Source organism: Piliocolobus tephrosceles, chromosome 14, assembly GCF_002776525.5.
Source record: "Piliocolobus tephrosceles isolate RC106 chromosome 14, ASM277652v3, whole genome shotgun sequence".
Classification (NCBI taxonomy): domain Eukaryota; kingdom Metazoa; phylum Chordata; class Mammalia; order Primates; family Cercopithecidae; genus Piliocolobus; species Piliocolobus tephrosceles.
Genome location: NC_045447.1, coordinates 11,674,994 through 11,746,557, shown reverse-complemented (window position 1 = coordinate 11,746,557; position 71,564 = coordinate 11,674,994). Strand labels below are relative to the sequence as shown.

Below are 71,564 nucleotides of genomic sequence, written 5' to 3'. Positions count from 1 at the left end.
CGGGGGAGGGGGCGCCTTCCCTTAGCTTTCAGCGACATCTGCTGGCCGTGCGCTAGAGACCAATTTTGAGTTCTGAGCAGGGAGAGAGAGGAGGGGTTCCAGGACAATCAGGCCTGGAGCTTCCAGAAACACTCCAAAAACACAGTTTAGGCTTTTTAATTGTTCACTCAGTCATTCTCCCGGGGCCTAGGGAGAAATCGGACTCTGACTCGGATCTTTGGGGACCTACCGCAGCATGATAACCCGGGTGTACCTGGGGCTCATGGGGGCCTGGGGATCAGGGAGGCCCCTCACCTGCATTCACTGTGTGCCAAGCACTGGCCTATATCACTGACATTTGCTATCTCATTGCGGGTGCTGTGATCTTGCTGCTGTGCTCATCTGACAGATGAAAACGCTCAGGCTGTGAGAGAACCCCAAAGCCAGAGGATTCCCTTAATCACTCTCCTTCCTTCATGCCCATAGTCAATCCTTCTGCAAAGCCTATCCGTCCCACCTCCAAAGCACACCGTGGATGCCCATCCTTGGCCCATCATCGCTACCCTCTCAGTGCCAGCCTGCCTGAGCCCCTCAGTTCAAGTCCCACTCCCTGGCCTTTTGCAGAAGCATCCCACCAGAATCTCCAAGCCACCCCTTGCCCTCCACAATCTGTTCTTCCCACAAAGGCCAATCTGATCTTAAGATGAAAATCAGATCACATTGATTCCTTGCTTGAAGCCTTTGATGACTCCCATTGTCTTTCAAATAAATTCTAATCTCCTTGCCATATTGAAAAAAGGCTGTCTACAACCTAGACAAGGCTGGGCTCTTACCAGCCTTCTCTAGTGCTCCTCTCCCCTTCTCTCCATCCCCCACAGTCCAGCCACATGGACCTTTCAGTTCCTCAAATACACCAAGTTATTTCTTTCTTTTTTTTTTTTTTTTTTGAGATGGAGTCTCACTCTGTCACCCAAACTAGAGTACAGTGGCACAATCTCGGCTCACTGCAACCTCTGCCTCCTAGGTCCAAGCAATTCTCCTGCCTCAGCCTCCCGAGTAGCTGGGATTACAGGCAAGCACCACCACACCTGGCTAATTTTTGTATTTTTAGTAGAGATGGGTTTTCACCATGTTGGCCAGGCTGGTCTTGAACTCCTGATCTCAAGTGATCCACCCCCCCTCGGCCTCCCAAAGTGCTGGGATTACAGGCATGAGCCACCATGCTCGGCCAACCAAGTTATTTCTGACTTTAGCTCCTTGAGAGGCTGTTCCTCTGCCTGGAGTGCTGCTCCCTTTATTTCTCCTCTAATTAATTGTTCTCCATGTTGGCCAGGCGCAGTGGCGCACGCCTGTAATCCCAGCACTTTAGGAGGCCGAGGCAGATGGATCATGAGGTCAGGAGATCAAGACCATGCTGGCTAACACGGTGAAACCCCCATCTCTACTAAAAATCCAAAAACTAAAAATAAAAAAAAAATAGCCGGGCATGGTGGCGGGAGCCTGTAGTCCCAGCTACTTAGGAGGCTGAGGCAAGAGAATGACGTGAACTCAGGAGGCAGAGCTTGCAGTGAGGCAAGATTGCGCCACTATAAAGAAAAAAGTTCTCCATGTCATGGGAATGCCTCACACAGAGGCATTTCCTGACCACCTTCTCTAGTACACCTGCCCTGCTATTTTCTAGCCCAGTCCATTGTTTCGTTTTCTTCATTGAATGTATTGTCACTTGCAACAACTCTTTTTATTTGCACCCTTTAAAAAAAATTGCCTTCGCAACTAGAATGTAAATTACAAGCAGGCAGACAGCACATCATTTTGTTCACCATCGCACCGGGCCTGGCACACGGTAGGTGCAAAATAAATATTTGTGGAATGAATAAAAAAAGACCGGTGCTGCCGCAATGGCAGTGTCCTGGAAGCAAAGAGGAAGGGCCCCAAACTGAGATATGGGGGTCAGGGAAGCATTCCAGAGGCAGTGGCATGCGGAGCAAGACTTGAAAAGCTGAAGAGGAGTATCTCCTCAAAAATATGAAACGATGACAAGGATCCCAGACAAAAGGAATAGCAGGTGAAAGGGCTGTAAGGTAGGAGGATGCTTGACATCTTCCAGAAACTAAACATGGAAAGAAGGCCAGTATGAGGGGGCCAGGCACAGTGGCTCATGCCTGTAATCCCAGTACTTTAGGAGGCCAAGGCAGGCGGATCACTTGAGGTCAGGAGTTCGGGACCAGCCTGGCCAACGTGGTGAAATCCCGTCTCTACTAAAAATAAAAAAATTAGCCATGTGTGGTGGCAGGTGCCTGTAATCCCAGATACTTGGAAGGCTGAGGCAGGAAAATTGCTTGAACCTGGGAGGTGGAGGTTGCAGTATGCCGAGATCACACCGCTGCACTCCAGCCTGGGCAACAGAGTGAGACTCCATGTCAAAAAAGAAAGAAAAAAGTAAAGAAAAGGGAAAGCCTGTGTGAGGAGAAAGGAGTGAGAATGGGGAGGGCCCAAGACAAGACTGCAGCAGAAGTTCCAGGGCTACTGGATTTGAACCTGCGGCTTTACAGCGTGCGGCACCCTGGAGAGATAAGAGGTAGGGAGGAACATGAGCAGATTTGTGTTTTTAAAATAACCCCTGGGACTGTACAGTGAAGCATCGCAGTGTAGTGAGCAGGGTGGGGGAAGGCTGGAGTCAGGGAGCCCATTTTGGAAGCCACTGTAGTCAAGTGAGAGAGGATGGAGTTGGGGGAGGGGCCCTGAACAAGGGCAGAGGAGACAGGAGTGGAGATAGTGGATGGATGTGGAGATTGAAGCTGGAAATGGAGCCCAAGAAGTATTCATGGCTCACATTTCTGCAAAACTGGACACCTGGAGGTGATAGTCACTAAAATGAGGCCCACACTTCTTCCACCACATCTCACTGGCCAACAGCAGTCAAGGGTGGGAGCATTCTCTACCTTTGGTGGGAAAGACCACGAAGTTACGTGGCAAAGGGCGCACATGCAGGGGGTCTGAAGAATCAGGGCCAGCGAAGCACAGTTTTTTGTTTGTTTGTTTTTTGTTTCGAGACAGAGTCTTGCTCTGTCGCCCAGACTGGAGTGCAATGGCACGATCTCGGCTCACTGCAACCTCCGCCTCCCAGGTTCAAGCACTTCTCCTGCCTCAGCCACCTGAGTAGCTGGGACTACAGGTGTGCACCACCACAGCTAATTTGTATTTTTAATAGAGACGGGGTTTCACCATGTTGACCAGGCTGGTCTCGAACTCCTGACCTCAAGTGATCTGCCCTCCTCGGCCTCCCAAAGTGCTGGGATTACACGTGTGAGCCACCGCACCCAGCCAGAGCACAGTTTTATTTCTTCTTAGTAATGGACGGTGTCCAGAGAGAAAATGATCGATGTTTGAGAAGCCCCCTTCCCCTTCCACACCCTTGCCCTGGTAAAGGAGAAGGAGTCTTGCTTGCTGGTTCAGCTCCTGGCCACCCTTCTCTTGTGGGGATTCTGAGTGAATGGTGAATCTCACATAAACAAGCTAGAGGGTCTAGGTTAATCTATATAAAAAAGACTTGAGAGTAAGGGCAGGTTAGGGAGAGAAAAGCTGCTTGGGCAAGGAGAAAGAATACTGCCTGGCTTCCAGCAGCAACATGGGCCTTATTCCAGTCCTTCCTAAGGCCTTGTCAAATTCCCAGCATTAGTTCCTTTTAATCAGCCATCAGAGGAGACTAGCCTGGGAGTGATGAGACTTGGCATACATTTTTTAAAAAATTATCTGGCTAAGAATAGCTGAGAGGTTCTCAAGGGCAACAGGTAGCAGGGGTCAGACCATCCTTATCACAATGCTCTAGTAATTAAAACAGTGTGGTTTCAGCACAAGGACAGACACAAAGACCAACAGAGGGGAAGGTAGAATACAGAAGCAGACCCTCAAACACACAGGCACATGATCCATGACAGAGGTGGCCCACAGAGCAGTGGGGAACAGAGAGAGTCTTCAATAAGTAATTTTGGGACAAAATTGAGTACCCATGTGGAAAACATGAAATGGACCTCCACCTCCGCCATATGCAGCAACACTCACTCCCTGCAGGCCTCCCAGAGGGTCTGGAACCAAGAACTGGAGAGCTATCGGAACTGTGGCAGCTCCTCTGTCCCCAGCCCACTTTTCCTCCCCCACTCCTGATGTTTACAGAGCTCATTTTAGACACTGGGCACTGTGCTAAGGGCTTTTTTGCATTCTCATTGAGTCTCCACAGCATTCCGCTGAGGCCAGTATGATGACCCCATTTTACAGCTAAGGAAACTGAGGCTCAGAGATTCAGTCATTTTCCCAAGGGTATATAAATTACAGGATGTGGGGTTGGGATTTGATCCCAAACAGGCCAGTTCCAGAGCCCACTGTGTTACAGCACCTGATATGGTTTGGCTGTGTCCCCACCCAAATCTCAACTTGAATTGTACCTCCCAGAATTCCCACACGTTTTGGGAGGGACCGAGCGGGAGGTAATTGACTCATGCAGGCTGGTCTTTCCCGTGCTAGTCTCGTGATTGTGAATAAGTCTCATGAGATCTGATGTGTTTTATCAGGGCTTTCCGCTTTTGCTTCTTCCTTGTTTTCTCTTGCCGCCGCTGTGTAAGAAGTGCCTTTCGCCTCCCACAGTGATTCTGAGGTCTGCCCAGCCATGTGGAACTGTAAGTCCAATTAAACTTCTTTTTCTTCCCAGTCTTGGGTATGTCTTCATCAGCAGTGTGAAAATGGACTAATACAGCACCTCTTCTGGAAACAGAAGTTCAATGTGATAGGGGTCTGTGGTATTGGGGTGGGGGGCTTGTGGTGTGGAGGCTGGAAGGTGAAGGAGAGGGGTGGGAGGAGTTCCCGGAGAGGGGGGTAGAAGCAGACCATCGAGGGCATAGAATGCCAATCAGGAAGCTGCCCCTCCTTCTTCAGGTAGGAGAGAGTGGGAGGGTTGGAAAGTGAGAGAGTCACACTGGCTCCTCCACTGCAATTCCCCTCATCACCACTTAGACTATCCCAGCACCCCAAGCCAGCAAGCAGTTCTGCAAGAAGGCTGTTCAGACACAGGCCACTCCCTGCCAGCCTTCATCCTTGTCTCTTAGGCCTTAGAAGTGGCCCAGTTACATCTTCCCCTCTGGAATGCCAGAATCTGGCCTCACTGAATGCCACATCAGGGTGAAGTGGAGAATCGGGCTAGCCAAAGCAGTTAGAATGTTCTGGTTAGAAAAAAAAAAAAAAAAAAAAAAGCAGAAACGTACTTGGATTGGCTAATGCCCTAAAGTGAGAATCTGATGTTTCTAACACTGAAAATTAGAAATGCCACCAGGGCCTAGGAGGACCTGAAATCAGGAATTAAAGATCCCATGGTAAATGAGAGGCTCCTCTTCTTCATCCTAAGCCCCTCTTCTTTCTTTTTTCTGTTTTAATTTTAATTTTTTTTTTTTTTTTTGAGACAGGGTCTCACACTGTCACCCAGGCTGGAGTGCAGTGGCACGATCTGAGCTCACAGCAACCTCTGCCTCCCAGGTTCAAATGATTCTCCTGCCTCAGCCTCCCGAGTAGCTGGGATTACAGGTGCCTGCCACCATGCCCAGCTAATTTTTGTATTTTTAATAGAGACAGGGTTTCGCCCTGTTGGTCAGGCTGGTCTCGAACTCCTGACCTTGAGTGATCTGACTGCCTTGACCTCCCAAAGTGCCGGGATTACAGGAGTGAGCCACCACACCTAGCCCTTCTTTCTTTCTTAATCAGGGTTCATGTGGTCAGTCCTCTCTGATGCTCCTGCAGTCCTCTGCCTCTCCAGCCACTTATGTGCGGATGAGCCCCACATCTCTGGTTCTAGCCTGGTCTGCTCTGGAATCTCACACGAAAACACCTCCTGAACATGGCCACTGGGATATTCCACTAGCTCCTCAAACTTAGCATGTCCCAAACTCAACTCAGCCCCCTCCCCCGAACGTGGTCTTCTTATCCTATGTTCCCCTGCAGTGGGTATATGATAGTGCCACTATGACAGTTGACCCAGTAACCAATGCCAAAAATCAGAGAGTTGCCCTGGACAACTTCCCCTCACTCGCACATTCACTATTCAGCAAGACCAGTTAGTTCTTTCTCTTAAATGGCCTTCAAATCTGCCCTTTCCTCTAGGTCTCCACAGCCACCACCTTAAACATCTTTCACATGGACAACTGCCATAGCTTCCTTACAGATCTCTCCCACTTCAGTCTTAAAATACAAAGTAGGTGTGCCACTCCTCTGTTTAAAACCCTTCTGTTACTAGGATAAAGATAGATAATGGTTCAATGGGATAGAATTGAGATTCCAGAAATAAGCCCATATATTTATGGTCAATAGATTGTCAACAGGGGTACCACAACGATTCAATGGGAGAAAGTTTAGATTTTTCAACAAACGGTGCTGGGACAACTGTGTATCCACATGCAAAAGCATGAAGTTAGACCCCTACCTCACACTGTAAACAGAAATTAACTCAAAATTGATCAAAGATCTAAATGTAAGGACTAAAACTACACAACTTTTAGGGGGAAAATGTAGATATAAAATCTTTGTGACTGTGGATTAGGTAATAGCTTCTCATATATAACAACCAGCCCAAGGAAAAATGGATAAATCGGACTTCATCAAAACTTTTAAAATTTGTGCTTCAAAGGACAGTATTGAGAAAGTGAAAATGTCTGCACATCACATATATAAGAGTCTAGTATCCAGAATATATAAAGAAATATTACGATTCAACAATACAAGACACAAATGAACTAATTTTTTTTTTTTTTTTTTTTTTTTAGACAGAGTCTTGCTAATCGCCCAGGCTAGAGTGCAATGGCGTGATCTCAGCTCACTGCAAGCTTCACCTCCCGGGTTCACGCCATTCTCCTGCCTCAGCCTCCCGAGTAGCTGGGACTACAGGTGCCTGCCACCATGCCTGGCTAATTTTTTGTATTTTTAGTAGAGACAGGGTTTCACCATGTTAGCCAAGATGGTCTTGATCTCCTGACCTCGTGTCTGCCCCCCTCAGCCTCCCAAAGTGCTGGGATTACAGGCGTGAGCCACTGCACCCGGCCCACTTGGGGCATCTTTTTCTAACACAGGTGCTCATAGGCAGTCCTGGGGCTGACTGTACTCCTTTTGTTTCAGGGGATGGAGGTACCTGGGCACCAGGCTATTTCCCTTCCTAGATTGTGGGCCCCATCTGTCAAGAACCATGTCAGAACAGCTCAATGTGGGGTTCCCAGCATTTAGCCTAGGGGCTGGTGCACAGCAGACACTTGACATCCATAAAACAAAGGAATGAGTGAATGTCTGGAGGATGAGAGGGGAGTGGCAGGAAAGAGGACAGGAAGATGGGTGGGCTGGGGGCTTCAGGAACCGGGCTGGAGGCAGAAAGACCAGACAGTACAGCGAGGTAGCTCAGACTGTGGATTCAGGAGCCAGACCCTCATCCCCATCACTTACCAGCTGTGTGATCTTCAGGACGTTACTTCACCTCTCTGTGCCTCAATTTGTTGATCTGTAAAAATAGAGCTAAGAATAGCACCTCCCTCGAGGGACTGTAAGAGAATTCACTAGGCTAATATTTGCAAAAGGCATAGATAGCAGTACACAAGTGTTCATTAAACAAAGAAATACATACATGCATGCATACATACACAAACAAACAAATGAATAAATACAATAAAGGAAAGATGAATACTTTGTTTCTCTTTCAAAGCCAGGACAAAATGCGGCAGAAGGTGGTACTGGGATTCCCTATGCAAGTGGTGGGAAGGCAGTGTAGCGCTTTGACTCTGAAAGTACATAGGTTTAAGGGCATGAAGACAAATGCCCCAGCTGTCAAGAACTTCTAGACTAGAGGGTATTGCATTAGCATACTGTTAGTTAAGGAGTGATAGCTCTTTGGAAACCAGCTTCTGCACAATACAATAATTTTTAAAACATTTTAAAAACCCGATTAAAACACAATGCTGTGTTTAGTTACTGCCACAAAATGTTTTGTTTGCAAATTACAACCTAGCAGATTTAATTTACTTTCTGCTGACACCCGTATTAGACATGATGGACCAGGCAAGCACAGCAAGGCTGCAGGCTGCGGAGCAACGTTGCAGGAACTGGAGCTTGCGGCTCCACCATGGAGCATCTGTGGAGGAGGCGGCATGGCCAGGCCTCTCCGCTCCCACCACTAGGTCCTGAGGGTCTCACTAATGGCCTGTCACTATGGTCCTTCCCATAGGCTCTCTGCACCATAGAGGGTTTGGGGCTTGGCAGGACACTGTAAGCTGAGAACAGAGACTGAAAAGGTGATCCAGGGTCAAGTTCAGCCATCTCATTGTTTGCCTGGCTCACACCAAGATTTCAAAAAATTTGAGCCAACCATTTTTTCTTTTTTTTTTAGTGCAGTGGGGCAATCTCGGCTCACTGCAATCTCTGCCTCCCCAGTTCAAGTGATTCTCTTGCCTCAGCCTTCCGAGTAGCTGGCATTACAGGCATGTGCCACCACACCCAGCTAATTTTTGTATTTTTAGTAGAAACGGGGTTTCACCATGTTGGCCAGGCTGGACTCAAACTTCTGACCTCAGGTGATCCGCCCACCTCGGCCTCTCAAAGTGCTGGAATTACATGCGTGAGCCAACATGCCCAGCTTGAGCCAACATTTAAAAATCAGGAGGTACAGGCTGGGCATGGTGGCGTGTGCCTGTAATCACAGCTTCTCGGGAAGCTGAGGCAGGCAAATTGCTTGAGCCTAGGAGGCGGAGGTTGCGGTAAGCCGAGATCGTGCCACTGCACTCCTGTCTGGGTGAGAGAGTGAAATCCTGTCTCAAAAAGAAAAAAAAAATCAAGAGGTACTACTTTAAAAGTCTTGATGTTTTGCTACTCTTGAAAAAATGGGAAGAACAGGCAACACTGGGCTGTCATTGTCATGGCAACAAAAGGCTGGAGTATGAGTGGTCACATGCCTTCTGTTTGTCACACTCTCTACCCTTCCCTACCGCCTCCCTCACATTCAGGAATCTGAGACGCACTGAAGTCCTATTTGCTGGTGCGTGTGAGCTGTTGTTTTTTCTTTGGGTGGAGAAGTATTTCCAGACTCCATAGGTATCATTCCAGTACCAGCAGGAAACAGATGACACACTCAAGCTGAGTAATTGAGGAGAGTTTAGCAATGAGGTTATTTACAAAGGTATGAACAGGGATTAAGAAAAGCAACATGGAAGGTATGATTTAGTACCCTGCGGCTAGGAACACTGGGGACTGTTACCACCCTAAATTTGAAGGGGTGCGGAGAGGGGACCTGGAGAGAGAGAGAGCTACTGACAGAACTGAGGCTGGGTCAAGGGCTGTGGCCAGCCCATGGGGACTTCACAGGAAGGGAGCTGGGAAAATAATTTTTTAAATGTACTCCTCCTTCCCTTCAATCTCCCGTGGGGATCCCAGGGGCCACACCAGCTGGAAGCTAGCAGACAGAAGAGTCCATATGAATTAGCTCCCCAGACACAGACTTGGGGTGGAGAGGCAGAGAGGATCTGAGGGAAGAGCCAAATGGAAGACAGCTAGCCTATCACATGTCCTTCAGAAGTGGCAGGATGGCCAGGCATGGTGGCTCACACCTGTAATCCCAGCACTTTGGGAGGCCGAGGTGGGTGGATCACTTGAGGTCAGGAGTTTGAGACCAGTCTGGCCAACATGGTGAAACTCCATCTCTACTAAAAATTATCCAGGCATGGTGAAGCAGCCTACTCTGGAGGCTGAAGCAGGATAATCACTTGAACCTGGGTGGAGGAGGTTACAGTGAGCTGAGATTGCACCACTACACTCCAGCCTGGACAATGGAGCAAGACACCGTCTCAAAAAAGAAAAAAAAAATGGCAGGACAAAAAAAATCCATATAGAGGAGTCAATGTCTAAGGACAAATGAGAGTGCATAGCTTTGTGTGGATGTTAAAAATATGCATCCTGGCCGGGCGCGGTGGCTCACGCCTGTAATCCCAGCACTGTGGGAGGCTGAGGCGGGCAGATAACGAGATCAGGAGATTGAGACCATCCTGGCTAACACAGTGAAACCCCGTCTCTACTAAAAATACAAAAAATTAGCCAGGTGTGGTGGCAGGCGCCTGTAGTCCCAGCTACTCGGGAGGCTGAGGCAGAAGAATTGCCTGAACCTGGGAGGCAGAGGTTACAGTGAGCTGAGATCACGCCCCTGTACTCCAGCCTGGGTAACAGAGCAAGACTCTGTCTCGAAAAAAAAAGAATATGCATCCTTATACAGTTAATGTGCAAATGTCTACTGTTCTCATTTGCAGCACTGACTTTGCCTCCTGGGTAAGCTCGCCTCCCGTTGACCCCCTCATGCACCCTGTCATCCCACTACATCGTGTTTTTGTGCTATTTCCTCTTTGGGAAATGGATGGGACTTTCTATCCCCAAATGGAAATAGCATTAGAGAATCCTACCCCTCTGTCCCTCTGTGTGGGGAGGCAGAGGACAGGTGACAGCTCGGACACCAGCCTCCCCTGCACTTGCCCTCATAGACAGCTTGTCCCTTGTTTCTGCTCCTGATATCAAGCAGTATTTCAGCAAGGCAGAGCATCCCTGCTCCAGGAGGAGGGCTCTCCTACAGCCGGGAGAGAAATTCTGTTCTGGAGGCTGGGTGTGGTGGCTCACCCCTGTAATCTCAGCACTTTGGGAGGCCAAGGTGGATGGATCACTTGAGTCCAGGAGTTTGAGACCAGCCTGGGTAGCACAGGGAAACCCCGTGTTTGTATTTTTGTTTCTACAAAAAACTAGCTGGGCAGGTGGTGGCACACCTAGGTACTCAAGGGGCTGAGGTGGGAGGATCACCTGAGCCAGGGAGGTCAAGGCTACAGTGAGTCACGATTGTGCCATTGCACCCTAGCCTTGGTGACAGAATAAGACTCTGTCTCAAAAAATGAACCAAAAAAAAGAAAATAGAAAAGAAGTTCAGTTCTGGGAGGGGGCAGGGAAGAGTCGGTAGCCCCATTTTGGCCCCAGGTTCTAGCTGCATTCTCCAATTTAGATCTACCAGGAATAAAGGTGAAGCCATTGTCTCTATTTGATCTCAATCCCTTATGCCCTGTATTGAGTGTTTTACTCCCTAGCATGACACCCCATCCTGTGTTTGAGGAATTCCCCATTCTCCAAAACTTGGAGAGAGGCGGAAGCTACGTCCCACTGTAGAAGCCCAAAGGGCCAGTTTGTTGCTTCCTCAGCCTCCCTTGCAGCCAGGGAGCAGACGCTGGGCCAGGCTCAGCCAACCAGAGGACTCTGACTCGGCAGCTAGTGGCATATGAGGGCAGCGGTGGCAGCAAGATCTGCTTCCAAAGTAGCAGGGGCAGTGCAGTGCAGGCTGGAGAGGATCGGGGATCCAGGTGGCAACAGCAACCACAATGGCAACAGCGGTGGCCATGGTGGTGGCAGCAGTGTTCTGGCCACCCCAGTTCTGTAGCCTGATTGTGGGTGTGGCTTGGCTGCATAGTCACAGAGCTCGATTTTCCAGTCCTCTTGGGGATCAGATTACTTTGGTGAATTCCTTTTCTACTGTAATCAACCTGACTCCATTTCTGTTCCGTGCAGCTTAGAACGTCTACCCAGACATGTGCACGCATGCCCCAAAAGCCAGAACCCTGGAAGAAAGAGCGGGTGAGTCCTCCGACCACTCCCCCGAGCAACCACCTCACAGCCTGTGGATCAGTTAAGACTGTCTTGATGGTAAAGAAACGAAAACAAAAACAAAATCGCAAAGTGATGAGCAATGAAGGGAATGTGTTGGTTCACCTGTGTCTGGTCAGGTGAAGCTGGATCCAGATTCTCACCAAGACACTGACTTGGCCGGGCGTGGTGGCTCACGCCTGTAATCTCAGCACTTTGGGAGGCCGAGAAGGGCGGATCATGAGGTCAGGTGATCGAGACCATCCTGGCTAACACGGTGAAACCCCGTCTCTACAAAAAAATACAAAAATTAGCTGGGCGCGGTGGCGGGTGCCTGTAGTCCCAGCTACTAGGGAGGCTGAGGCAGGAGAATAGCGTGAACCCAGGAGGCCGAGCTTGCAGCGAGTAGAGATCACGCCAGTGCATTCCAGCCTGGGCGACAGAGCGAGACTCTGTCTCAAAAAAAAAAGACACGGACTTTTCTCTACCTGTGTTTTATGTCTTTCTTGCTGTCAACTTCATTTCCAGCCCCCTCACACAGGCTCCTGCAACTCCAGGAGAAATAAAATGGCTGCAACAGTTCCTGACCTTACATCCTCCCACACCATCCAACAAAAGGGTGTCTCTTCCAGTAGCTCCCCACACAACTCCTGAGGTGTCCAACTGGTCCCACAGCCTGAAGCAGAGCTGCCCAGTTGAGCCCAGCTTAAACCAGCCAGCCCTTAACTGATCTGCAGACACACGAATGAGAATAAGTAATTACTGCTGTAAGCCACTGAGCTTTGCGGTGGATTGTTTTGTAATAACAGCAGGTGGATGCAGTCATCAGTACTGAAACTGGGAACCTGCCATCATAAAATCCTCAAATATGAGGCATTGGGTTTGGGACCAGGCAATAAGCAACAAAGAAATATTTACAGGGGGCTGGAAAGTGGTGAGAAAACTTATAGGAAACAGGAAAAGGCAGCCTGTGTTAAATAGTGGGAAACATTTAGTAAAACTCCTGTGTATGAAGATTTGAATGAGAACAATGTATCTAATGAAGTTTTAGAGTTGGGAGAAGATATTTAGAGGCAAAATGTCAAAAGTAGGACTTTCTTGGCTGGCCGCGGTGGCTCAGGCCTGTAATCACAGCACTTTGGGAGGACGAGGCAGGTGGATCACCTGAGGTCAGGAGTTTGAGACCAGCCTGGCCAACACAGAGAAACCCCGTCTCTACTAAAAATATAAAAATTGGCCGGGCATGGTGGCGCGGCCTGTGGTCCCAGCTACTCAGGAGGCTGATGCAGGAGAATTGCTTGAACCCGGGAGACAGAGGTTGCAGTGAGCCGAGATCAGGCCACTGCACTCCAGCCTAGGCGACAGAGAGAGACTCTGTCTCAAAAACAAAAAGTAGGACTTTCTTTATGTTAGATAAATTTGAAAAGACATTACTATAAGAAGGAGATGTGCCCAGAAAAAAAAAAAATGGCCAATTTCACAAGCAATAATTAGGGAGAATATGGAGTCCAGAAATTGCTAGGTTGGAAAAATAAAGGTTTCTAACGTCCAGCCTCTCCAGACAGTGAAAGATTCTTATGTCAAAATACAATTTGGAAACAAAAATCAAATCAAGGGCATGGATTCTTTCAGCTGACAAAAAGGCTTCTAGAAAGATTAAGAGGTATTAAGGGTATGGTCCCACAAAATTTTAACACCCCTACAGTGCCAGTAAGCACATTGAGTCTATAGAAAGAGGCACATGTTGAGAAAGTATACCTTTGTCTTATGAAGTTGACTGGAATCAAATACATAGAAAATCTATAATGTCTTTGAGGGCTATGTACTAGCAAAAGTGCCATCAGTCTGGATGGAAAGAGGCAGAGATCTCCCCAACTTTCTTCCTGTTTTTTTTTTTTTTTTTTTTTTTTGAGAGGGAGTCTCACTGTGTCACCTAGGCTGGAGTGCAGTTGCACAATCTCGGCTCATCACAACCTCCACCTCCCAGATTTAAGCGATTCTTTTGCCTCAGCATCCTGAGTGGCTGGACTACAGGCGCACACCATCATGCCCGGCTAATTTTTGTATTTTTAGTAGAGACAGGGTGTCATCATATTGGCCAGGCTGGTCTCGAACTCCTGACCTCGTGATCCACCCACCTTGGCCTCCCAAAGTCCTGGGATTACAGGCATGAGCCACCTCGCCCAGCTGAGATCTCCCCAACCCTCTCTGGGAATGTAGCAACCTGAGAAAGTTAATCAGCCACAAAAAAAAGTGCATATTTTTCAATGCTATCATCAAGACATGCTGCAGAATTAAGCAAGGGAGTTGTTGTAAAAGGAAGGATTTCCCAGAGGGTGGAACCAACAGCTGTACAGAATTGACTGAGGAGCTACTCTCAAGGAGAAATCAAGGGCCTTAATCCTAGCATAGTGAGACCTGGCAATATTTGTCCACTGGGATTTTGAAATTGCTGTTGACCAGTGACTGACTGCTATGCGCCTCCCATTCTTAACTATTTTCAAATGAGAGTGTTTATTGCAGTTATCTTATTCCTATTCTATCACTGTGTGTTGGGTGTGAGGGTGAGAAGGCAGACAATTGTCTTTCTAGTTCATAGATGTTTTAGAACCCAGAGGAGCCACATCTGGATCCGATGTAGATCACATGACTTTGAACTTTGATCCTTATGAGGATTTTAAGTCTCGGTAAGATTTCGGAAGATTTCTTGGGATTGAGGTGAATGTGCTTTTCATGCGGGAGGAATTTGAACAATTGTAAGATGGCGACTCTGGTCAACTGGCTTATTGTTCCCAATCCTTCACCCCTCCCTGCGTATATGTCTGTTTTCATATGATGTTTTAGTTTCTCCCTCTAGAGGTCAAGTGCACTTCCTGCCCTTGACTTTGGGCTATCATGTGACTTGCATCGGCCAATAGAATATTAGCAAATAAGACATCCACGAAGGCTTAAAATGTGTTTGCAGGGTAAGGCTTTCGCTTTAGCCCCTCTGACATCATCATGAGATGAGCTTTTCCCGGGTAGCTGCTGTCCCTTTAGCCTGGACCTGCCTAAATGAATACACGTGGAGCAGACTTGGCCCCCAACCTGCAGACAGAAAAACCAAGCTCCACAAGAGATGCAGTTTAAAGCTGAAGAAGGACAAATTATTATCCTTTTAATCCACTAAGTTTGCAGTTATTATTTAACAATAGCTAACTCTGCACTTGCCTCTTGCCTCTACAGTCTGCTCTCAAACTGATTGGTTTATCAGTTGAAAACATATCTGTCAGCAAACAAAAGAAAATCCCCAAAACAGTGGCTTAAATAGGAGGTTTGTTTATTCTCTCTTCTCTAGGTAGATAATACATACAGAGAGATTTCCAGAGATATCTTTGAGAGATACTCTCTATGATCTATGATATATATATCTCAAAGATATCTCTGTAAATCTTTCTCTATGTTATATATATCTTACCAGTCTTGCCTGAGATCAGTTTTATTAGTCAATTCAGAAACCTAACTTTGGGATTTATTGGTCTTCCTTATTGTATCTCTGTATTCTTTTTTTTTTTTTTTTTTTTGAGACGGAGTCTCGCTCTGTCGCCCAGGCTGGAGTGCAGTGGCCAGATCTCAGCTCACTGCAAGCTCCGCCTCCCGGGTTTACGCCATTCTCCTGCCTCAGCCTTCTGAGTAGCTGGGACTACAGGCGCCTGCCACCTCACCCAGCTAGTTTTTTGTATTTTTTAGTAGAGACGGGGTTTCACCGCGTTAGCCAGGATGGTCTCGATCTCCTGACCTCGTGATCCGCCCGTCTGGGCCTCCCAAAGTGCTGGGATTACAGGCTTGAGCCACTGTGCCCGGCCTGTATCTCTGTTTTCTAATTAATATACAAACTTACCTTTTCATTTCCTGTGTCTTTCCTTTCACTTTCCTTGAGTTTACTTTGCTTCCTTTTCTAACCTTTTCAGTGATTAACTCATTAACTTAGACCTTTCTTCTTTTATCAGAATTGTTGGATATAAATTTCCCCCTTAAAACTTTTTTTGCTGACAACACAGATTTGGAAGGTAGTGTTTTTATAATCATTCAATTATAAATATTTTAAAATTTTCATTAGGATCTCTTTTTTAACCTGTTACATATTTTTCTTTCTTTCTTTTTTTCCCCCTAGACAGAGTCTTGCTCTGTCGCTCAGGCTGGAGTGCCGTGGCGTGATTTTGACTCACTGCAAACTCCGCCTCCTGGGTTCAAGTAATTCTCCTGCCTTAGTCTCCCGAGTAGCTGGTTACAGGTGTGCACCACCGTGCCGGGCTAATTTTTGTATTTTTATTAGAGACGGGGTTTCACCATATTGGCCAGGCTGGTCTCAAACCTGACCTGGTGATCCATCCACCTCAGCCTCCCAAAGTGCTGGGATTACAGGCATGAGCCACCGTGCCCGGCCACCTGTTACTTATTTCCTTCCTTGCTTGCTTGCTTGCTTTCTCTCTCTCTCTCTCTTTTTCTTTCTTTTTTAATTCTTTACCTGTTACTTATTTTCATGTGTGTTGTTAAGTGTCCAAATGGGGAATATTTTGTATTATTTTGTTGTCAATTCCTTACTGAATTCCTCTGAGGTAAGAGACATAACCCAGGTGATTTTATTTCTTTGAAATTTTTGGGGGATTGCTTTATGGCCTACCACACAATTTTTATAACTGTTCTAAACATGTCATACAATAAAATGATGTACATTATCCAGTTCTTCTGTGCAGAGTTCTACCTATATCCTCTCTCAGTCTGTGCTGCTATAACAAAATACCTGAGACTGGGTAATTCATAAAATAGCATTCATTTATTGCTCACAGTTATGGAAGCTGGAAGGTCCATAACCATGAGCCAGTTATTGTTCAAGGTGCCAGCATGTTTTGTGTCTGGTGAGGGCCCAGCCTTGACTTCCAAGATGACACCCTGAAAGCTGAGTCCTGCAGAGAGGAGGACAGTGGTGTCCTCACATGGTGGGAGGGATGGAAGGGGCAGAAAGGGCAAAACAGGGTGAACAGCTTCCATGCAGTTCTTTTATAAGGTCATTAATCCCATTCATGAGGGTGGGTCCCTCATGACAAATCACCTTCCCCAGGGCCCCACCTTCTAATATTATCACCTTGGAGATTAGGTTTCAACATGCAAATATTGGAGGGACACATACACTGAAACCATAGCAACTAATGAGTTGCATAATCTCCATATGAGAGTGAATTTATCTATTTCTTCTTATAGTTGTATCAATATTTATATGATAGTTTGAAGCTATATATATATATTTTATATCTATATAATATATATAGATATTTGAGACATAGTTTCCCTCTTGTCGCCCAGGCTGGAGTGCAATGGCACGATATCAGCTCACTGCAACCTCCATCTCCTGGGTTCGAGTGATTCTCCTACCTTAGCCTCCCAAGTAGCTGGGATTACAGGCGTGCACCACCATGCTTGGCTAATTTCTGTATTTTGTGTAGAGACAGAGTTTCACCATGTTGACCAGGCTGATCTTAAACTCCTCACCTCATGTGATCCACCCACCTCAGCCTCCCAAAGTGCTGGGATTACAGGAGTGAGCCACTGCACCCAGCCTGAAGCTGTATTTTTATATGGATACGATTTAGAAGTATTATGTACTCCTGGTGAGCTTAACCTTTTCTCATTATAAATCACCTATTTGTATTACTCATCTTTTGCTAGGTTAGGCCATAGTAACCGCATGATAGTATGAATCATTCACTCACTCTTAAAGTGCCCACCTGGAAATGATGTATGTTTCATAATACATCAGTGAGGCCGCACACAGTGACTCATGCCTGTAATTCCAGCAGTTTGGGAGGCCGAGGCGGGCGGATCACCTGAGGTCAGGAGTTTGAGACCAGCCTGACCAACATGGAGAAACCCCATCTCTACTAAAAGTACAAAATTAGCTGGACGTTGTGGCGCATGCCTGTAATTCCGGCTACTTGGGAGGCTGAGGCAGGAGAATCGCTTGAACCCAGAAGGCGGAGGTTGTGGTGAGCCAAGATTGTGCCACTGCACTCCAGCCTGGCAACAAGAGCGAAACTCTGTCTCAAAAAATAATAAAAATACATTAGTGAAAGAAAGCTACCCGAACACATCTACCTTCAAAAATTTCTGCAGCTTACAAACGGTTAATTTCTCACTTACGTTATATGACTTTTGTGTGTCATTTGTGGCACTATCTATTCTTTGTTTTTTTTTTTTGAGACGGAGTCTCGCTGGTTGCCCAGGCTGGAGTGCAGTGGCGTGATCTCGGCTCACTGCAAGCTCCGCCTCCCAGGTTCACACCATTCTTCTGCCTCAGTCTCCCGAGCAGCTGGGACTACAGGCGCCCTCCACCACGCCCAGCTAATTTTTTTGTGTTTTTTAGTAGAGACAGGGTTTCACCATGTTAGCCAGGATGGTCTCAATCTCCTGACCTCATGTTCCACCCGTCTTGGCCTCCCAAAGTGCTGGGATTACAGGCATGAGCCACCGCGCCCAGTCTCCATTCTTTATTCTATATTCTCTCCATCCGGGGACCCAGGAAGGAAGAATAATCAGTCCCACCTGGGACACGCTTTTCTTGTGGCAGAGGGAGAGAGCAATGGTTCTGAAAGCTGTGCTCCGGAGTGCACACATAACCTCCACTCACATTTCAGTGACCAAGCCTGACATCCATGGGATGGGAAGCAAAGCCTCTCACAGGAATGGCCACTGAATTATTGAAAACAATATAAGCTATCACATATTTCTAGAAATGCTTTTTGTTTTAGAGTCTATTTATCCAGTGTTTTTTGGTTTTTGAGACTGAATCTCACTCTGTTGCCCAGGCTGGATGGAGTGCAGTGATGTGAACATAACTCACTGCAGCCTCAAACTCCTGGGCTCAAGCGATTCTCCAACCTGGACTACAGGTGTCACCAGACTGGCTTTTTTTTTTTTTTTTTTTTTTTTTTGAGATAGGGTCTTACTCTATTGCCCAAGCTGTAATGCAGTGGTGCAATCATGGCACCCTGTGGCCTTGATCTCCTGGGCTCAAGTGATCCTTCCACCTCAGCCTCTCAAGTAGCTGAGACCACAGATGTGTGGCACCATATTTGGCTATTTTTTTTATTTCTTGAAGAGAGAGTATCTCACTATGTTGCTTAGGCTGAAATTTTTTAATTTTATAGAGACAGGGTCTCACTATATTGCCCAGGCTGGTTTCAAACTCCTGGCCTTAAGTGATCCTCTCACCTAGGCCTTCCAAAGAGCTGGAATTAGGGGTATGAGCTGCCACAACCATCCTTATTTATCAGATGTTAATATAATTTAACCAGCACAGAATCTCTTTTGCCATTCCTTTACCTCAATTTTTCTTTTTTTCCTTTTCTTTCTTTTTTTCTCTTTTTTTGAGACGGGTCTCACTCTGTTGCTCAGGCTCAAGTGCAGTGGCATGGTCATGGCCCACTGCAGCCTCAACCTCCTGGGCTCAGGTGATCCTTCCACCTCAGTCTCCCAACTAGCTGGGATTACAGGTGTGTACCACCACACCATTTTTTGTAGAGATGGGGTTTCACCATGTTGCCTTGGCTAGTCTTAAACACCTGGGCTCAAGTGATCCACTTGCTTCCCAAAGTATCAGGCCTCTGAGCCCAAGCCAAGCCATCGCATCCCCTGTGACTTGCACATATATGCCCAGATGGCCTGAAGTAACTGAAGAATCACAAAAGAAGTGAAAATGCCGGCCGGGCGCGGTGGCTCAAGCCTGTAATCTCAGCACTTTGGGAGGCTGAGACGGGTGGATCACGAGGTCGGGAGGTCGAGACCATCCTGGCTAACACAGTGAAACCCCATCTCTACTAAAACAATACAAAAACAAAAACTAGCCGGGCGAGGTGGCGGGCGCCTGTAGTCCCAGCTACTCCGGAGGCTGAGGCAGGAGAATGGCGTAAACCCGGGAGGCGGAGCTTGCAGTGAGCTGAGATCAAGCCACTGCACTCCAGCCTGGACGACAGAGCAAGCCTCCGTCTCAAAAAAAAAAAAAAGAAGTGAAAATGCCCTGCCCTGCCTTCACTGATGACATTCCACCACAAAAGAAGTGAAAATGGCCGGTCCTTGTCTTAAGCAATGATATTACCTTGTGAAACTCGTTTTTCTGGCTCATCCTGGCTCAAAAAGCTCCCCCACTGAGCACCTTGTGACCCCCACTCCTGCCCGCCAGAGAATAACCCCCATTTGACTGGAATTTTCCTTTACCTACCCAAATCCTATAAAACAGCCCCATCCTTATCTCCCTTCGCTGACTCTCTTTTCTGACTCAGCCCGCCTGCACCCAGGTGATTAAAAAGCTTTATTGAGCGCACAAAGCCTGTTTGGTGGTCTCTCCACACGGACGCGCATGACACAAAGTGCTAGGATTACAGGTGGGAGCCACCATGCCCGACCTCAAATTTTCTTTAGGTTTGTGTTTTAAATAGTGTATAACTAGATTTTTTTTTTTTAATCTCATGTTTCCACTTCATCCTCGCAAGTTGCTGGGATTACAGTCGCCCACCACCACGCTTGGCTAATTTTTTTGTTTTTGTTTTGTTTTGTTTTGAGATGGAGTCTTGCTCTGTCGCCAGGCTGGAGTTCAGTGGCACAATCTCGGCTTGCTGCAGCCTCTGCCCCCGCCCCAGGTTCCAGAGATTCTTCTACCTCAGCCTCCTGGGTAGCTGGGATTACAGGCACGCACCACCACACCCAGCTAATTTTTGTATTTTTAGTAGAGACAGGGTTTCATCATGTTGACCAGGCTGCTCTCGAACTCCTGACCTCAGGTGATCTGCCCACCTCAGCCTCCCAAAGCGCTGGGATTACAGGCACGAGCCACTACACCCAGCCATTTTTTTCTTTCTCTCTCTCTCTTTTTTTTTTTTGTATTTTTAGTAGAGATGGGGTTTCACCATGTTGGCCAGGCTGGCCTTGAACTCCTGACCTCAAGTGATCTGCCTGCCTCAGCCTCCCAAAGTGCTGGGATTATAGGCATGAGCTGCCATGCCCGGCTGCCTGGCAATTTTTCAAGAGTTTCTTGATACTTGTGCTTTTAGCCCCTTTGTTTTTCTAAGCATGCTTGTTTTATATTCTGGTTCTAAAATATCGAATATCTAAAGCTGGTGTGGATCCACCTCTACTGCTTGTCTTCTCTGCTTATTTCCTCAGGGGGTTTGTGGTTTCCGGTTGTGAGTTCATATTTATTTAGAACCCTATCTGTGGGAATTCTTTGAAGCCTGGGTTGCCAGCAGGTTCTTTCAGAGATTTGTGTTTTGGCCAAATACTGTAGGCACCACCTACCCAGGTTCATTTCAAAGTAAAATGTTCAGATTGTGGGCTTTTGAACTATGCAAATTGTGTGGCCATGTGATAGCCAAACTTTTTAGCCATGAATCCTCCAGGGGAATGATTTCCCCTTCTGCTCAGAACCAAGGCACAGAGAGACATCTTTAACTGCTGCCTACCTCTGTATGGCAGATTTTTTCCCCTATAGTTTATCCTTCACCTGAGGACATATTTCTTCTTGAGTCCCAACCTGATGTTGCAATTTGACTTTAATCCTGTCTGGACCCAGGTGAATGCTCCTATAGTTGGTAGCAGTATCAGTGTTTACCTATCTCCAGAGATAATTTTGAAAATATTTGTCAGTACAGGGCATGCACCAATGGATCGGAACAGATGCAGACTTTACCTCTGCAGAATTTCTGAACATCAGTTGTTTGACTTCCCAGGCCTGTGTTCTTGTTTTCCTCCTAGCTTCAGATAATTTTCCTGATTTTTTTTTTGCAAGTGTATCCATGCGTTTAAGAGGGTATTCTAAATATTTCTTCTAGCAATTTTATATATTTTGTTGCAGTAATATTTGGAAATATATAGTCCTCAATATTACCAGAAATAAAGTCCAAGTAAGAAGTTTATTTGTCTCATGCAACAAAACATTTAAGGGTGTCCAAAGCTGGAACTGTGGCCTAATGTCATATGGAAACTAGGTTCTCTCAATCTTCCTGCTTTGCCAGCCTTAGCATTTACTTACCACTTCATAGGCACATGATGGCAGTTGAACTTCCCAACTTCAGGTCTGCTTAGAGGCAGGAATAAAAGTGGCAAAACACTTAAAGAGTATACTCAACTAGGCTGGGCGCAGTTGCTCACACTTGTAATCCCAGCACTTTGGGAGGCCAAGGTAGGTGGATCATGAGGTCAGGAGTTTGAGACCAGCCTGGCCAAGATGGTGAAACCCCGTCTCTACTAAAAATACAAAAATTAGCCTGGCGTGCTGGCGGGCACCTGTAGTCTCAGCTACTTGGGAGGCTGAGGCAGGAGAATTGTTTGAACCTGGGAGACGGAGGTTGCCGTGAGCCGAGATTGCGCCACTGCACTCCAGCCTGGGCAACAGAGCAAGACTTTGTCTCAAAAACAAAAAAAAAAAGGCTGGGGGGCTGGAGCATACATGTTTGAAGTAGAATCTTTGACAAGCTGTTCTGCGTCCATTCCCATTTCTGTGCTTCCATATTTGTTTTCTAGAAATTTTTTCTTTTCTTTTCTTTTTTTTTTTTTTTAGAATTCTCTCTAGGAAAGCTACACTCCTGTGTCCTAGGGCCCAACAACAAGCAAGACAAGCATAATAGCTGGGAAACCAATCAGCTTAAACTAAGACAGACAATTATCAAAAGGGCATGTCTAGCCCGTGAGAACATCCACCCTAAATCCAGAAGGCATTATGACCACATCTCTTCAGCTGCCAGGATTTCAGGTATAAATTAGTTCTTCTACAAAGAGGGCACTTGGTCTGTAAACTGGTCCAAAGGTAAGAGTCCCACTGCTAAAGACCTATCTCTCTTCTACACTAACATGGTGGGGCAGGGGGGAAGAAAGGGGCGGGAAGAGGTATGGAGGGTTTTGGGAAGGAGTGGGAGAACTGGAGGCTAGAGAGATCGTTTCTGTCCCACCATCTGTGTGACCCCAGTGCCCAGCACAACGCAGCCCACGGAAAGGCACTGGTCCTTTCATTGAACATTTACTGAACATCTACTACATGCCAAAAAGCTGGATGGGTGCTGTGGAGGCAGAAATGGATTTGGAGATAATCTCCACCTGGCAAACTGAGGTCAAGGTTTTCGTTTGTTTGTTTGGAGAAGAGACGGAGGTCAAGGTGTTTTTGTTTTGTTGTTGTTATTAAGAGTCTTGCTCTGTGCCCAGGCAGGAGTGCAGTGGCATGATCTCACCTCACTGCAACCTCTGCCTCCCGGGTTCAGACAATTCTCCTGTCTCAGCTTCCCAAATAGCTGGGATTACAGGCGCCAGCAACCACACTCAGCTAATTTTTGTATGTTTTGTAGAGACAGGATTTCACCATGTTGGCCAGGATGGTTTCGAACTCCAGCCTCAAGCGATCTTCCCGCCTCGGCCTCCAAAAGTGCTGGGATTACAGGCGTGGGCTACCGCGCCTGGCCTATGTCAAGGTTTTAAGAAGATTTAGAACTCGGTATCTGCTCCCCTATTTTCAACAGCTTAGTCAGTGCCTAAAATTGATTGACCCGCTCCAGACTGTACTGCGCAGGCGCCCGTTACCTATGAGCTCTCTCCGGACGCCTAGCTCAGAAGTGAATCCCGCATGCGCACTCCTCTTTCTCTCTGACGCACCCCCGGAAGCACTGTCAGTTTCGGGGGGCGGGACCTGGAAGCGTTTCCGGGGGCTGAGGCACAGGCTGAATCTGTTGCGGCAGCGAAGGCTGGAACAGGCCTGCGCCGGCGGCGGAGAGGATTCCTTGGACGGGGGATGTGAGCGCTGAGCCCTTGGCAGGTACTGAGTGGCCAGGACCACGGGCGGCAAGGGTAAGGGAGGAGAAGTTGGTGGGGGAGTTAAGGGCTCCTCTGCAGGCCCCTACGCACGCGCCGCTTGCTCCGCCAGGCCCATTCCGTGGACCGGCATGCTAAAGCCCCGCGCGGAAGGTTGGGGTCCCGGCGACCCAGCTCCGAATCCCGCAGTCTCCTGCCCACGCGGCGCGCAGACCGCGATACCAAGGCCCTTGGGGCAGCTTCTCGCCCAAGGTCACCCTCGCGGCAGCGAGGCCACAGCGCTTAGAGATCCTGCCCCTGTCCGTCCGCTGGCCTTTCGGGGCGTAGGGTGGGCGCGGCTTGACGGCCTCGGGTTCGAGCCACCAATGCGTGAAGCCTGAAGAGCCGAGCTGGCAGAAAGACTGCGTCCGGACTTCTCTGATCTTCTTTTTCCTTCTGTTTCACCCCGGTTGCTGTCTCTGTCACCTGTTGTAACCTGCCCTTTTTGTCTTTCAGCTAGGTCCCTGTCAACCTGATATTTCTCTCCACTTTGTCTTTCTCGGGGTATCCGGATCCTGTTTTATATCTGTGTCCACCTTGCTTCTGTGTCTGTTCACCCTGTCTCTGCCACTCAGCCCTTGCTCTAATTCAGGGCCTGTCAGTCTGGCTTTTTGGCCATCTGTCTGTTTCTCTCTTTCTTCCAATTTTTTTTTTTCCCTCTTGTTTCTGTTTCCTAGCTGAGTTTGTCTGGGTAGGGCAGGGCTGCCCAGACCTCTGAGCCATGGAAGGTGACTCATGACCCCGTGAAGCTCCCTGCACTGGTGACACTCTCAGTGACTCGACCGCAGTTTGGCCTGAGCTCTGACAGGTGCCGCCCAACATAAGTGTCAGAGTGCGAGAGAGCCTGTCAGGGAGACAGGAGGCCCATTTTAGGGCCAGAGCAGCTTGATGAGTCCTAGCCTTTTCTCGCCTGTGGTTTTTCAGGCCTGCACAGCTTCCCAAATCCCTTCACTCCATCCACTTACCACGGGATGGTCTCCAGGATCTCTGGAGTCTGCTCTTTGAGTTACAGCTGATTAACAGGCCTGTCTACAGGCTAAGGAAGGATCAGACTGAGATCTTTGGGGCTACTGGATCAGTAGCAGAGTTTCTGGGAGAGCTGCATGCTTAGTTCAGAGATTGTGTCAGCATTTTCAGTTAAATTGTAAGAAACCTAGGGATTTATTATTTGCTTTACAAAAGTACCACGGGAGAAATAAAGCACACACAAAAGAACAAATATTGTTTGAGAGCACTTAAATGAAGTACCTAGAACAAACCAATTAAGAGACAGAAAGTAGAATAGCTTACCAGGGGCTGGGGAGAGGAGTTAGTGCTTAATGGATACAGAACAGAGTTTTGGGGGATGATGAATAAAGTCTGAAAATGGGTTGTGATGATTGCACAATGTTGTGAATGTACTTCACTGAATTGGACTCTTAAGAATGCTTAAAATTGTTAAGTCTTAAAGTTTTATGTATATTTTATACAATACAAAAAAACAAAAACAGTATTCATTGGAGACTCCTGAAACCAATAAGCTCCTTTTACGTGTAATTTTTCAAAATTCATTCTGTAGCTGTTAAGAACATCTAGTTGAACCTGTGTTTATTGATGCCTACTCTCTTTACAGCAGTGGGTACAGCTGAGGTTCTTAGAAAAGTTTAGTTAAATGGATATGGTTAACATCTTCCTCAAGCTTTCTACTTACTTTCTGCCCTGGCTCTCTTCCCTCCGCTTTTCTTGGAATCAGTGCAAGAATCTGCTCATAAGTAGGATACTTGATAATTATACTCTTCACAGGAAGAAAACTCATAAGGTTGAAAAATAGCCCTTTTATTATAATGCAAAATTATGTGTTATTTCTTGAGTTTTCTTATGGGGGATGCCTTTGTGGGTTTTTTGTTTTTTAAAATCTCTTATTTAAGCTGTTTGCCTTTAAGGTAGCTTATCAAACTTTCTAATAAGATATCGCAACTGAATTACTAGTTTATTTCATTGAATCCTAGATGCTGTTGATTATTTCATGTACCACTAAGGAAGAGAGAAACCCTGCTAATTAAACTATGGCTTAATGCGCTCTTATCGTTTTAGACTTTTTATTATTGAAAACACTTTTAGACTTAGACACTAAAAAATGGTATCAATGCCTATGCTAATGCATGTATATACAAAGGAAAAATAAGAATAACTTGGTTAAAGTATTCATTAAAGTTAACATTCCAAGTTCTACTCTTTATACTTTTCAGTTCAGAGTGTGTCCATATTTTTTCTAGCGTGTCATCCTTTGTGTCAAGAACATTGATGAGGACCTCAGCAGTTCTCTGTCATTGTCTCAGGCTGTGACAACTATTAAAACTGCCACCTGGTGATCACATTCTGATTTCATGAATTTTAAAATGTGAAAAAATGCATGTCTGAAAATTAATTGAATAGTATCATTTTCATGAACTTTTCCTTTTCCTTTTTTTTTTTTTTTTTTTTTTTTTTTGTGATGGAGTCTCGCCCTGTCGCCCAGGCTAGAGTGCAGTGGTGCAATCTCTGCTCACTGCAACCTCCACCTCCCGGGTTCAAGCGATTCTCCTGCCTCAGCCTCCCAAGTAGCTGGGATTACAGGCGCCTGCCACCATACACAGCTAATTTTTGTATTTTTAGTAGAGACAGGGTTTCACCATGTTGGCCAGACTGGTCTCAAACTCCTGACTTCAAATGATCCACCTGCCTTGGCCTCCCAAAGTGCCGGGATTACAGGTGTAAGCCACTGCGCTGGGCCTGAGCTTTTCCTTTTCACTCTGTTTATATTTGCAGTTAGAATAGGGGCTTTTGTCTTATTTGTAACATATTGAGGAAATAAGATTTTTAAAAATTTGTCGATATGTTGTTAATTTCATGAAATGAGTGCTGTTTCTGCCTTCTGCTTTCTTGATTTCAGCTTCTTATCCTGAATTCTAATGCACATGAGGGCACAGTTAAAAACATTTCCTTGGCTTTATTGAAATTTGATGGAAGGATGATTGATGAATGGAGGGTTAGTTTCTAGAACATTACCTTCTCTTTTGAATCTCAGAGAATTTGCTGTAATGGAATGTTTGTCCTGGAAATTTTTAAGTAAAACATTCAGCCGTGGCTTAAAATTGAAGGGAGTCATGAATCAAACTTCACAAAGCAGGTGGCTTGTTTTTTTAAAAAACATCTTAAAATAGATTTTACTAAGTTATTTGGCCAAAGTGTTCTAATTAGGAAAAAAATAGAAGAATACTGATTGACAATGGTCAGGAGACCAATAGCGCTCTTCCAAAGGATATGTTAATTCTGCAAAATTACATAGTCATTGACCATGTTGGTTTTCTAGTTTTAACAAATACGCTACAGTAATGGATGAGAGGTATACGGGAATTATGAACTGTCTTTTCAATGGTTTTGAAAATTTAAAATTATTACAAAATAAGTTTATTTTTTTAAAAAAATACAAAGGCAGGAGCTACAGAGTTGCAGAATGAATTTAATATAACCAAAAATGCCAGTCTTGATTACTTTTCTTTCTGCCACTAATGTACATCTCTAGTGTTTATTAGCAAATATACATGTACATAGCATCATAGCATCTCTTTTACATTTTCACTGTTACTCTTCCTTCCAGAAGTCAATGTGATTTTATTTGAAGCAAAACTGAAATGGGTTCTTCTTCCTCATTCTATTCATATTGCTTTTTGATGGCCATGGCATAAGGAACTTTATCCCAGGAATACAGCTTTGCATTAGGTAAGCTATAAACTTGCTCATAATACCATTGTTAAACATTACTTACTGTAGTCATTTCTCTTTTAGCAAAAATAATAATGTATTTTGTTAAGATATTTAATTCCTCTAGAGCAGAAGATTCTTTCTTCTCTTCTGAAGAGATATTACGCATTCTAAGGCCTACCAATGACATAATTTGCACTAATAGAACATTTAATGTCAGATAAATTTTTCTGCCAAGTGATTTTTTTTTTTTTTTTTTTAACTTAGAAAAATGTTAGATTTGGAGTTAGGCTGCTGTTTGAATCCTGACATGCCATTTCTGAGGTGTGTAACCACGGGCAGGTCTTTTAATTTGAGCTTCAGTTTACTCATCTTTCAAAAGGATGCAATGATACGGGAGTGTTGCACAATGTAGGTTTACATAGTGTGCTCTGTGAACTCTAAAGCATTTCACTAATGTAAAGAGTAGGCATAGGGAATTGGTATTTTTGTACATTTGTGCCAGGCTTTAAATTTACTGAAGCAACATTTACTATGTTTAAATTTGCTTTCTATAGTAAGCATGCAAATTACCATATGCTCTGATTAAAGAAATCTCTGAAGGACTTCACAATAAGTAGCTAGTGGGTCTGCTTCCCTATTGTATTGCTGTCATCTGTGTTTTTAGGATGTTTAATTGGTGTTTAAATCACGTATAAAATTTGACTTAGAGTTCCTCAGCTGCATAATAAATAGTGGCTGCTATTAAACTCATCAAAGTTGGAGGGAATCTGAAGGTCATCTAGTTCAAGATTTCTTCAATATGTTGCCCTTCATCTGCTTTTAAAAAGCCAAATAGCTTTTAAGAAGCAGAGTGGAACAGGCTGGGATTGGTGTGTTTGTTTTAGAACTGTTGCTATTGGATTAAAAAAATAAAATACATGCGCAAAGTGACATAAAACTGCTGGTATCTTTTTTTTTTTTTTTTTTTTTTGAGATAGAGTCTGGCTTTGTCGCCCAGGCTGGAGTGCAGTGGCGGGATCTCAGTTCATTGCAACCTCCACCTCCCAGGTTTAAGCAATTCTCTGCCTCAGCCTCCAGAGTAGCTGGGATTACAGGCATCTGCCAGCATGCCCGGCTAATTTTGTATTTTTAGTAAAGACAGGGTTTCGCCTTGTTGGTCAGGCCGGTCTCAAACTCCTGACCACAGGTGATCCACCACCTCATGCTCCCACAGTGCTGGGATTACAGGCATGAGCCACCATGCCCAGCCATCTTTTTTTTCTTTTTTTGAGATGGAGTCTCGCTATGTTGCCCAGGCTGGAGTGCGTGGTGCAATCTCAGCTCACTGCAACCTCTGCCTCCTGGGTTCAAGCGATTCTCCTGCCTCAGCCTCCCAAGTAGCTGGGACTACAGGCGCTGGCCACCACGCCCAGCTAATTTTTTTGTATTTTTAGTAGAGACCGGGTTTCACCATGTTGGACAGGGTGGTCTCCATCTCTTGACCTGGTGATCTGCCTGCCTCGGCCTCCCAAAGTGCTGGGATTACAGGCGTGAGCCACCATGCCTGGCCTGGGCCATCTTAAGTCTAAGGATGGTCAGTGTGCTAAAGTTTATGAATGCATTGTATGTAATCAGATTATTTAGATTATTTGTGAAAATGATATTCATGTTTACTTTCCATACTCTCAAACTATAATGATATTCACAGCCAGGCACAGTGGTTCACACCTGTAATCCCAGCACTTTGGGAGGCTGAGGTGGGCGGATCACATGAGGGTCACGAGTTTGAGACCAGCCTGGCCAACATGGTGAAACCCCATCTCTACTGAAAATACAAAAATTAGCGGGGCGTGGTGTCACACACCTGTGGTTCCAGCTACTCAGGAGGCTGAGGCAGGAGAATTGCTTGAATCTGGGAGGCAGAGGTTGCAGTGAGCCGAAGTGGAGCTACTGCCCTTTAGCCTGGGCGACAGAGTGAGACTCCATCTCAAAAAAAAAGAAAAGAAAAACTTATATTCACCTTTTCTTTCCACCTCTTAAACTATAGTGGGCCTGAACAAGTGCTTTGGATTTAAATCTCAACTTTACTCCTTACCAGTTACATGACCTTAAGTTGCTTAGCTTTTTTGTCTATCTCCAATTCTGTACAATGGAAGTAAAAAATACCTATTGAGTGGGTTGCTGTGAAGATTAAGTGAGACAGAACATCTAAAGTGCTTTGCATAGACTTTGTACAATGTCTGTATGAAGCAGTTTATTTGTATATGTGTATCATAAATAGTAGTTGCTGTTATTTCCTATTAATGATGACATTTTCCTAGTCACTCAGTCATGAAACTTCAAAGTCAGCATTGGTACATCAGTTTGTCTTGCATTACTCTTTATTTTATTTCTTTCTTTCTTTTTTTTTTTTTTTTTTTATTGAGACGGAGTCTTGCTCTGTCGCCAGGCTGGAGTGCAGTGGTGCAATCTTGGCTCGCTGCAAGCTCCACCTCCCGGGTTCATGCCATTCTCCTGCCTCAGCCTCTCGAGTAGCTGGGACTACAGGTGCCCGCCACCACGCCCGGCTAATTTTTTGTATTTTTAGTAGAGACGGGGTTTCTCCGTGTCAGTCAGGATGATCTCGATCTCCTGACCTCGTGATCCACCCGCCTTGGCCTCCCAAAGTGCTGGGATAACAGGCGTGAACCACCGCGCCCAGCCTTATTTCTATTTTTTTGAGATGGAGTCTCATTCTGTTGCCCAGGCTGGTGCAGTGGGGCAGTCTCGGCTCACTGCAGCCTCCACCTCCTGGGTTCAAGTGATTCTTCTGCCTCACCTCCTGAGTAGCTGGGACTGCAGGTGCCTACCACCACACCCAGCTAATTTTTGTGTTTTTAGTAGAGACGGGGTTTCACCATGTTAGTCAGGCTGGTCTCGATCTCCTGACCTTGTGATCCACCCGCCTCGGCCTCCCAAAGTGCTGGGATTACAAGCGTGAGCCACTGCACCTGGCCACATTACTCTTTTTTAAACAACGTTATAGAGACATAATTCATAAGCAGTAAAGAGGGTTTTTTTTTTTTTAGTATTTTCACAGATTTGTATACCCATCACCACAATCTAATTTTAGAACTTTTGTCTCCTCAAAGAAACCCAATTAGCAGTTGCTCCCCATTTCTTCTACCCCCAGCCACGAATCTACTTTCTGTCTCTATGGCTTTGTCTATTCTGGACATTTCATGTAAATGGAGTCATACACGATATGACCTTTTGTGTCCGACCTCTTTCATTTAGCGTAACGTTTTCAAGTGCCAGCCGTGCTGTCACATCTATAAGTATTTCATTCTTTTTTATTGCCAGATATTCTATTCTAAGGATATATCCCGTTTATCCATTCATAAGTTGATGGAACTTATGATGGTTTTCACTTTTTGATTTTTAAGAGTAATGCAGTTATGAACATTCATGTACAAGTTTTTGTGTAGACATATGTTTTCATTTTTCTTGGGTGCGTACCTAGGAGAACTGTTGGACTACGTGGTAACTGTGTTTAACTTCCTGAGGTACTGTCACACTGTTCCACAGTAGCTGTACCATTTTACATGCCCACCAACAATGTATGGGGGCTCTAATCCCTACACATCTTCGCCGACACTTGTTACTGTCTGTCTGTCTTTTCACAGCCATCTTAGTGAATGAGAAGGGGTGTTTTGTAGTTTTGATCTGCATTTTTCTAATTACTAATGATGATGAGCGGTTTTCATATGCTTATTGGTTATTTGTATATCTTCTGTGGAGAAATGTCTCTTCAAATCCTTTATCTGTTTTTCAGTTGGGTTATGTATCTTTTTATTATTGAGTCATAAGAGTTCTTTAGGTATTCTGGATGCAAGTCACTCATTAGTTACATGATCTGCAAATGGTTTCTCCCATTCTGTGGGTTGTCTGTTCACTTTCTTGATGGTATCATTTGCACCTTGTACTACTGCTGTATCTTCCTGTTGACCAGTTCTGTCAGTCTCATCAATGCCACCCCTTTTCCATACGCAGTTACTTTTTTTTTTTTGAGACGTAGTTTCACTCTTGTTGTCCAGGCTAGAGTGCAGTGGCATGATCTTGGCTCACTGCAACCTCCGCCTCCCAGGTTCAAGCAGTTCTGCTGTCTCAGCCTCCCGAGTAGCTGGGATTACAGGTGTGTGCCACCATGCCTGGCTAACTTTGTATTTTTAGTAGAGACAGGGTTTCAGCATGTTGGCCAAGCTGATCTGGGACTCCTGAAATTTTGAGTGATCTACCCACCTCAGCCTCCCAAAGTGCTGGGATTACAGGCGTGAGCCACCGTGCCCGGCCCCACTGTTACTTTTATTATTACCTAGACTGTACTTGTTGAAATCTTATAATTAACTTCTGCTTCAGACTTTCTCCTGCTTTAGTCCTTCAGCAGATCAACCTTCCTTAACCATGGCTCACAACATGTCACTTAAGTTTTCAATGCTGCCCCAATGCAGACGTCTCATGTGGCTTTTTCCAGATTTATGTCCCATCACTCATTGTCACTCGTAGAAGGAAGCACAGGTAATGATGTGTGTGTCACCAGAGTTAGTCTTGAGTGGAAGAGAGCCAAGGGAGAAATGAAATGCCTTTCTGATGGTAATTTCACCATAGTCTAGGATCTTGCCCTTAGTGTGATGGGACCAATAACTCAGTTTCTTCAACATACCATGCTTATGATGTACCAAACCCGCAAGAGATTGAAGTATACAAACCAGAATGCCATGTGATTTATAATCTTTCTTTCTATGTTAATAAATGAGATTGGCTTGTAGGGTTTTTTGTTGTTGGCCAATTTTGATACCAGAGTTTTGTATAAAATTTATGAATTTTCTCCTACCCTAGTCCCTTGTCCTCTTCTCCTCCTCTACTTTTAACATTTCTAGTTTTATCATATTATGTAATCCATTGTATAGTCACATGTAATCAAATGTGCCCTGTGCATTTCTGCTTTGGGGAATTTATTGATGTTCTCTGTAGCCACGTATATTATCATTTTTATAAACGTCCTGCAGACATTAGAAAAGAAGGAGTATTATTATTTGTAGAGTATATAGGTATTGCATTAAATTAGCTTTATTGATAGCTGTCTAAACCTATAGATTCTTATCCTTTGCCTACTTGATTTATTAAGAATTAAAGAGGGATACTTTTATTTCCTGCTACAATTACATTTCTGTTACCATTGCCTTATTTTCTAACATTGTACTCTGACACATAAACGTTCACAGAGTAAACTTTATTATGAATTATAGGATTCATCAGTTAACAATAAACTTTCATCCTATCTGATGATTTTTGCATTGAAATTTACTTTGATATTAGTATTGTGTTGCTTGACTTTTGTTTTCATGTGATCAGGTGACTTTTTTTTTTTTACTTTTGACCTTTTTGGTCATCAGTTCTTTCAACTTTTCTATGTCTGAAAAAGTATTTTGGGCCGGGCGCAGTGGCTCACGCCTTTAATCCCAGCACTTTGTGATACCGAGGTGGGCGGATCACTAGGTCAGGAGATCGAGACCATCCTGGCTAACACGGTGAAACCCTGTCTCTACTAAAAATACAAAAAATTAGCCGGGCGTGGTGGTGGTCGCCTGTAGTCCTAGCTACTTGGGAGGCTGAGGCAGGAGAATGGCATGAACCCGGGAGGCAGAGCTTGCAGTGAGCCGAGATCACGCCACTGCACTCCAGCCTGAGCGGTAGGGCGAAACTCTGTCTAAAAAAATAATAATAATAATAAAGAAAAAAATATATATTTTGCCTTCATTTTGAAAGATATTTTCATGGGTGTAGAATTCTAAGTTGACAGGCCTTTCCACCCCTCCCCACCTTAATTTCAGTACTTTAAAAATGTTGGTCTCCTGTCTCCTGGCTTGCATTGCTTCTGAGGTTCTCTGTACTAAAGGGGTCTTTTTTCCTCTGGCTGCTTTTAAGATTTTCTCCACTGATTTTAAGTGATTTGGTTATGATGTGCCTTGCTGTAGTTTTTTTCATGTTTCTTGTGCTTGGAGTTTGTTGAGCTGCTTAGGTCTGTGCATTTGTAGTTTTCATCAAATTTGAAAAAGTTTTGGCTGTTGTTTTCACATACGTGTAAGATGTGTGTGTGTGTATTGTTTTTATATATATAGTTTTCAATATATAAAACAGCATATACATATATATTTATATATATATATATTGTTTTCATGTGTCTCATAGCTTATCACATAAAACTTTTTGCCTTCCCCACCACAACCATGTCTACATTAGGCATCTGGAAGTTGTCTCACAGCTCGCTGATGCTCTATTCCCTTTTTATTTGCCTTTTTTTTCCTCTGTGTTTTATTTTGGGTAGGTTTTCGTTGCCATGTTTTCAAGTTCACTAATGTTCTGCAGTGTTAATTCTGTTGTTATTCTCATCCCAATGTATGTTTGTGTGTTTTTTAAATCTCTAGATGTTTTATTTGGGTCTCTCTTTTATTTTGCAGTAGTTTCCCTGTCTCTACCTAACATGCTTAATCTTTTCTCTACCTTCTTGAAAATATAGAATGTAGAATTGTCTACCAGTTGTATAAATCTCTTGTCATTTCTGGATCTGTTTCTGTTGATTGATTCCCACCCCCACCTCAGTATCTTGGATTATATTTTCCTAGTTCTTGGCATGCCTGGTGATTTTTAAATTTGATGTCAGATACGAGTTTTACCTTGTTCAGTGCTGGATATTTTTGTATTATGTAAATGTTCTCAAGTTTCATTCTGGAACATAATTAAGTTGGAAACAGTTTGATCCTTCTGAGGCTTGTTTTTAAGCTTTGTTTGGCAGGACCAGAACTGCATTTTGTCTGGAATTAATTTGTCCCCACTACTGAGATAAGGCTCTTCTGAATACTCAAGGTTTTCCACTCAAGGCAGTTTTCTTCAATTAAGTTTATTTTTTATTATTTCACGTTCTCTGTTTGGTTCTTTCTCTCAAGGACATTAACAGGCTGTACATTGATCTGTCTTCTCTGTTCTCCTGCTTTATCATCTTCTCTCCTGCTGTTTCCATTTTTTTATCCTTTTCCTGTAGTTTAGTAGAAGGTCCCCAAAGTGCCTTCCACATTATCGATTCCGTTTTTTTACTGTTGTAATTCTGCTTCTTATTGCCTGTGTAAATTTCTGCTCTATATTAGTTTCATGACACCCTATTGTTAATTAAGTCTGCCCTTTTTTTCATATCGTTCTACCGTTTTGTCTCATCTTCCTTATACTTTATTCAGAGACTGTGTTTTCATGAAGTTTGTGAAAAACATTTAAAAAATTGTTTAAAATGCACTCTTTGTCTATTTCTTGCCATTTTCTCCTTTTTGCTATTCTGGAATATATCCACAGACCCCGTGTTGGTTTTATTTTGTTTAATTCTTGAGAGGGAAACCTGAATTTCTGTTCAGGTCTGAAATTTGCTTTTGGGTCCCTTGCTGTATACCTGAATATTGTTAGAATCAGCTCTTGGTTCTTAAGCTAGATGTAGGGCTGAACCATGTTGACATCTGGGATTAGCTGAGTGGGACTGGAGGGGTAGGCCTTAGGCTTAGGCACTCTCAGGGGAGCTTGAGCTCTGTGTACTTTCTTTGCAGTTGGTGAAATTGGTATGCCAGGACCCTCTGTTGTCTTTGGCCCAGCTGGCAAATGATGGCTATGCCTTTATCTCTTTTCCTGGGGCTACTGAGCCCCACCCCCTTATGTTAATATTTTTTCCTTCTGCCGAGGCAATGTGTGCAACCTTTGGTATTCTAATACCACCCACCTCTTGAGTTTTGCCAGTCTGCAGGACCTGTCTGTCCCTGGCTTTTAGCTCTGGGCCCCACATGAAAGAGTGTTACCGATCCTGTCAGAATTGTCTGGAATAAGAAGTGGAGTTTCAGGCCAGTGTTTCCCTTCAACTTGGCCCCCTTTCCACTATATCTTTTTTTTTTTTTTTTGAGACAGAGTCTTTCTCTGGAGTGCAGTGGTGGCAGTCACAGCTCACTGCAGCCTCGACCTCCCCTGCTCAAGAGATTTCCCCTCTTCAGCCTCCTGAGTAACTAGTGTGTCAGGTGCATGCCACTGTGCCTGGCTGATTTTTGTATATTTGTAGAGATGGGGTCTTGCTGTGTTGCCCAGGCTGGTCTTGAATTCCTGGACTCAAGTGATCTGCCCACCTCAGCCTCCCAAAGTGCTCGGATTACAGGCATGAGCCACCATGCCCAGCTGGGCTGTGATATTTCTTGATTGTCTTTGAAGTCTCCCATAGTACATTGAATATAATGTTCCATGAGGTTTTTTAGTGAGCTAATTAATTACTTCTATGACATCATCTAAGTAACTGAAACAACAGCTATATTTTCAGTATAGGTCACAATTGCGTATGAGTTTGTAATAGAAAAACCTGTAGAAGCTGCATGTTGCAGCTCAGAGAATATGGATAAATGCCATATTCACCCAAAGTTAAGGGCAAGGATTTTTGATAGGGCTTGGTTTGAATCTGTGTATTGCTTTAGGTAGTATTGTTATCTTAGCAATATTATGTCTTCCGATCCGTAAACAACATGGGATGTCTATTTATTTGTGTCTTTAATTTCTTTTAGCAGTGTTTTGTAGTTTTCTTCTTTTTCTTTTCTGTTTTTTCCCCCCCTTTTTGGACAGAATCTCCCTCTGTCACCCAGGCTGGACTACAGTGGTATGATCACAGCTCACTTTAGCCTAAAACTCTTGGGCTCAAATGATCCTCTTGCCTCAGTCTCCCAAATAGCTGGGACTACAGCTGTGTACCACCATGCCTGGCTAATTAAAAAATATATATATATTTATTTTTAGAAACAAGGTCTTGCTGTGTTGTCCAGTCTGGACTCAAACTTCTGACCTCAAGTGATCCTCCCAAGTAACTGGGATTATAGATGAGAACCACCACACATGGCAGTTGTGTAGAGACAGGGTTTTACCATACTGCTCAGCCTGGTCTCAAACTCCTGAACCCAAGCAATCCGCCCATCTCGGCCTCCCACAGTGCTAGGGTTACAGGCGTGAGCCACCATGCCCAGCTTCTTGAGTGTTTTTGTCACAAAAGGGTGCTGAATTTTGTCAGATGCTTTTTCGACATCAGTTAAGATGATATGTGTTTTATGTGGTTTTTCTTTTCCTTTATTCTGTTAATTTGTGTTACATTGATTGATTTCATATGTTGAACTATCCTTGCATTCCAGGAAGAAATCCCACTTGCTGGTAGTATATAATTCTTTTAATATGCTGCTTAATTTGGTTTGGTAGTATTTTGTTGATATTTACTCCAGTGTTCATAGGGATATTGGTCTATAGTTTTTGTATAGTGTTTTTGTCTGGCTTTCATATCAGAGGGTACTCCTGACCTAATAGAATGAATTAGGAAGTGGTCCCTCCTCTTCAGTGTTTTAGAAAAGTTTGAGAAGGATTGGTGTCAGTTCTTCTTTAAATGTTGTTGGAATTTACCAGTGAAGCCATCAGGTTAGGATCTCTTTATTGAGAGAGTCAATGCCCTTGATAGTTATAGGTCTTTAAGGTATTGTTTAATTTCCACATATTTATTAGTTTTTCAGTTGTCTTCCTTACTGATTGCTACTTTCATTTCATTGTGGTTAGAAAAATACTTTATATTTTTTAAAAGACTCACTCTTTTTAAGTGTATTGAGACTTGTTTTATGGTCTAACACATGATCTATCCTGGAGAATGTCCTGTGTGCACTTGGTGGTTGACATGTCCTATACAGGAATACCTTGTTTTGTGCTTCACAGATACTGCATTTTTTTTTTTTACAAATTGATAGTCTGTGGCAACCCTGCATTAAGGAAGTCTATCAGCATCATTTTTCCTGTTGCACATGTTTACTTTGTGTTTCTGTGTCATATTTTGGCAGTTCTTGCAATATTTCAAACCTTTTCGTTATTATTTTATCTGTTACAGTAATCTTTGATCAGTGATTTTTTGATGTTACTATTGTAATTGTTTTGAGGCACCGTGAACTACACCCATAAGGGACAACAAACTTAGTCAATAAATATGTGTTCTGACTACTCCACTGAACCACCATTCCCCCATCTTTCCCCTTCTCTTCAGGCCTCCCTGTTACCTGAGACACAACCATCTTGAACATAGACACAACCATCTTGAAATTAGGCCAATTAATAAACCTACAATGACCTGGTGTTTAAGTGAAAGGAAGAGTCATATGCTTCTTACTTGAAATCAGAAGCTAGAAATGACTAAGCTTAGTGAGGAAGGCATGTCAAAAGCAAACAGAGGCCAAAAGTTGGACTTCTTTTTCTAAACAGCCAAACTGTAAATGCAAAGGAAAAGTTCTTGAAGGAAATTGAAAGTGCTACTCTAATGAACTTATGAGTGATAAGAAAGTGGCAGCCTTAATGCTGATATGGAGAAAGTTTTAGTGGTCTGGATGGAAGATCATATCAACCACAGCTTTCCTTTAAGCCACAGCCTTCAGAACAAGACCCTAATTCTCTTCATTTCTCTGAAGGCTGTGAGAGAGGTGAGGGAACTGCAGAAGAAAAGTTTGAAGCTAGCAGAGGTTGGTTTATGAGATTTAAGGAAAGAAGTGTCTCCATAAAGTAAAAGTGCAAGGTGAAGCAGCAAGTGCTGATGTAGAGACTATAGCAAGCTATCTAGAAAATCTAGCTAAGATAATTGGTAAAGATGGCTGCACTAAGCAACAGATTTTCAATGTAGATGAAAAAGCCTTCTATTGGAAGAAGATGTCATCTATAACTTCCATAGCAAGAGAGGAGAAGACAATGCCTGGCTTCAAAAGACAGGCTATAATTCTCTTGTTAGGGGTTAATGCAGCTGGTAACTTTAAGTTGAGGCCACTGCTCAGGTACCATTCCCAAAATCCTAGGGCCCTTAAGAATTATGCTAAGTATGCTCTGCCTGTGCTGTCTAGATGGCATGGTGAAAGCTTGGAGACAGCCTGTTTACAGAATGCTTTACTGAATATTTTAAGCCCACTGTTGAGACCTACTGCCAGAAAAAGATTCTTTGTAAAACATTACTGCTCATTGAGAAGCACTTGGTCACCCAAGAGCTCTGATGAAGATGTACAAGGACATTAGTATTGTTTTCATGCCTAGCTAATACAACATCCATTCTTTAGCCCCTGGACCAAGGAGTAATTTCAATTTTCAAATCTTATTATTTAAGAAATACATTTTGAGCCAGGTGCAGCAGCTCACACCTGTAATCCTAGCACTTTGGGAGGCCAAGGCAGGCAGATTGCTTAAGCCGTGGGGTCCAAGACCAACCTGAGCAGCCTGCAAAACCCTGTCAATACAGAAAATGCAAAAAATTAGCAAAGCATGGTGTCATGCACTTGTATTCCCACCTACCCAGGAGGCAGAGGTGGGAGGATCACCTGAACCAGAGAGTCAGAGCCATAGTCACACCACTAGCTACTATAGCTGCTATTGATAGTGATTCCTCGGACGCTCTGATGGATCTCTGGGCAAAGTAAATTGAAAATGTTTTGGAGGCAGTGCAGTAGCTCACACCTGTAACTCCCAGCACTTTGGGAGGCCAAGGCAGGTGAATCACTTGAGGTCAGGAATTTGAGACCAGCCTAGCCAACATGGTGAAACCCTGTCTCTACTAAAAAAATACAAAAATGAGTGTAATAGCGTGGTGTCACATGCCTGTAATCCCAGCTACTCGGGAGGCTGAGTCAGAAGAATTACTTGAAGGCAGGAGGCAGAGGGATTGCGCCACTGCACTCCAGCCTGGGCAACAGAGCAAGTCGCTGTCAAAAGAAAGAGAAAGAGAGGAAGAAAGAAAGAAAGAGAAACAAAAAAAAAAAAGAAAATGTTTTGGAAAGGAGTCACTATTCTAGATGCCATTAAGAACATTTGTGATTGGTGGGAGGAAATCAAAATATCAACATTAATGGAAGTTGATTCCAGCCCTCGTGGATGACTTTGAGGGGCTCAAGACTTGAGTGGAGGAATTAATTGGAGGTGTAGTACAAATAACAAGAGAAATAGAATTAGAAGTGGAGCCTAAAGATGGGACTGAATTATTGCAAAGGCATGATAAAACTTGAGTGGATGAGAAGTTGCTCTTTAGGGATGAGCAAAGAAAGTGATTTGTTGAAATACACTCTACTCCTGATAAAGATGGTGTGAACATTATTGACAACGAAGGATTTAGAGTAAGCTTTTCCAACCTGTGACCCAGGACGGCTTTGAATGTGACCCAACGCAAATTCGTAACCTTTCTTAAAACATGAGTTTTTTTGGTTTTGTTTTTGTTTTTTTTTTGAGATGGAGTTTCTCTCTTGTCGCCCAGGCTGGAGTGCAATGGCACGATCTTGGCTCACTGCAACCTCCGTCTCCCGGGTTCAAGCAATCCTCCTATCTCAGCCTCCCAAGCGATTACGTTGCCCACCACCACACCCAAGTAATTTTTGTATTTTTAGTAGAGACGGGGTTTCACCATGTTGACCAGGCTGGTCTTGAAGTCCTGACCTCAGGTGCTCCACCCACCTTGGCCTCCCAAAATGCTGGGATTACAGGTGTGAGCCACCATGCCTGGCCACGAAGTTTTTTTTTTTTTTTTTTTTTTTTAAGTTTATCTGCTATGGTTAGTGTTAGTGTGTTTTATGTGTGGTCCAATTCTTCCGCTGTGCCTCAGAGAAGCCAAAAAATTGGACACCCCAATTTGGAATATAAACTTTATTGATAAAGCATCAGCAGGATTTAAAAAGATTGACTCAAATTTTGTGAAAGAAGTTCTGTGGGCAAAATGTTATCAAACAGCATTGCATGCTACAGAGAAATCTTTTGTGAAATAGTCAATTGATGTGACAAACTTCACTGTTGTCTTATTTTAAGAAATTGGCAGGCCAGGCACAGTGGCTTATGCTTATAGTTCCAGCACTTTGGCAGGCTCAGGCTTGAGCCCAGTAGCTCAAGACCATCCTGGGCAACATGGTGAGACCCTGTCTACAAAAAATACAAAAATTAGCTGAACATAGTGACACACGCCTGTAGTCCAGCTCCTTGGGAGGCCGAGGCAGGAGAATTGCTTGAGCCTAGGAGGTCAGGGCTCCAGTGAGCCATGATCACACCACTGCATTTCATCCTGGGCAACAGAGCGAGACCCTATCTTGGGAAACAAAAAAGAAATAAATTGCTACAACCACCCTAGCCTTCAGCAGTCACCACCCTGATCAGTCAGCAGCCACCACTCAAGGTAAGACTGTCCACCAGCAAAAGAATTGCAACTGGCTGAAGGCTCAGATGATTGTTAGCATTTTTTTAGCAATAAATTTCTTTTTTTTTTTTTTTTTTTGAGATGGAGTCTGGCTGTGTCGCCCAGGCTGGAGTGCAGTGGTGCGATCTTGGCTCACTGCAGCCTCTGCCTCCCAGGTTCACGCCATTCTCCTGCCTCAGCCTCCCAAGTAGCTGGGACTGCAGGCACCTGCCACCACACCCGGCTAATTTTTTTTGTATCTTTTAGTAGAGACGGGGTTTCACCGTGTTAGCCAGGATGGTCTCCATCTCCTGACCTTGTGATCCACCCGCCTCGGCCTCCCAAAGTGCTGGGATTACAGGTGTGAGCCACCATGCCCAGCCAATGAAGTATTTTTAAATTAAGGTGAGTACATTGTTTTTTTTTTTTTTAGATATAATGCCGTTGCACACTAATAGACTACAGTAAGGTGTAAGCATAACTTTTATATGCACTGGGATACCAAAATCTGTGTGTCTCACTTTATTACGCTGTTTGCTTTATTGCGGTGTTCTTGAACTGAACCAACAATATCTCTGAGGTATGCGTGTATATGTCTTTATAGTAGACTTAACTGGTTTATAATGTTGTTCAAGTCTTCTATTTCCTTATAGATCTTCTGTCTGCTTTTTTCTGTGCCTTCTTGAAAGTGGGGTATTGGAGTCTCCACCTATTGTTATAGAACTGTCTATTTCTTCCTTCAGTTTTATCCACTTTTACTTCGTGTATTTTAGAGTTATATTGTTAGGTGTGTATATGTTTATAATTGTTATATTTTCTTGATAGAATTGAACCTTTTTACTCAACATATAATTGTTTGTCTCTTGTAACCTTTTTTGACTTAAAATCGATCATTTCTAATAATATAGCCATCTCAGACCATTTTTTGTTGCACTTACATGGAATATTTTCTTTCATCCTTTCACTTTCAACCACTTTGTGTCATTATATCTAAAGTGAGTCTCGTGCTCACCTCGGCAGCTAAAGTGAGTCTCTTGTAGACTGCATGTAGATGAGTCGTTTTTTAATCCAGTTACTGACAAGGAAAGATTCACTTTACAATTTAGATATTTGTTTTCTGTATGTCTTACATGTTTTTTATTCCTCAATTCTTCCATTATTGCCCTCATCGTATTTTTTATTATTTAGGGGTTTTGGGTTTGTCTGGCAGTAAACCATTTTGATTCTCTTTTTTTTTGTGTGTGTTTTTCGTTATTTTCTTAGTAGTTACTTTGGGGTTTGCAATTAACGTTTTAAACTTTTAACAACTTACCTTGAATAATGCCAACTTAGGTTTAGTACAGTCACAGCAAAATGTATCTCCTGTCCCTTCACCTTCATGTTGTTGTTGTCACTGATTACATTTTTATACATTGTATAATACGTGTATTAACATAGATTTATAAAGATTGTTTTATGCATTCATTAGCCTTTTAAATAATGTAGAAACAAAAGAATTATAAACCGAAAGTACAACAATAATGGCTTTTTTTTTTTCTGAGACAGATTCTCACTCTATTGCCCAGGCTGGAGTGCAGTGGTGCGATCTCCACTCACTGCAACCTCCACCTCCTGGGTTGGAGTAATTCTACTGCCTCAGCCTCCCGAGTAACTGGTATTACAGGTGCGTGCCACCACACCTGGCTAATTTTTGCTTTTTTTAGTAGAAATGGGGTTTCACCATGTTGACCAGGTTGATCACAACTTCTGACTCAAATGATCCACCTGCCTTGGCCTTCGAAAGTGCTGGGACTATAGGCATGAGCCACTGAGCCCAACCAGTGGTGACTTGTATATTTACCTAAGTAGTTAACCTTTACCAGCAATCTTAGCTTTTTTATGTGGCTTTGAATTTCTGTTTAGCCGTTCTTTTATCTCAGCCTGAAGGACCCCTTTAGCATTTCTTATAGAGCAAGTCTACAGGTAGCGAACATCCTTAGCTTTTGTTTCTCTGGGAATGTCTTAGTTTCTCCTTCATTCTTGAAAAGATACTTTTGCCAGATCTTAATTGACAGATTTTTTTTTAAGCGCTTTAAATAGATTGTCCTACTGCCTATGGCCTCCATATGGTTTCTGCTTATGGTTTCTGATGAAAAATTAGCTGTTAATTTTAGTGAGGATCTCTTTTACTTGACTAGGAGCTTCTCTCTTGCAGCTTTCAAGATTCTCTTTGGCTTTGGCTCTTTCTACAATTTGACTATAATGTGTTTTATCCTGCCTAGAGTTCGTTGAGCTTCTTGGATGTGTAGATTAAAATCTTTTATCAGTTTTTAGAAGTGTTTGACCATTATGTATTTCTTCCAATTGTTTTTCAGCCTTTTCCGTGCCTCTACTTCTGAAACTCCCATGATATGTATGATGGTGTCCCACAGGCACCTCAGGTTCTGTTCATTTTTCTTTTGTTGTTGTTGTTTTTGAGACAGAGTCTCACTGTGTCATGTAGGCTGGAGTATAGTGACGTGAACATGGCTCACTGCAGTCTCAACCTCCTGTCCTCAAGCGATCCTCCCACCTCAGCCTCTTGTGTAGCTGGGACTACAGATGCATGCCACCATGCCTGGCTGTTGTATTTTTGGTCAAGACAGGTTCTTACTATGTTGCCCAGACTGGTCTCGAACTCCTGGACTCAAGCGATCCTCCCACCTCAGCCTCCCAGAGTGCTGGGATTAAGGCATGAGCGACTGTGCCCAGCTCATTTTGCTTCATTCTTCTTTCTAGTCTTCAACTGGATTTTATTTACCTTATCTTTGAGTTTGTTATTTTTTTTTTTCCTTCTGCCTGCTCAAGCATGCCATTGAACTCCCTCTTATGAACATGTAATTTCAGCTTGTATTAGTTTTGCCAGGACTACTGTAGCAACATACTGCAGGCAGGCTGGGTGGCTTAAGCAATGGAAATGTATTTTCTCACAGTTCTGAAAGTGGGCAGTCTGCGATCAAGATGTTAGCAGGTTTGGGTTCTTCTGTGGCCTTCTTCCTCAGCTTGCAGATGACCTCCTTCTCATTGGGCCCATACAGAGTCTTCTTTGTGCGTGTGCATCCCTAGTGTCTCTGTGTGTCCAAATCTCACCTTATAGGGACACCCATCATACTGTGTTAGGGTACATCTAAATGGCCTCGTTTAGGTTAATCACCTCCCAAAGGCTCTACTTGTAAATATAGCCAGACTCTGAGGTGCAGGGCATGGCTTCAGTGTGTGAACTGAGGGGCAGCGGGGAAATGCAGTTCAGCCCATATAGTACATTGTTGTACCTTTCAGCTCCAGCTTTTTCCATTTGGTTCCTTTTTATAATTTCTTTTCTTCTTCTTTTTTTTTTTTTTGAGACGGAGCATCACTCTGTCGCTCAGGCTGAAGTGCAGTGGCATGATCTTGGCTCACTGTAACCTCCACCTGCCAGGTTCAAGCGATACTCATGCCTCAGCCTCCTGAGTAGCTGGGACTACAAGCTCATGCCACAATGCCCGGCCAATGTTTTTTTTCTTTTGAGACGAAGTTTTGCTCTTGTCACCCAGGCTGGAGTGCAATGGAACGATCTTGGCTCATTGCAGCCTACACCTCCTGGGTTCAAGCAGTTCTCTTGCCTCAGCCTCCCGAGTAGCTGGGATTACAGGCGCCCACCACCACGCCCAGCTTATTTTTGTATTTGTTGAAGGCTGGTCTGGAACTCCTGACCTCAGGTGATCCACCCATCTCAGCCTCCCAAAGTGCTGGGATTGCAGGCGTGAGCCACCACACCCGGCCCACGCCCGGCCAATTTTTATATTTTTAGTAGAGATGGTATTTCACCATGTTGGCCAGGCTGGTCTCGAACTTCTGACCCCAAGTGATCTGCCCACCTTGACCTTCCAAAGTGCTGGAATTACAGGCGTGAGCCGCCACTACTCCTGGCCCCATCCCCCCTTTTTTTTTTGAAATGGAGTCAAGCTTTGTCGCCCAGGCTGGAGTGCAGTGGCATGTTCTCAGCTCACTGCAAGCTCCACCTTCAGGGTTCGAGCCATTCTCCTGCCTCAGCCTCCTGAGTAGCTGGGACACAGTTGCCCACCACCATGCCTGGCTAATTTTTTGTATTTTTTTAGTAGAGACAGGGTTTCACCGTGTTAGCCAGGATGGTCTCCATCTCCTGACCTCGTGATCCGCCTGTCTTGGCCTCCCAGAGTGCTGGGATTACAGGCGTGAGCCACCGTGCCTGGCCTCCTGGCCCCTTTTTATGGTTTCTGTCTCCTTATTGACATTGTTATCCTGATTTTCTTTATTCGTCATTTTCTTTTGTTCTTTGAGCATATTTAAAACATTGGATTTAACCTCTGCGGCATGTGAGTCTAGTGTTGGTGTTTCCTCAGGGACAGTGTTTCTCATTCTTTTTCCTGTGAATGCACTGTATATTCCTTTTTGTGTGTATGCTTTTACTTTCTTGTTGAGAACTGGACATTTGGAGTATAATATTGTGGTAACTCTGGAAATCAGATTCTACGCCTCCTCGGGGATTGCTTTTGTGACTTGGTGAGGTTACAGTTACCTGTTTGTACAATGACTTTTCCTATTTTGTGAAGTCTGTATTCCTTGTTGTATGTAGTTGCTCAAGTTTTTTTTTCTCTTATCCATGCAGCCAGCCTGGGACCTGGAAGATTTTCTTAACTGTCTGGATCTGTGTGTGCGAGTGTACAGATGTAGGTGTAGGTGTCTTAAATCTTGTGATAGGTGCCACCAGGGAAACCACTGCAGCCTGAGGGGGCCAAAACAAAGCTGAGCGAGTTTGCCAGACTGGACAAAATGCACAACCGCACATTTTTGAGGATAAGGTCCTTCCTCCACCCCCCACTCCTTGTATGAGCCAGCTGCTGTGGGAACACAGGCCACCTTCCTGCAGGCTGCGGGTGGCAGGGCTGCGGAATGGGGATTTATGCACACTGATCTCTTCTGAGCTTCAGCAGCCTCCCTTCATTCAGCACTCTCTTGGTTGCTGTGAGTGTCTGATCTGCTTCTAGAGTTCTGAAATCGTGATTTTGATCATTTTTTCAGCTTCCTGATTGTATTGGTGGAGGGACCGACCCATGGAGCTTCTGACTCCACCATTTTCCATAACCTCTCTTGTAGCATTTATTTTTTTAGAATGGATTTTAAATGTCTTATTCTCAGTCATTTAGAATTCCACAACAGAGGCCAGGAGAGCTGGCTCACGCCTGTAATCCCAGCACTTTGGGAGGCTGAGGCGGGTGGATCACCTGAGGTCGGGAGTTGGAGATCAGCCTAACCAACATGGTGAAACCCTGTCTCTACTAAACAAAAAAATACAAAATTAGCCGGGCATGGTGGCACATGCCTGTAATCCCAGCTACTTGGGAGGCTGAGGCAGGAGAATCACTTGAACCTGGGAGGCGGAGGTTGTGGTGAGCTGAGATCGCACCATTGCACTCCAGCCTAGGCAACGAGTGAAACTCGGTCTCAAAACAAACAAACAAAAAAGAATTCCACAACAGATACCTGCACTTTATGAAGAAAGCATAGGTTATTTGACAAATAGTGTTAGAAAAATAGGCTAGCCATTTTGGAGGAAAAGGGGCTGGGTCCCAACCTTATTCTTCATGCCAAAATAAACTCCCACGTATTAAAAGTTTCATTATTTATGTATGTATTTATTTATTTATTTTTTGAGACGGAGTCTCACTCAGTCGCCCAGGCTGGAGTGCAGTGGCACCATCTTGGCTCACTGCAAGCTCTGCCTCCCAAGTTCATGCCATTCTCCTGCCTCAGCCTCCCGAGTAGCTGGGACTACAGGTACCGGCCACCACGCCGGCTGTTTATTTATAGTTTTAGTAGAGACGGGACTTCACCGTGTTAGCCAGGGTGGTCTCGATCTCCTGACCTCATGATCCGCCTGCCTCGGCCTCCCAAACTGTTGGGATTACAGGTGTGATCCACTGTACCCAGCCTTCATTTTTAAAATAATTTCAAAATAATTATTTCAAAAATAATTTTGGGCCAGATGCAATGGCTTACACCTGTAATCCCAGCACTTTGGGAGGCCGAGGCGGGAGGATTGCTTTAGCCCAGGAGTTTCAGACCAGCCTGGGCAACACAGTGAGACCCCATCTCTAAAAAATAATAATAAATAATAAATTTGGGCCGGGCTCAGTGGCTCAAGCCTGTAATCCCAGCACTTTGGGAGGCCCAGACGGGTGGATCATGAGGTCAGGAGATCGAGACCATCCTGGCTAACACGGTGAAACCCTGTCTCTACTAAAAAATACAAAAAACTAGCCGGGTGAGGTGGCAGGCGCCTGTAGTCCCAGCTACTCAGAAGGCTGAGGCAGGAGAATGGCATAAACCCGGGAGGCAGAGCTTGCAGTGAGCTGAGATCTGGCCACTGCACTCCAGCCCGGGCGACAGAGCAAGACTCCGTCTCAAAAAAATTATAATAATAATAAATTTGGTGGTGTAAATGCCCTCCTATGTCTGACACAAACCCTGGAGCAAAGAGTAAAAGCGAAGAGTAGTTATTTTATGTAAATTTTATCTTGGCAAAAAGATCTATAAAATGAGCTAACTGAAAAAAAATCACAACATAGGATAAAGTTAACTTCCTGAATTTACAAAAAGCCCTACAGCTCAATAAGATTAATTGCCCAATTTATTTGCATCAAGGATGTGACTGATTTTATAAGAAAAAACCACAAATGACCAGTAAACTAAGTACAGAGTGCCAGCCAGCCTCATTCGTAATTAAGGAAATGCAGATCAGAACAGGAATGAATCATGTCACTTAGAAGATAGGCAGGCTTTATTTTTCTTGTTAAATGATATCCAGTCTTGGTAAGAGTGTTGATTGTTGGTGAGGGTGTGACTTGGTGCAGCCTTTCTGGCAAGTAGTTTGGTAATATGTATCAGAAAAATTTTTTAAAACATTAGCCAGGCATGGTAGCATGCCTATAGTCCCAGCTACTCAAGAGGCTGAGACAGGATTGCTTGATGACCCAAGAGTTCAAGGCTATGTCAAATGCAAAGCCCTTTAACCCAGCAGTTCCACTGGTAGAAATTAAGCTATGGATATTTCCAGAGGTATGCAAGATAGTTATGCAGAGATATCTATTATAGCATTGCTTGTGATTTTAAAACCCCTGCCAACTGAAATTCTGTAAGAGGAGAGCTGCTTAAATTACGATACATCCGTATAATAGAAAGCTATGTGGCCATTAAACAGAATGAGTTAGCTCTTCTTGTACTAATGTGGGAAGATCTCCAAGATATATTAAGTGACAAAAGCTAAGTGTAGAATAAAATGTAGGTAATGAACCCAGTTGAGTAGGGATTTTTAAAGGATGTATATGATTTATTCTGATATATGCACAGAGAAGTTTCTAGAAATATAAACAGGAGTTTAATGGTGATTTCCTTTGGGGGAGACTAGGAATAAATGATGGAGGGATTTTTTTTACACCTTTCTATAAATTTTTTTTTACATGTGCATGTGTTATCCCACACCCCCTTTTTCAAATAGCTAAAAACAAAATTCTACAGTGGTGAGATCTAGCAGAGAATCTGTTCACCCAGATGTAGTTTCCAGAATTTACATACTTTTAGTCTACTCATTTATATAGTCAACTTTTCTTTTTGAAATTACGAATACCTAAATCATTTATTTCATGATCTATTTTTGTTTTAAATTACTATGAAATGTTTTAAGATGTATAAAACTGTAATACTTCACTCTAAAAATGCTGTCTTTTAAAATTATTAGTGCCTAATCTGGCATTTTTGGCATCTTAGAGGAGGCAGAGTGATGTGATAGGAAAAATCACATAGACTTTAGAGTCATCCAGACCTGGATTCACATTTCAGTGTAATAAAAACTAGCTTTTAACCTTGGGAAAATTTCTTAAAATAGCTGAACTTCACACAATCAAGCCCTACATTTGCAGAGTAAATTATAAAGATTAAGTGAAAAAAGGTATACAGTAATCATAATTACTCAAGAAAGCAAATCATAATTACTCAAGAAACCTTCATTTCTTCTCGTCATCTCTCCCTATCCCTTGAAGATGACTTTCAGTCTTTGTCTGGGTTGTCTGGCTCTGTTATACTTAGAAAACTTGGGGCTGGGTGCGATGGCTCACACCTGTCATTCCAGCACTTTGGGAGGCCAGGTGGGCAGATCGCTTGAGTTCAGGAATTTGAGACCAGCCTGGGCAACGTGGCGAAACCCTGTCTCTGCAAAAAATACAAAAATTTACCAGGTGTGGTGGTGCATGCCTGAAGTCCCAGCTACTCAGGAGGCTGAGATGGGAGGATCACGTGAGCCCAGGAGTTTAAGACTGCAGTGAGCTGTGATCACACCACTGTACTCCAGCATGGGTGACAAGAGTGAGACCCTGTCTCAAAAAAAAAAAAAAAGGAAAACTTGGTAATTTAGCAATGTTTGGATATAGTATCAAAGCAAGGTGACATATAGCAGTGATAAATCGTTTGGGTGGTTTTTTTGCTTTAATTACAGAATTTTGGAGAATTAGAGTATGGGCAGGATCTCTAGCACAGCTCATCTTGTGTGCCATTGTTAGGAATTATTTCTAATGTTTGACTTACCCCACAGAATATATTTACAGTAGCAACACAGGCAATGCCTTATTCTTCGTTATAACTTTGTCTTCTGATCGACTCTGTTCAGTAGCAGGGACTACTTAACTATCGTGTTTGGTCTATAACTCTTTAGACAGTTTGGAGATCACCAGATAAGAAAATAGCTCACCTTGCAGTTTCATTCAGTTTCATATCCTCAGAAGCCCTTAAAGGGCTAAAATTCTGGCAGCAGCTGGAGAAAGCTCAGGGCCTGAGTGACTGTGCCCCTTTAGTGGTGAAAGACCAAAGGTGCAATTGTCCTGTCCTCACTGCTCCAGCCCCCAGGCCCTTCACTCCCTTAATGTACTCTAGTCTGATGGTCTCCTTTCAGTTCCTTGCAATTGCCAAATGCATTCCTGCCTCAGAGCCTTTGCATATGCTTTTCCTTGTTCCCTCTATTCTGTTCTCCCACCCTCACCACAGCCTGTCAAACATCAGTTAAATCTGAGGCTTAAAAGTTCTGTCATTTTGAAATGGGCACAGTGGTGTATACCCATAGTCCCAGCTACACAGGAGGCTGAGGTGAGAGGATCACTTGAGCCCAGGAGTTCGAGACTGCAGTAGCTATGATGGTGCCACTACACTCCAGCCTGGGTAAAAGAGTGAGACCTCATCTCTTTAAAAAAATTCTGCCAGGAGCAGTGGCTCATGCCTATAATCCCAATACTTTAGGAGGCTGAGGCAGGTGGATCACTTGAAGCCAGGAGTTGAAGACGAACCTGGGCAACAAAGTGAGACCCCTGTCTCTACAAAAAAAAAAAAAAGAATTAATTTTTTAAAAAAAACTAGCTGGGCAGCCAGGCGCAGTGGTTCACACCTGTAATCCCAGCACCTTGGGAGGCCAAGGTGGGCGGATCATGAGGTCAGGAGTTCGAGACCAGCCTGGCCAACATAGTGAGACCCCATTTCTACTAAAAATGCAAAAAAAAAAAAAAATTTAACCAGTTGTAGTGGTGGGCGCCTGTAATCCCAGCTACTCGGGAGGCTGAGACAGGAGAATCGCTCAAAACCGGAAGGTGGAGGTGGCAGTGAGCCGAGATCACGCCATTGCACACCAGCCTGGGCAACAAGAGCGAAATTCTGTCTCAAAAAAAAAAAAAAAAACTAGCTGGGCATGGTGGCATGTACGTATAGTCCCAGCTACTCAGGAGGCTGAGGCAGGAGATTGCTTGATTACCCAAGAGTTCAAGGCTGCAGTGAGCTATGATTGTGCCACTGCACTCCAGCCTGGGCAACAGAGCAAGACCCCATCAGACCCCATCTCATTAAAATATATATATATATAATTTGAATGGGTATCGTTTGTTTTAACTGTAAATATTTACAGTACTTGGTTTTACTTGGGAGATTTGTATAGCTTACAAATCCTGTCACTGGATTCCTTTCTCTTACCCACAGACACAGAGCCAAAATCAGGAGTTCCACAAGGAGCGGTGGTGAGTCCTGCCTTTGGCAAACTCGCACCTGCAAGCTTTGCCCTAGAGATTGAATCCCGGGGGGCCCATGGGCTAGAGGACCTTGTGGAACTTTGGAACTTGTCTTAAGGATGGAGAAGGGGATAAAATACATTTATCTTTGGGCTGGAATTAGTACTAATTTTTCTTTTTCTTGTAGCACCGAACAAGATTTGTGATGAAATGGAGCCTGGAACAAACTCTTTTCGGGTAGAATTTCCTGATTTTTCCAGCACCATTCTACAGAAACTGAACCAGCAGCGCCAGCAAGGACAATTATGTGACGTCTCCATTGTTGTCCAAGGCCACATTTTCCGGGCACACAAAGCCGTTCTTGCTGCCAGTTCACCCTACTTTTGTGACCAGGTACTCCTGAAAAACAGCAGGAGAATTGTTTTGCCTGATGTGATGAACCCAAGAGTGTTTGAGAACATTCTCCTGTCCAGCTATACAGGACGTCTAGTAATGCCCGCTCCAGAAATTGTTAGTTACTTGACAGCGGCAAGCTTCCTGCAGATGTGGCATGTGGTAGACAAATGCACTGAAGTGTTAGAGGGAAACCCTACAGTCCTTTGTCAGAAGCTAAATCATGGCAGTGACCACCAGTCACCAAGCAGCAGTAGTTATAATGGCCTGGTAGAGAGCTTTGAGCTGGGCTCTGGGGGTCATACTGATTTTCCCAAAGCCCAAGAACTGAGGGATGGTGAAAACGAAGAGGAGAGCACCAAAGACGAGCTGTCATCCCAGCTCACCGAGCACGAATACCTGCCCAGCAACTCGTCCACAGAGCATGACCGCCTGAGCACAGAAATGGCGAGCCAGGATGGGGAGGAGGGCGCCAGCGACAGCGCCGAGTTCCACTACACCCGGCCCATGTACAGCAAGCCCAGCATCATGGCTCACAAACGCTGGATCCACGTGAAGCCCGAGCGCTTAGAACAGGCTTGCGAGGGCATGGATGTGCACACGGCCTACGACGAGCATCAGGTCACAGAGTCCATCAACACCGTGCAGACTGAGCACACAGTCCAGCCTTCAGGAGTGGAGGAGGACTTCCACATCGGGGAAAAGAAAGTGGAAACCGAGTTTGATGAACAGGCTGATGAAAGCAATTATGATGAGCAGGTGGATTTCTATGGCTCTTCCATGGAAGAGTTTTCTGGAGAGAGGTCAGATGGGAATCTCATTGGGCACAGACAGGAGGCTGCCCTCGCAGCAGGCTACAGTGAGAATATTGAAATGGTAACAGGGATTAAAGAAGAAGCTTCCCACTTAGGATTCTCAGCCACCGACAAGCTGTATCCTTGTCAGTGTGGAAAGAGTTTCACTCACAAGAGTCAGAGAGATCGGCACATGAGCATGCACCTCGGTCTTCGGCCTTACGGCTGTGGTGTCTGTGGTAAGAAATTCAAAATGAAGCACCATCTCGTGGGCCACATGAAAATTCACACGGGCATAAAGCCGTATGAGTGTAATATCTGTGCAAAGAGGTTTATGTGGAGGGACAGTTTCCACCGGCATGTGACTTCTTGTACCAAGTCCTACGAAGCTGCAAAGGCTGAGCAGAATACAACTGAGGCTAACTAAAAATAGGATCTGGCCCTTGAGTGGCATGCACAAAAATAAACTATGGTAATTAATGCAAATCTGGGCACAGATGATGCGTGCTACTTGCTATTATGAGAGAAGCTTAAAAAAAAAGGAAGATATTTCTGAAAGACCAGCTCTAAGTAGGCCAATTAAAAAAAATCTAATTCCTCAAATTTGTGTGTTCCAGTCCTGGCCTGGAATGGGTAATGGGGTGAGTTAACCCACCGCCCAGCTGGCAAGGGAAACCTTCTGACCGGTTGTGATTGAAACAGGTGGACAGAGACACCTGCACTTGGAACTGGACTCCACCCACCAGTTCCGTTTCGGGTGGCAGCAGCTTTGGATCACTCATTACTACAAGGTCATGCTGAAATTTTGTTTTGCTCTTGCTATAGATACTTAGGTAATGCGGATTTGTTTTGATAGCTGTTTCCCTGAAGGAAGTGCTACTTATATAAAAGCTACAAATAATGTGATTCCTAGGATGAGAAATTGGTTAACAGAGCTCTGTTGTCTGGTTTTATTCTTTCTAAAGGATATTTTCACTAAAACTATGGAGATGCTAAGAGAATGACATTCTAAATATGAAACATAACTTACGGTACAAGGCTGACATAGTGCCCTTGTCAGTTTCTGTAAGATGCCACTACTGTCACAAGGTGTTTCAGACTCTTGATAAGGCAGTGTTTTGTATTTTAGTTCTAACATTTGAGTTTGGACAGTTGTATCTCATTGTCATTCTCTAGGGTGCCAGAGAGAGGTATTTCTCATTGGTTTGCTTTCCCAAATCCTGTTTGGTTAATTGTAGCCTCCATGCAGTGGGGTCTACTCTGTGGCTGGTAGACACCAAGCTGCCGTGACTGACCACGGTACCACGGGCCGCTGCAGCCCCTGCTCTGTCTTAGATTATGGTGCTTTACAAAGAGGGTGGTCCATGACCACACTTAGTGGGAAGGAGCCCCAAGTTGTGGCTGAGAGTTCCCTGTGAACTTAGGGAGTTCATAGAGTGCTAAGGTGCCACTCCACCAACCAGAGTGAGAGGGCAGATAGGCAGGATTCTATGAGTGATTATACTTAAGGGGAAAAAGACGTGCCCAAGGAGAATCTTGAAAATACACTCTTTCAAGGTGGGGGAGATACTCTTCAGAGGGTACACTGAGCTAATACTGCCAGTTCTTTATGAGCGCCGGAATGTGTTTTTAAAAGGAGTCCTAAGTTTAGCAAAGTAGTCTACAGAATCATGCTCCCAAATTATAGATAGAGCTGCTTAAACTTACAAGTCCACAAAGCTATGCCAACCAGGAAAAAAAAAAAAAAACCAGCTATTCTGAGACCTTTTCTGCCCATCAACTAGATGGTTTCGGTTAAAAAGAAAGGTATATTACACGTGCTTTTAAGCTGTGTAATGTACCTGAGGTTATCACCAGGGTAGGACAGGGTGCTACTACTATGTCATCTTTTCCATAAACGTACTGGGTTATTTACTTCTAAATAGAAACGTTTTTCCTTAAAATAAAAATAATTTTTCTTGGATTTGGGGTGAAATTTTATTTGAAAAGTTTGGCTTTGCTGTAATGTAATAGACATTGCTGGCAATGGCCTCTGATTCTCAAGCTCCTAACACCAAGGTGTTTACTTGTTGAACATTGTCTGGAAAGAGGAAAGAAAATACTTATTTACCAGTTAACTCTTGTAAGCAAGATTACAAACAGGGATTTATTCACAACACTGTATCATTCTCGATATATAAAAAGCACTTTGTATTTAAAACTTTATTATAAATATATATATATATATATATATATATATATTGTTTTTTTAAAACCTAGAAACTAGATATTACCTCTTGGTTGTTTGCCACATTAATAGCTTCTCTTAGTATTGAAACGTTACTGGTTAGCAGTCTTTTCTCTGTGTACCTGATGCATGTATACAGAGGGGACTGTACAATCAAGCCTAATGTCTCCTTTTCTTTTTCTCATGGTAGAGGCCAGTGGGTTTTAGGTATGATCCTAGCCATTATATTTGAGGAGAAATTGTTCTATTACTACCAGTTTCAGTACTAAGGTGGTGATGCCATTTTGTTCTGCCAAAAACTGATCACCCTCTCCCATGGTATTAGCAGAGCATTTTCTGCCTGTTTGGAAGGTTGGGTGTGCTGCTTCTCATTGTGCTATTCACATGATCATTAGGACACTGTGGGAGAAGAGTCTGAGAAGTGAAAATACAGCTCTTCCGGGAGAGTTGTGATCCTTCAGTTCTGCTGAAGTCAGCATAGTGCCCTTGTCATGAGGAAGAGTTTCTGTTCAGCCGAGAGTGGTGGCACGCTTGGGTGGTAGTTTTGGAAGCAGTCGGGTGTGCTAGGACTTATTTAATACATTGTGAAGAGAAGAGTGTCTCCTTGAAAGCCTTATGCATCCATCAGCTACTAAATGTAGAACTTAAATAAGTTGCTCACATCTGTTCTTTTAAGTTTTTTGTGGTATTTGAGGTTTTGGTAAAAGTTGGGATGTCTGAAATGCTGGCCATGTTCAGAGAGGCAGGAGAAGAGGATTGCTTTCATTTGAATATTAAAAGTGAATTTTTGTAAACTCTGGTTTTTACCTTTTTTTCATCCCCACCTTGGGTTGGAGGAATAGTCTCTTCTCTTCACCTCAGTATAGCTTTAGAAAATCTTTATCCTTCCTAATGAGTTTGGGTAGTTATGGGTAACATTGTTCAAACAATCTTTCAGGGATCACGTCAGTGGCCTACAACCAAGCTATTTGTCTGCTACTTTGAGTCTTAACTGTGGTTTTTCTTCAATCCCCGTGGGAAAGGGCTTCAAGGCACCACCAGTGGTATTTAATATTCATACTTGGGGCCAGGCGCGGTGGCTCACGCCTGTAATCCCAGCACTTTGGGAGGCCGAGGTGGGTGGATCACCTGAGGTCAGGGGTTCGTTACCAGCGTGACCAACATGGTGAAACCCCATCTCTACTAAAAACACAAAAATTAGCCAGGTGTGGTGGCACGCACCTGTAATCCCAGCTACTCGGGAGGCTGAGGCAGGAGAATCACTTGAACCTCGGAGGCGGAGGTTTCAGTGAGCCAAGATTGCACCACTGTACTCCAACCTGGGCAACAGAGTGAGACTCCATCTCAAGTAAACAAAGAAACAAAACAAACAAACATACTTATACCATGCTTTTACCTTTGGATACACACATGATAGTAATCCACATGGTGAGGTGCCTGTCACCATTAACTAAGGAAGGACTGCGGTAACTTACCCTGCAGGGCTGTGGGTTGCCTGCAGGCACTCCAGGGCCCCAGCCTGTTGATTCTGATTTCTAGGTCTCCTCTTCCTCTGGTCCCTTTTGGCCACGACTTTAAAAGCTTGCCCAAAAGGATCCCCTCCATTCTAGTGGGCATTTGCTGAACTAACCTGACCCTCAGGCTGGCTTCTCACCACTGGGGAAAGCTGCTTAGCCTCTGGGGCTCCCTCCTTGAGAGGCTCACACCCCCCCGAGCTGCTGTGGAAGTGAAGTTGAGACAGAGCAGAAGCTGCAACGCCGTGCTTTCCCTGGGGAAGGGGATGTGCTGCGGCCTCCTGGGTGGGCGTGGAGAGGATACCATCACAGCGAGGCCAGGTTTTTGCTTTTGGATGTTCTCTGATAATTTGGGGATGCTGGAAACCAGCATCATGTTATCCCCAGTCCCTCCCGTGCCGCCAATTTTGTGATTTAGGTTGCTTTAGTGGGTGACTAACTTTGTTCAGTGAAACCAGGGTTTGTCTGAAGTTTTTTCTTTGCTACTTACATATTTAAAGGTACAGGTTTCTTATTTCAGATCTCTACTGATAGTACCCTATGGGAAGATGCTGGAACACATTTTGCAAATGTGACTTTTTTTTTTTTTTAATTTTTGCTTGAAGCCTGTGTCATGTTAGTTGCTGCTGCCTTCTTTCCTTTTATGAGGTTCCCAATGTTTCGTCCAGAGAAGTACTTTATTTATGCAAGTCAGGTGACTCTTAGGCCACAAAACCATTTGATGATAAACAGGTTATCATTAGGTGCATATCTTATTGATATTTTGTGAAATGTTATGCCTATGTTGCAGAAGTTGAATAGTTTTGTCTTTATATATTGCTGTCTTCAGTGTACAGCATGGTTTTACTTAATTGAATGTTAATGTTTAATATTTTCTTCTTATAGAAGAGATCATGCCCTTTTGTATGACATGTTTTAATAAATGTTATCTGTCAACTTTGTAAAAGTTTTGTTTTTCACTGTGAGTAGATGACCACATCTTATTTCACTCTGGGTTTTGCCACCTGAGAATACAGTTATATGGTGGCCTTTTGGTAAGTAAATGCCAAATAATCTGATCCAGTGGGCAGTGAGTGACTGCCAGGCAGGCATTTATAGTAATATTTTAGACCCCCACTGGCCCCATCGGGTACTTGGGGTGTGCTAGAGGCTCTCTGTGTGTCCCTCTGGGTCCCCTTCCTGCTGTGCACTTCTCTCCAGGAGGCTGGCCGCTGTGGACCTGTCCTGGCTTCTAGTCAGGATCCAGAGACACTCTGGATGGAGCCTGGCAGATGAGAGAACAGAGAAGTCAGGGAATTCATTTCTGACTCCCTCCTGCCAGCTGTGGGTTGGCAGTGGCTGGGCTCCTGTGCCAAGGCCCACAAGTCCTGTCAGGCAGCTTCTGGGGTTTAGTAGCCACACCCTCTCCTTGTCCCCTCAAGCCAGTCCCAGTCCTGACTCCCTGCTTTTGCCAGGCCTCGGGTACATCACTGTCCTCAATGGAGTCTCTTAATCCTGCCCACACCCTTTGTAAATAGTCCCTTTGTGAAACTCTCCTTGGTCACTCCATCTGAGTGTACCATCTGTCTCCTGCCGGGACCCTGGCTGATAGCTTAGGTGTCCTCATTTTACCAGTGAGCCGACTGTGATTCAGAAAAGGTAGGTAAGATACCAAAGGTTGTCCAGCGCCCAGAGCAGAGCTGGGCTTCTCTGTGTGATCCGCGGCTGGCACGCTTGGCAGTGGGTATCTCCACTGCTCTGTCACCTCCACGCACTTTAGTGTTCGTTGGGTCTTCGCTTCCCTTCACTTTACCCTCTCCTACCCCCACAACCCTGCCCTCTAGAAGCAGCAGTGGTGCTCTTTCAAAGGCTGCAAGCGCCGGGTATTTCCTAACAACAGCTCATTACCAGAGACACTGCTTGTTTTAGACCAAACTCAACCACCTTCCCACACAAACCTTCTGTTACCACTGTTTGTTGTGAGGTTCTTCCCCCTCCCCATTGCTGATTTTGAAGCCAACTCCAGATTGCCTCAGCTAGATTAACCATTCTCTGTATGGGAAAGAAGTCATCCAGAAAAAAACACTTCTAGCCTTTATTTGAGGCAGGGCTTGTCCATCCTGACCAAGGACAAGTAGCTCAGCCCCTGCAGCATGGTGATCTCTCTGACCCCCACTTTCAGCCCTGCAGAGGACCTCGCCGAGGTACTGGGTACCAGCCGTGCACACCTGGGAAGCAGGTATCCTCACAGCACGTGCCTCTCCCCGGGGTGGAGGCCGGTGGGGTTGAAGGAGAGCAACGCTGCGGTTTTTGTGAGGAGAAAAGATGGAGTGGTTCCTTTGTGCTTGGGAACAGAAGTGGGTGGGATGTGAGGGGTGTCACCCACATGAAGCATTTCACACCTGTGCGGTTATTTTGATTCCGTCACAGTCAGCTCAGAGACTGCTACTTCCCACCAAACCACCGAAACGTTCCTTGAGACAGTCCCCATCCCTGGGCATCTTGGAGGGTGCAGGGCTCTAGAATTTGCCCAGTCAGTGGACCAGTTCGCAGGTCATCCGAAATGAGGTAAGCTTGAACTTACTGTAACAGTCTGTTATTCCGTAAATGATGTAAAATATGTACTTTCTCAGTGCAGGTAAGTGAAGGATAAGAACTCTGTACCCTTGGTTCCAACTCTGAGATTCTTTTTAAGAAAATACTCTACATTTAAAGTTCAGTGTGACAATGGGTGCAAATAACATTTTTTTCCTTTAACAGGGAAACAAAGTGAAGTAGTGGTGGGGAGAGGAGTCTTGGGGACTTTTTCTGAACTGGTTTGACTTGTTTGAATCAAAACCAAACAATTTGCTGGGTGCAGTGGCTCACACTTGTAATCCCAGCACTTTGGGAGGCTGAGGTGGGCAGATCACCTGAGGTCAGGAGTTCGAGACCAGCCTGGCCAACATGGTGAAACCCCATCTCTACTAAAAGTACAAAATTAGCCAGGTGTGGTGGCACATGCCTGTAATCCCAGCTACTCAGGAGGCTGGGGCAAGAGAATTGCTTCTCCCAGGAGGTAGAGGTTGCAGTGAGCTGAGATTCCACCACTGTACTCTAGCCTGGGTGACAGATACTCTGTCTCAAAAAAAAAAAAAATTGATTTTAAAATCTTGTACACTTTTAATTTCTTCCAAATAAACCAAAACTTAGCCTTGCAAGTAGCTGGAAGAGTTACCGTTGTCCTTTGAGGGACTTTGTGGGCTCTATAAAAAAAGAGAATTCATAAACAATATTGTAGGTAAATACATATTATTTTTTTTAAAGTGGCTTTTTACTTAGACTACAGTGATTATGAGATCTATTTTTTCCTCATTCCAAAATGAGAAACCAATATGAAAGCCATTAAATGTATTTATAACTTAATAAGATACTATGTTACTCCCCAGAGTATTCTGGTCTGCATAGTGCAACAGCTAACCTTTGTTAATGGAAGCTAAAGGCTGCCTCTAGAACTGCCACCGTCTTGTTAATTTGGGATTAGCAATGCTGTGATAAAATCTCACTTACTAGGATTCTCGGGAAAGATCCTCAACTGCACAGCATTCCACTCAGGATAGACGGATGCCAATGCTGTAAATGCTGCTAGAATTCCTGCAGGATCTGGCTTAGCTAGAAATTCTAGGCTTTAACATGACAGCAAAGTGACCTTCAGCCAAACTAGAAAGGACTCATTTTTGCTTCACATACAGTGTGTCATATTGTGTGAATCTCTTTTGTCTATTCATAATATGAAGAATATAAGAGAATTTTTCTTGGAGAGAATTTTTTTTACTGCAGTTCTATATATTTATTGGACTCTGAACACCCACTCAACTCACTAAACACCATGCCGACTTTAATAGATATAAGAAAAATTGGGATTATGGAGTAAAAATAACAGCTCTAAGTGAAGATGCACTGCATGCTTAACATGTGTTAAGAACGTAACTTGGATTAACTCATTTATAACAGAACCATGAAGGAGAATTTCCTTCCAGGCCTTGTGGAGTGGGAAAGGCTGACAGCTTCCTATTCTGCTGGCGAGATGTTTTTCTTCTCCAGGGAAACCCCTCTGTAAGGCCTTCCTCCTGGGCCAGCAGGGATGTCTGTGTCTGGAGTGAGATGCAGACAGTTGTCCCTCTCAGGGCACCAAGCCCAGCTTCTGATGCTGGGGAGCAAGAACCTAGGCCAGGCTGTCCTACTGAAGCCTTTAGGTGGCAGGTGACTCGCCGGATCCCCTTCAGGCTCTTGCACTGGATTCTGTGAGGAGAAATAGAGACTCCACCCCCAGACTGTGCTGTAGGCCTGGCACCAGCAGCTAACCCTACTTGAACCCTAAGGTTTAGGAAATACATGTAGAAATTAACTCCAGGAATGCAAAGTCCAGTGATTTTCAAGCTAGTAGAAAAGCTTCGTCAAGGCCTACTCCAAGGAATGGGCGGGGAAAGGGAGCACTGACCCCTCCTCACCATCCAGAGCAGTTTTAATCTCACGTGCCACAGTGGCCAAGCGCTCGCTCCTTGCTAACATTTACATTTCCCTGGGGCCCACTGTGTTCTGCAGCGTTCTAAATGCTTTCCATGAATTAAACCTTCACCCTGACACCAACCCTGCCAGGTAGGTGCCTTTGCCGTCCCTACCTAATAGGAGAACGCTGACTTTCACAGATGTAAGAAACCCAGGCAGCCGGTGTCCTGGGCCCCACTGAGCTACATGTACCCTGTTGCTATCTTGTGACTGCCGGCCCAAGGGCCCAGAACGTCAGAGGAAACCCCACTCTGCCTGCTGGCGCCTGGAGAGGGGTTCCAAAGGCCAAGGGCTTATCTGGGCCCCTGACCATTGCCCTAGTGTTTATCTCCAAGAGACTGTGGGTCTCAACACCAGCAGAACCTGCTTATCTCCAGGTTGTTGGGCCCCAAGCGGGCCTGCCCTGTTCCCATTTGCTCCGGCACAGCCACTCCCTCACAGCAGCCTCCCTTCCACACGTAGTCTTCTGCCCTTGACTGCTCCAAGGCCGCCTCCTAAGCAGATCTGATGCCATCATCTCCCACGTGAAGTCTGCCTGACAGGATCTCAGTTCGTCAGCTTGGCCTCCAAGACCTTTCCAGATCTGACATCAGCCCTCTTGTTGGTTCTGTTCCTCTGCTCCCGACTTGGGACCTGGCTACTCTCCTAAGGCTTCTCTTGGCTCTTGCATAATGATACTGTCTTGAATATTCCCTCCTCCTCTTTTCTATTCACTCCCCTCTGACTTTTCCCCTCCTGGGTGAGCTCCTTTCTATTGTTGTAGGCTCTGCAAAAATTATTGCCGTGACACCTTCCCTGAGCATCCCACCCAGCTGCGTACCACTCAGTGATCCCATTTCAATTTTTTTTTTTTTTTTGAAACGAAGTCTCGCTCTGTCGCCCAGGCTAGAGTGCAGTGGTGCAATCTTGGCTCACTGCAACCTCCGCCTCTCGGGTTCACGCCATTCTCCTGCCTCAGCCTCCTGAGTAGCTGGGACTACAGGCGCCCGCCGCCACTCCCGGCTAATTTTTTGTATTTTTAGTGGAGATGGGGTTTCCTGTGTACCCACTATGGTCTTGATCTCCTGACCTCGTGTTCCACCCGCCTTGGCCTCCCAAAGTGCTGGGATTACAGGTGTGAGCCACCGTGCCTGGCCTTTTCTTTTTTTTTTTTGAGATGGAGTCTCCCTCTGCCAGGCTGGAGTGCATGATCTTGGCTCACTGCTACATCCATCACCTGCATTCCAGCGATTCTGCTACCCTGGCCTCCCAAGTAGCTGGGACTACAGACGCCTCCCACCACGCCTGGCTAATTTTTGTATTTTTAGTGGAGACAGCGTCTCACTATGTTGGCCAGGCTGGTCTTAGAACTCCTGACCTCAAGTGATCCACCTGCCTTGGCCTCCCAAAGTGCTGGGATTACGGGGGTGAACCAGCTTGCCTGGCCCCATTTCATTTTGAACTTAGCTCTGCTGTGGCACTTGTCACTTTGTCATTTTGTATATACCATCCATTCTTCACTCCCCTTCCCGCCACACACACCCACATGTCCCCTGCTAGACAGCGGGCTCCTCTGAAACAGGAACTGTGACTTCATTGTCTGCCCGTTCCTGGCACAGTCCTGATCCACACTCAATCAATACTGCTGAATTTTTTTTTTTTTTTTTTTTTTATGGATGCAGATTCACTGTTGAGTCTTTATCTACCAGTTACAGCCATGGACTTTTTGCTTCCAAGATCTTAGGAAGTACAGGCACACGACAATCTTACGAAGTGCCCTCTTCCAACTGAATGTCACCTAAGTGTTGCCAAAATTGCCTGTTAGCTGAGAATTCTGAGATAAGTATGGGTCTTCTTTTCTAACCCAAATGAAAGATTTTATATCTCAGGAGACACTTAGCTGAAATACTGGACACTGGTTTATGTAAGTCAGGCAGAAGAAGGCAGTGGGATTGATCAGAAAAGGGTTTCTGGTAGAGTCAGTGTGTGTCGAGAGAATGACAGTTGGCAACTAGCTTTGGAGGTAGAACAAATGGAAATGATACATTCTCGATTAAATATATCAGACCTATAGTTATAAAAAGTGACTATTGGCTGGGTGCGGTGGCTCACGCCTGTAATCCCAGCACTTTGGGAGGCCGAGGCGGGCAGATCACCTGAGGTCAGGAGTTCAAGACCACCCTGACCAACAGGGTGAAACCCCCGTCTCTACTAAAAATACAAAATTAGCCGGGCGTAGTGGCGTGCGCCTGTAATCCCAGCTACTTGGGAGGCTGAGGCAGGAGAATCGCTTGAACCTGGGAGGTGGAGGTTGCAGTGAGCCAAGATTGTGCCATTGCACTCCAGCCTGGGCAACAAGAGCGAAACTCCGTCTCAAAAAAAAAAAAAAAAAAAGTGACTAATTTTGTTAATTTCTGCTGGGAAGCTTGTTCTAGAAGGGCATATTTTCAGTGAGGTTTTGGCACAATCTAAAGCAGATGGTTACATGTTATTTGGTGCTTCATCTAATACTGAAATTTGTGGCAATCGATTAAGGACCGAAAGTTGCTTTTGGACAACTTTCAGATTGTGATTTCACCAATCTGAGCTTCAAGTAACAGTAGCACGTTGTAGTCAGGAAACACAGAATGTGGGCTAGATAACTTAGGAGGTTATACGTAATAAAAAACTGTTTCGTGTGAATCAGCTCTGAAGAGTATGGTGTGAGCCTGTTCAGACCACCCGAAGTTAGAAAGGGCAGGAGTGAAGTCTGTGACTCACACAAGGAGCTCTGCCAAGAAGGTGCCATGCAGTTCTACTGGCAGGGGCTTCAGAAGCATCTTAGGACAACTGTTTCCAATCTTTTCAAGTACTGTAGAATGATGGATTTTTATTTATCTATCTATTTATTTATTTATTAATGAGATGGAGTGTCACTCTGTTGCCCAGGCTGGAGTGCAGTGGCATGATCTCGGCTCACTGCAACCTCTGCCTCCCGGGTTGAAGCAATTCTCATGCCTCAGCCTCCCAAGTAGCTGGGATTACAGGTGCACACAACCATGCCTGGCTTTTTTTTTTTTTTTTTTCCTTGTATTTTTAGTAGAGACGGGTTTCGCCATGTTGCCCAGGCTGATCTCGAACTCCTGAGCTCAGACAATCCACCCACCTCAGCCTCCCAAAGTGCTAGGATTACAGGCTTGAGCCACCGCGCCCGGCCTGTTTTGGACATTAGAAAATTTTGCAGAGCGTCCCCTCCACCACATAATAGTTGGTCAGGAAAAATTCAAAATCACAAAACTATTATGAATTCAGTAATGCTTAATGCATTTATATTTGTTCTTCAAAAAAATATACAATTGATCAGTAGTAGTGCAAATATATGGGAGACCTCAAAAGTAGCTTTATATCCTTCCAGAGTCTGTTCTTTGGCTTAGTCATTCACTCCTTTATTTACCAAATATTTATTGACCGTCAGCTTTGACTCTGGGCTGGGTCTACAGTGGCGATTCCCTGTCTTCAGGGGTTGTGAAAATCACTCCAGTACACAAAGTAGATAGGTCCTTTGCTGTCTGTGTCTCATAATTGGCTAAACCTTAAGAATCCAGACCTGTAAAAAAAATTTAACCATCAACTTAAAGAGAACAATTCTCAAACAAAGCTAACTGTGCTTGGTAACTAGGACACTCTTTTTTCTTTCTTTCTTTCTTTTTTTTTTTTAGATAGAGTCTTGTTCTGTTGCCCAGACTAGAGTTCAGTGACGTGATACCAGCTCAGTGCAACCTCCGCCTCCCGGGTTCAAGTGATTCTTCTGCCTCAGCCTCCCGAGTAGCTGGGATGACAGGCATGTGCCACCATGCCTGGCTAATTTTTGTATTTTTAGTAGAGATGGGGTTTCTCCATGTTGGCCAGGCCGGTCTCGAACCCCTGACCTCGTGATCTGCCTACCTCAGCCTCCCAAAGTGCTGGGATTACAGGCATGAGCCACTGTTCCCGGCCTAACTGGGACACTCTTAACTGTGAATGTGGTCCAAGCTACTGAGCTTAATTGATCTGTAGGACAAGACCAAAGTTAAGGCCACTTCTTGTAATAGCTGTGTAGCTACCTTCAATCACATCTCCTTTGCTGGGCGCTTTCAGTTAACTCATAACTTATCACCTGACTTTGAAAAGGGGCAAAACTTCCCCATCAAAGATTTCTATTTCTGCCTCCCAGGCTTTTGCCATTCCCCTTTTCGAGCAGAACCTTTTTCTTATGTTTCACATGCCATAGTTCAGCACGTCGACTTCACAAGGGCAGCATGGAAGCTGTAGAATAAATCAGACACTCAAACAGCACTATCCATCTAGTAGGCAGAATCATGCTTTCAAAAAACCATAAGAGCCTGATACTATGTGCGGTTCTAAGCACTGGAGATACAGCAGTAAATAAAATAGATTTTTTAAATCCCTGCTGTCCTGGAGTTCACATTCTAAAGACAGATAAGAGTGGTCCCTCTCCAATGCTAATGAGAAGTACCACGGACTCTCATGTAGGAATGGAATACCTAGGAAAGATGCAGGAAGAATGGGTGGAATTCTGACCTTGGGAAATGTGGATTGGAGTGAAGAAGAGGGCATCCACCACCAACATCAAAGTGTGAAGAAAGGCACGGAGGTGGGAAAGTGTGGAGGTAGCTGTGGAAATACAGTAGGAAAGGTAGGTTAGGGGCCAGATTGTTACCATAGTAATGGATATCAACTTGCAAGCATTTACTTATGCCAGGCTCTGTGCTACCTTCCAGATGTGTAATCTCATTAGGTCCATACTACAACCCAGCTTGACAGGTGAGGGGAAACAGGCTGAGACAGGTTAAGTGATGGAGCTGGAATTCTGAACTAAGTCGTCTGACACTAGCATCCCAGCTCACGATGATGACACCGTATTGCTGCACAAGGTCACGAAGGGCTGCAGATCCCAGGCTGAGGAGCAGTGGACTTGATTTCATAGGAGCTCATCAGAGCTGCCAGGAAGATTAGCCTGAATGATAGGATCTAGGACGTGGTATGTGCGCTGCATTCCCTACGTGGGCTGAGTGGCTAATAATAGGCTTACCAATATGGTCTCCTGGGTGTGGAACAGGTGCCTGGAGGGAGGAGCCACCAGGAGCCCAGGTAGGTCAAGTTCAAAGTCACTGATGAAATGAGACAAACCCAACTCCTAGTAGCCTAATGGGGGGCTGTTGTTAGCCTAAGTAGGGCCATCTGAGAACAAGGACTGCAGAGGCTCCTAAATCTGGTTTTCTTCCGTGGGACTTTCGCCTCTGGCAGTGGTCACACAACCTTCCAGTCATGTATGCCAGCCAAACTCCAATGAGCCATTCCTTTCATATAACCCAAGCATTGCTCCACCAGTGTCGTCAGGATGAGCCATGCTCATGTCCTCCTTTCCATGAGGCTCATGCAGGGAAGGGCAGCTGGCAGGGAATGTCAAGAACCCCATCCCACACACATACTTCAGAGGTCCAGTCCTTCATACCTGGAAGGTGGCTGTCCCCGCCTATCCTCATTGTCTCTCACCTGGATGATTGCTGCAGCCTGGCCTCCCCGCTCTACATCATCCTACACATTCCTATCCGCCTCACTTTTCAAAAACCTCGTGCCGCCAGGCTGCTCAGAAACCTCCACGGGTTTCCCAGTTCCTGCCAAAGCATACCTACTGTAGACCTATGCCTAGTCCAGACCATAGGCTTGGACTTTCTTTCTGATTTGTTTCCTTCCCCACTTCTGCAGCCAAATCTCATATTCCGTGAACGTTCCCCTGTGTCCGGATGTAGGCATTGCTAATGCTGTACCCTTTCGGATGCCCCCTTTGTCCTCTCTCCTCCTGCTAGAATCCTACCAATGAGGCAAAGCTTTTTTTTTTTTTTTTTTTTTTTTGAGGTGGAGTCTCGCTCTGTTGCCCAGGCTGGAGTGCAGTGGCATGATCTCGGCTCACTGCAACCTCCACCATCCAGATTCACAAGATTCTCCTGCCTCAGCTTCCTGAATAGCTGGGACTACAGGCATGTGCCACGACACCTGGTTAATTTTTCATATTTTTAGTAGAGACAGGGTTTCACCATGGTGGCCAGGCTGTTCTTCAACTCCTGACCTCAGGTGATCCACCCGCCTTGGCCTCCCAGAGTGCTGGGATTACAGGCGCGAGCCACCACACCCGGCCTATATTTCATTTTTTTGACAGGGTCTTGCTCTGTGTCCCAGGCTGGAGTGCAGTGGCACCATCTCTGCTCGCTGCAACCTCCACCTCCTGGGTTCAAGTGATTCTTGTGTCTCTTCCCAAGTAGCTGGGACTACAGACGCATGCCACCACAGCCAGCTAATTTTTTTGTATTTTTAGTAGAGATGGGGTTTCGCCCTGTTGGCCAGGCTGGTATCGAACTCCTGGCCTCTAGCAATCCACCTGCCTTGGCCTCCCAAAGTGCTGGGATGACAGGCATGAGCCACCGTGCCCAGCCTAGGCAAGGCTATTTCTAATGCCAACTCCTCTAAGAAACTTCCGCCCTTCTAGCCCAGCATCTGTCCTTCCTTAGAACCCCATAAAGCTTAGGTCGGCCAGGGGCGGTGGCTCACGCCTGTAATCCCAGCACTTTGGGAGGCCGAGGCGGGCGGATCACGAGGTCAGGAGATCGAAACCATCCTGGCTAACACAGTGAAACCCCGTCTCTACTAAAAATACAAAATAATTAGCCGGGCGTAGTGGCGGGTGCCTGTAGTCCCAGCTACTCAAGAGGCTGAGGTAGGAGAATGGCGTGAACCCGGGAGGCGGAGCTTGCAGTGAGCCGAGATCGCGCCACTGCACTCCAGCCCGGGCGGCAGAGCGAGACTCCGTCTCAAAAAAAAAAAAAAAAAAAAAAAAAAACTTAGGTTGTGTCCTGCACACAGGCATCATTGAGAGCACATTTCTAGTTCTGTGAGGACCACAGGGCTGCGAGATCAGCTTACTTCTGTTTCCTTACAGCCTAGCGCCTGGCCCCCCCAACTGGTGCTTGTTCATTTGAGGTCACAGCAGGCTCCTACGGTCTTGAGGCAGACTTGGGAGTGGCACTAGCAGGGTGAGAGAATGGGGAGACCAAAATACTCCCTGAGATCCAGAGATACCCAATTCGTCTTCTGGTGAGAGCTACAAATGTACGAAACTGTACCCTTACTGGTTGTGTTGCCTCTTGTAAGTTCAATCATTCAGTAAATACAGATGTTTCATTACCAGCCACTCCCAAGCCAGGGAGGACCCGCTTCAGAAATTACTGGGTGTTGGCCGGGCGCAGTGGCTCACGCCTGTAATCCCAGCACTTTGGGAGGCTGACGTGGGTGGATCATGAGGTGAGGAGGTCGAGACCATCCTGGCTAACACGGTGAAACCCTGTCTGTACTAAAAATATTTTAAAAAATTAGCCGAGCGCGGTGGTGGGCGCCTGTAGTCCCAGCTACTTGGGAAGCTGAGGAGAATGGCATGAACCCAGAAGGCGGAGCGTGCAGTGAGCTGAGATCACGCCACTGTACTCCAGCCTGGACAACAGAGCGAGACTCTGTCTCAGAAAAAAAAAGAAAAGAAAAAGAAATTGCTGGGTGTCGCAGGCCAGCTTTGTCACATTCAAGTTTCTCCCCTCTTGGGGACTGAAATGTGCTGAGCCACAGAGAAGCTCCTGCAGCTCCTCCACCAGCCTGGCCTGTGAGCATCTGTCACAGGGGGTGTGCCGTGCCTGGGATCAGGAACTGATCACTGTTCACAAGCTAAAGTTGTCTGACCGGGCTGTCCGTCAGCCACCCTCTACTACTCCCCTAGCCGAGCTGCTTCTGCGCCTCCTGGTCTCTGCACCCTCTCTGCAAATGGAGGCCCATAGTCATTCAGGCTGGATTTGCTTTTGGAACTTAGAAAAATGACTGGCTTGGCTGACTTTAAAAACAGTCTCTTGTTCTTTGAGTCATCTTATCAGGGTCACAAACCTCCCTTTCAGAAGTCTGGACCCCAGATTGCCTCCCTCTACCTTGGGCAGGATGAAAGTCAACTTGTTATTCTACCAAATGCCTGGGAGGCAGCTTGTCCTGTGATCAGAGTTGGGGGTTGGGGGGATTCTGCCGGGTGGAAGGGCAGCCTCCTTTGTGGTTGGCAGCCCCTCCCCAAATATGACCCTTATCTGCTCCAGGCAAAATTGTTACATGCTCTTACAGATTTTCTCCTGTAACAGCTGCACTTTCCAGCAGCTACTGACCCCTGGCCTCCATTGGGGGTAATGATATGGAACTTGCACAGACAGTGATCCAAGGAAGAGACCCTGGATAAGCATTCCCCCTTCCCCCCACCCCTTATTCACTAGAAAAGGAAGGTTTTCTCTTGGTAGAGTTTAATGACCCCTACGGACACAAGAGAACTGGACTGAATGCACCATTCTTTCCATCGCGCTGTTAGTTTATTATTAAAGAAATTTACACAAAAGCTTGCATTATCATTGTGTGGTTCAGTTATGGACCTCAGGATTTCCTGCTGGCCACATTCACTTTTTTTTTTTTAGTAACTGAAGTATGATCAAGCATAAAAGCACAAATCATAAATGTACAACTCAATGAATTTTCACAAAATGAATGTGCCCATATCACCAAGTATCTAGATCAAAAAACATGGAGCTCAAAATTTCCCTCCTCCTTCTTTCCAAGGGTAACCTATCCTGACTAGTAGCACTATACAGTAGTTTCACCTGTCTTTGAACTCAATATAAATGGGATTGTAGTGGCCAGGTGCGGTAGGTCACATCTATAATCCCAGCATTTGGGCAGGCTGAGGTGGGAGGATTGCTTGAGCCCAAGAGTTTGAGACCAACCTGGACAACAAAGGGAGACCCTGTCTTTACAAAATAACATTAAAAAAATGTTTGCTAGATATAGTGGTGTGTGTTTGTAGTGCCAGCTACTTAGGAGGCTGAGGTGGGAGGATCACTTGAGCTCAGGAGGTCAAGGCTCCAGTGAGCAGTGATTGCACCACTGCACTCCAGCAACAGAGTGAGACCTCAACTCAAAAAAAATCATTCAGCAAATGCTGTTGCATCTGGCTTCATTTTCTCAATGTTATGTTTCTAAACTTTGTCCGTGTTGCCTGTGATTGGAATTCCCCACACTCGTTCTGAATTCATTTGTTCTTTAAAGGGGGTGGTCCCCCAAGTTGCAGCTCAAGTTCCATTAGAGTGTCATACTCCACAGCAGACAGTTCCAACTATGATTAAGATAGTTGTACACCGGCCGGGCGCGGTGGCTCAAGCCTGTAATCCCAGCACTTTAGGAGGCCGAGACGGGCCTCGATCAGGAGATCGAGACTATCCTGGCTAACATGGTGAAACCCCGTCTCTACTAAAAAATACAAAAAACTAGCCGGGCGAGGTGGCGGGCGCCTGTAGTCCCAGCTACTTGGGAGGCTGAGGCAGGAGAATGGCGTGAACCCAGGAGGCAGAGCTTGCAATGAGCTAAGATCCGGCCACTGCACTCCAGCCCAGGCGACAGAGTGAGACTCCGTCTCAAAAAAAAAAAAAAAAAAAAAAGATAGTTGTACACCATCTTCATCCTGCTAACCACAGCATTCCTGTCTACAGGAACATGACACAAGCAAGTAACCATAGGTATTTGGGGAGATGCATGGGCAAAACAATATGGCTTAAACCGTAATGAGCAAAGAAAAGGCCACGTATACAATTTTGCTTTAAATTCTTTCTCATGAGTTTCTGGGCTTCCATAGCCTCCTGATCAAGAAGGCTATGATCCGACTGTCTTTGGGGTGTGATTTAGAATTCAAGGCCTTTCTGCTGAAGAAGATTTTTGGTTTGTTTGTTTTCTGAGGGTCTCACTGTCATTCAGGCTGGAGTGCAATGGTGCCATCTCAGCTCACTGCAACCTCCGCCTCCTAGGTTCAAGCATTTCTCCTGCCTCAGCCTCCGGAGTAGCTAGGATTACAGGCATGCACCACCACACCCGGCTAGTTTTTGTATTTTTAGTAGAAACAGGATTTTACCATGTTGGCCAGACTGATCTCAAACTCCTGACCTCGTGATCTGCCCTCCTTGGCTTCCCAAAGTGCTGGGATTACAGGCATGAGCCACCGTGCCCGGCCTCTGCTGAAGAAGGTTAACTGGTAGAGGAATCTAAAGCTAAGATATCAGCAAACATGAAGAAATGCTCCATCCATTTCACTGAAAAGAATCGCTGTCCAGGCCAGGCACAGTGGCTCACTCCTGTAATCCCAGCACTTTGGGAGGCCAAGGCTTGACCTCCTGAACTCAAGCAATCGTCCCACTTCAGCCTCCTGAGTAGCTGGGACCACAAACACATGCCACTATATCTAGCAAACTTTTTTTATGTTATTTTGTAGAGACAGGGTCTCCCTTTGTTGTCCAGGTTGGTCTCAAGACCATCCTGGCTAACATGGTGAAACCCCGTCTCTACTAAAACTACAAAAAATCAGCGTGGTGTTGGGCTCCTGTAGTCCTAGCTACTCAGGAGGCTGAGGCAGGAGAATGGCATGAACCCGGCAGAGCTTGTAGTGAGCCAAGATCGTGCCACTGCACTCCGGCCTGGGGGACAGAGCGAGACTCGATCTCAAAAAAATTAAAAATAAAAAATAAAAAGAATGACTGTCCCACAAGTGGGTTTCTGGAACATACTGTGGGTACAAGAGCGATGATGGAGGAGAGGTTGTTGCAGGTGACTCTCCCACTGGGAGAGAGAACAGGGTCAGTTACACCCAGCCCCCCTGGGGCTTCACCGTTGGTTGTCTCTTACAAGTGGACTCTGCCTGTTTTTCAACTGTGTGGAAACGCAGGGTGAGCAGCAGTTTTGAGATGATACTGGCATAAGGACCCAGGATGGCTGGCATGGTGGGAGATGGTCTGCCTACAGGCAGGGTGGTTGGAATGCTGCCTAATCCGGAGGGTGCCACGAATCTGTGTTCCCTGGTTCCAAGCCATCTCATCCTAGCGGGAGCCCGACCTCTTTTTGTCCTGCCTCTGTTCCTTATTTTAAAACATTTATTGAGCACTTGCCTGTGCCCAGCTTGGTGCTACGCTCAGGGACCACAGTGGGAAATAAGACAGTCCCTGCCCTCAAATCGCAGGATGCCCGTGACAATGGGAGATGCTGGTTAACTCCTAAGAACCACGAGAGAGCAAGACAAGGTCCCTGTTGTTAAGCTGCTTATGCCTGACAGCAGATGTCCAGGCTCAGTGTGATAGTTCCCAGGTAAGTTGGGCGTGATAGAGAAGCTGCAGGAAAGTAAGACCTCACCTCAATAAACTCCAACCTGGATGTAAGAACTACTGTCTATTGCATGTTTATCACACACTAGGCACTTTGTAAAGCACTGTACAATCATCTCCTAGGGCTACTCCCAACAGCCCTGTGGGATCGAACAATTATCTCCATTCTATAGATGAGGAAACAGAAGCTCAGAAAAGTTAAGCATCTTCTTTGTTCAGTGAGTTTTGGCAGTGGAAACTGTGTCCTTAATTTATTGCTTGACCAGAAGTTGAGCCACCTCTAACTAGACTTCAGGTCTGAAAGTTCTGTTGA

At 45.0% G+C, this 71,564-nt stretch overlaps 1 protein-coding gene across 6 annotated transcripts; it reads left to right on the top strand.

Annotated features, from left to right (window-relative positions):
* The first annotated feature begins 23,240 nt into the window (after nt 1–23,240).
* ZBTB43 (zinc finger and BTB domain containing 43) lies at nt 23,241–56,439 on the top strand. Of its 6 annotated transcripts, none has more exons than XR_002732592.1 (3): nt 23,241–23,488; nt 27,143–27,264; nt 29,816–29,826. XR_002732592.1 is itself a non-coding variant. In XM_023217130.1 (3 exons), exon 3 carries the CDS (start codon nt 50,776–50,778, stop codon nt 52,177–52,179), a length of 1,404 nt encoding a protein of 467 aa, XP_023072898.1. In that variant the 5' UTR covers nt 23,271–23,488; nt 27,143–27,264; nt 50,753–50,775; the 3' UTR covers nt 52,180–56,439. The 6 variants fall into 6 exon arrangements, 5 of the variants coding, with proteins under 5 accessions (XP_023072903.1, XP_023072898.1, XP_023072900.1 ...); XM_023217130.1 differs by lacking the exon at nt 29,816–29,826 and adding an exon at nt 50,753–56,439 and having other exon boundaries at nt 23,271–23,488; XM_023217132.1 differs by lacking the exon at nt 29,816–29,826 and adding an exon at nt 50,753–56,439 and having other exon boundaries at nt 23,271–23,520.
* The last annotated feature ends 15,125 nt before the right edge of the window (nt 56,440–71,564 follow it).

Excerpts from the sequence above, each read along its gene's own strand:
- ZBTB43 (XM_023217135.1), top strand. The coding sequence starts at position 50,776 with ATGGAGCCTGGAACAAACTCTTTTCGGGTAGAATTTCCTGATTTTTCC.